General features: G+C 36.3%; 2 protein-coding genes and 1 pseudogene across 2 annotated transcripts; all 3 read left to right on the top strand.

Annotated features, from left to right (window-relative positions):
- Positions 1–31,313: 31,313 nt before the first annotated feature.
- LOC101724115 (olfactory receptor 7E24-like) lies at positions 31,314–32,267 on the top strand (the record flags this gene model as incomplete). Its single annotated transcript, XM_013069423.3, has 1 exon — positions 31,314–32,267. A coding segment is annotated over one exon (954 nt), but the record flags the coding sequence as incomplete, so codon positions are not given.
- Positions 32,268–49,125: 16,858 nt separating this feature from the next.
- On the top strand, positions 49,126–50,132 carry LOC101724471 (olfactory receptor 7E24-like). Its single transcript, XM_021252419.2, has one exon. It carries the CDS (start codon positions 49,141–49,143, stop codon positions 50,068–50,070), a length of 930 nt encoding a protein of 309 aa, XP_021108078.1. The 5' UTR covers positions 49,126–49,140; the 3' UTR covers positions 50,071–50,132.
- A 6,346-nt stretch (positions 50,133–56,478) lies between these two features.
- Positions 56,479–57,951, top strand: LOC101724823 (synaptotagmin-9 pseudogene; annotated as a pseudogene).
- The last annotated feature ends 14,138 nt before the right edge of the window (positions 57,952–72,089 follow it).

The raw sequence follows: 72,089 nt of genomic DNA, 5'->3' as shown, positions 1-72,089 counted from the left end.
CAGTGCTTGCACCAGTCTACACTCCCACCAGCAGTGGAGCAGGGTTCCTCTTTCCCCACAGCCCCGCCAGCGTTTGTTATTGGTTGATGTCATGATAGCAGCCATTCTTTCTGGAGTGAAGTGGAATGTCAGCATTGTTTTCATTTGCATCTCTTGAATGACCAGTGATGTTGAACATTTTTTCATGTATTTATTTGCTATTACTACTTCCTTGTCTGAGAAATGTCTGTTTATTTCAAATGCCCATTTTTAGAATGGGTCTTTAAATTTGGGAGGTCTGATCTTTTTAAATTCTTTATAGATTCGAGATAGTAGACCTCTGTCTGAGGAAGAGCAAGTGAAGAATTTTTCCCACATTTTGGGTTGTCTCTTCACACTGCTGGTGGTTTCTCTTGCTGTGAAGAAACCTTTGAATAAGAAGAGATCCCACTTGTTGATTGTTTGTGCTAGTTCACGGGCAACTGAGTTTTTGTTCATAAAATCTTTTCCTACACCAATGTCTTCAAGGGTTCTAACTAACCTCTGTTCCAGATGACTCAACATTTCTATTTTAATATTTAGATCTTTAATCCATTTTGATTTTAGTTTAGTGCATGGTGAGAGATACAGGCCTAGTTTTAATCTTTGGCAAGTTGAAGCCAAATTTTTCCAGCACCATTTATTAAAGAGGCTATCTTTCCTCCAGTGAGGGTATTTGGCTCCTTTGTCAAAGATGAGATGGTTGAGTGTGTCTGGCGTTGTTTCTGCATCTTCTAATATGTTCCACTCATCCTCAAGTCTGTTTCTTTCTCAGTACCATGCTGTTTTTATCACAATAGTTTGTAGTAGATTTGTAGGTTGGGAATTGTGATACCCCCTGCCATGTCTCTGTTACCTAGAATTGCTTTTGCTATTCTGGGTCTCTTCTTGTTCCAAATGAATTTTTGGATTGTTTTCTCGAGGTCTATGAACTATGCTGCTGGGATCCCAATTGGAATTGCATTAAATCTATATAGCAGTTTTGGAAGTATCACCCTCTTTGCTATATTAATCCTTCCTGCGCAGAAGCAGTGGATGCCTGTCCATTTTCTGATATCATCTTCAATCTGTCTTTTTAGACTGCCGTAGTTTTCAGAGAAGAGGTCTTTGATTTCTTTCATTGTGATGATTTCTCAGTATTTCAGTTTTGTGAAAGGAATTATTTGCCCTATTTCTCTCTCAGTGAGTCTGTCATTGGTGTAGAGGAAAGCTATTGATTTTTGTGTGTTGACCTTGTTACCAGCTACTTGACTGAATTTGGTAATTAAGTCGAGAAGACTTTTGGTGGAGTTATTGGGGACTTCATGTCATCTGCAAATAATGACAGTTTAACTTCTTCATTACCTATCTTTATTCCTTTTATTTCTTTCTCTTGTCTAATTGCCGTGGCTAATGTTTCCAGAACTATATTGAACAAGAATGGTGATAGTGGATATCCTTGTCTTGTTCCTGATTTTAGTGTGAAGGATTTCAGTTTTGACCATTTAGTATGATATTGGCTGTTGGTTTTTCATAGATAGCTTCTATCAGTTTGAGGTAGAGACCATCTATTCCAATTTTTTGTAGGGTTTTTATCATAAATGCATGTTGCTTTTTGTCAAATGCTTTTTCTGCATCCATGGAGATAATCATATGGTTTTTGTCTTTGGCTCTATTGATATAGTGTATTACATTGATTGATTTTCATATATTGAACCATCCCTGCATCCCTGGGATGAATCCCACTTGATCAGGGTGTATGATATTCTTGATGGTCTTCTGCATTCTGTTTGACATTATCTTATTAAGGATTTTTGCATCTATGTTCATTAGTGAGATTGGCCTATAGTTCTCTTTTTCAGTTGGGTCTTTCTCTGCTTTGGGGATCAAGGTGATGCTTGCTTCTAGGAATGAATTTGGGAGTATTGCTTCCCTTTCAATTTCATTGAAGAGTTTAAACAGTAGTGGCAGCAGTTCCTCTCTAAATGTCTTGTAGAATTCAGCAGTGAAGCCATCAGGGCCATGGCTTCTCTTAGTTGATAAGTTTTAATTACATTTTCAATTTCATTGCTTGATATTGAGTTGTTCAGAATTTTTAGGTCTTCTTCATTCAACTTTGGTAATTCATATGTATCTAGGAATCTGTCCATTTCTTCTGTGTTGTCCATCTTATTGGCATATAGGTTCTGGAAGTAGGTATTGATGATCGTCTGGATTTCTGCTGGGTCTGTTGTAATTTCACCCTTTTCATTCCTAATTGCATGGATTTGGGCCTTTCCTTTCCTTTTTCTGACAAGGTTGTCTAAAGGTTTGTCAATTTTGTTGATTCTTTTGAAGAACCAACTCTTGGCTTCATTGATTTTTTATATCGTTCTCTTAGTCTCCATTGCATTGATTTTTCCTCGGATCTTTATAATTTCCTCCCTTGTATGAGCTTTGGAGTTGTCCTGCTATTCTTTTTCTAGAAGCCTGAGGTTCAGCATCAGGTTGTTTAATCAGGCTCGTTCTGTTTTCCTAATATGAGTATTCACTGCTATGAATTTCCCTCGTAAGACTGCTTTCATTGTGTCCCATAGATTCCAATATGTTTTATTGTCATTGTCATTTAATTGAAGGAACTGTCTCATTTCTTCTTTAATTTCCTCTGTGACCCATTGGTTATTCAGAATTGTATTGTTCAATTTCCATGTGTTTATGAAATTTTTTGAGTTTCTTTTGCTATGGATCTCCAATTTCATCGCACTATGGTCTGATAATATACAGGGGAAACCTTCAATTCCTTTGCACTTACTTAAATATGTTCTATGTGTAAGCATGTGGTCTATTTTTGAGAATGACCCATGTGCAGCTAAGAAGAATGTGTATTCTGATTTTGTGGTGTGGAAGACTCTGTAAACATCTGTTAAGTTCCTTTGTTCAAGAGTTCTATTGAGTTCTAATATTTCATTACTTATTTTTAGTGTAGTTGATCTATCTGTGACAGTGGGTTGTTGAGGTCCCCCACTACAACTGTATTAGTACATATATGACTTTTCATGTCTGTTAGTATTTGTTTTATATAGTTGGGTGCACTAGTGTTTGGTGCATATATATTTATGATTGTCATCTCTTCCTCTTGGATTCTTACCTTTACAAGGATGTAGTATCCTTCATCTCTCTTAATCAGTGTTCATTTGAAATCTACTTGATCTGCTAAGAGGATAGCTACTCCTGCTTTTTTTTGGTTCCTGTCGCATGCGATATTGATTTCCACACTTTAACTTTCAGTCTATGAGTTTCCTTTTGAATTAAGTGTGTTTCTTGTATGCAGCATATTGTTGGCTTTTGCTTCTTGACACATTCTGCTAGTCTATTTCTTTTGATTGGTGCATTGAGACCATTAACATTGATGGTTATAACTGAAACATATTGACTCGTCATTGTCATGACTTTTTCTTTTTGTTGGGTTCTCACCCTTTCCATTTAATTTCTTGTCATGCCAGATGGGTTCCTTCTGCTTTGCTTCCTGGGGTTGTGATCTTCAATGTCTGTTCCTAGGATATTGTGTAAAATTCTTTGGAGTGCTGGTTTGGTATTCACTAAGTTCCTAAGGTGCTCTTTGTCATGAAAGTATCTTATTTCTCCATCCATTTTGAAAGATAATTTTGCAGGGTTCATCAGTCTGGGTTGGAGGCTGTTTTCTTTTCGGGCTTGGAATATGTCACTCCAAGCTCTTCTTGCCTTGATGGTTTGTGTTGAGAATTCTGCTGTGATTCCTTTGTATGTGATTTGTTTCTTTTCTCTGACTGCTTGGAGAACTTTGTTCTTCTGTTGTGTTTCTGGAATCTGAACAATTATATGCCTATGTGTAGATTTTTCTGATCAAGGCTATTTGGAGTCCTCTATGCCTCACTTATCTGTATGTCAAGTTCTTTTCCCTTGCTTGAGACATTTTCTGACATTATTTATGTGCAGAGATTTTTTATGTCATTTGCACTCTCTCCTGTTTCTTCATTGAGCCCAATCAGTCTTATGTTATTCTTCTTTGCATCATCTAGCAGCTGCTGGATTGATTTGTCATGTTCCCTTATAATTTTGAAGCAATTTTTCTTTTCCTGGTCACTAATTGCAATCTTATCTTCTATATCTGAAATTCTGTCCTCACATTGGCTCATTCTGCTGTGTAGACTTTCAATGGAGTTTTTCATGTCCTGGAAATCCATTTGCATCTGTTTTATGGATTCCATTTGTTTCTTATGTTGGGATTCCATCATGTTCCTGATCTCCTCTCTAGATTTATTAATCATTTGTGGCACTCGGGGCACATCCTAGGTAGTTCTTGCCTACCCTGAATTCATAAACATTTTCCTTTATAATTTCTTCTTAAAGTTTTATACTTTTAGGCCTTCTTATTTAGGTTCATAGATCCCTTCAAGTTATTTTCATGTATTGCAAAAAAGGGTTGAGGTTAGTTTTTTATATATGGATACCAGGTGTTCTAGTGCCATTTTCTGAATATACTGTCTCTTCCTCGGCTCTTAAATTGAGTTTATATTCTATAAAATGCTAATGTAAAATAATCTTTCAAAACTCAGTGAACCATATATGTGTGGTACTATTTCTAGATTCTCTGTTTTATTCCAATGATCTATATGTCTTTCCTTACACCAACACTGCCTTGATTACTGTAGCTTTAGAAGAAGTCTTAAAATTAGGTGCTAAATGTCTTCCAACACTGTTTTTGTTTTTGTTTTTGTTCTTAACTTTTCTAGGTCCTTTGTACTCCTACATAACTTTTAAATTTCAATATCCAATTCTTCATTTATAGCAAGTATACACAGAACTGAATTTATATATATATATATATAGCTTGTGTTTTCTAATCCTGCTAAATTCAAGTACCAGTTCTAAGGGTTCCTAGAGATTTCTTAGTATTTTCTCTGTAGATGATCATTTCATCTACATATAAAGATTTTGTTTCTGCCATGCCTATCCTATCCTAGTTGTATCATTTTATTGCCAGACTATTTTGGTGGAGACTAGATTTCAAAGTTTAGTGGACAGATAAAGAGTAAGCATATCTGCCCTTGTTCCCCACCTTAAGGAGAAAGCATTATATCTTCTCCATTTATAAAAGGTGTTCTCACTGGAAGTATGGAGTACATGTCTTTAATCTGTTGAGAAGTTTCTGTTCTACTTCTAGTCTCCTGATAGCTTTTACCATGAACAGCTGTAGAATTTAGTCCAATACGTTTTCTCCAACTAGTGACAGGATCATGTAGCTTTTTCCTTTCCTCTGTTAAATGATGACTTTGGAGGTTGGATCTTCCAATGCTGAACCAACACTGCCATCCCTATAACAAAACCACTTTCTACATCCTACCACATCTGATTTCCAATAGTTTGTTTTGTTAAACAAATTTCTATCTATGTTCATACATTTTTCTTCCATTATCTTTTTCCAGTTTTAGGATTAGCACAATGTTGAGTTCCTAAAATGAGGGGAAAAGTGTTCCTTCTTTTTTCTGCTTTAACTGTTTAATATAATTTATCAGTTAAAATTTATATGAGCCTGCTGTTGCCTTATAGGTAGGTTTTCAAGCTAGGTATATACTTTCTTTAATAGGTGCTATTCAAATTTTATATTTCCTCCAGAGTTAGTTCCATTAATTTGTCTTCCAAGGTACTTCTTAGAAGTTGTCAAATTTATTTCAAAACAGATTTTTGTAATATGCTTTCTATATCCTTTTATATTCTGTAAAATCTGTGGTAATGTCTCCTAGGTCTTGATATTGTGATTTAAAAAGTATATAACTGATATTGTGTAACAGGAAGAAAAGGTGTAAAAGAGCAGGAGAATTGAGAGGGGTAGCAGAAGGGAAAAACGGGAAAGGAAAAAATATGAGAAGAGGAAAAAAAATGGAAACAAGGTCTTTGCAAATAGGGAAGGGTGGAGGGGGTGAAGGGAGGGCAAGGGAAGGGGAAAAAATAAGAACCAAGAGACTCATGTAGTGGTACAAGATCCCAATGATGAATGTAACTGCATTTTATACAAAAAATGTACCAATAATCTTAATGGGGAAAACAAACAAACAAAAAACTAAATAACTAATTTAGTTAAATTTCTGCAACAACCTTTGTGAATGGAAAACCTAGTGCAGGTCTGTAAGAGCATTAGCTTAGATCCCTATCGTCTTTCCTAGCACACAAGATCCCCACAGCTCTTTTAAAAAGTGATTTCAGATGAAAAAAATCCTCATACAAAACTCCCCACGTAAGTATAAAATCCTTTCAGTCCTAGTTATACTATAGTCAGAATCTGACCAACGTGCTCTACTCCCTCAATTTAACAATGCAGCAGCCATGTGTAGTTGCACTTGTGGGGGGCTGAGCTCCTGTCCTCTGTGGTTAGGACCAGGAGCTTGTGTGTGTCCACCAGTGCCTGACCTGATTGCCCTTCAAGTACTTCTCTTGCCTACTAGGGAGTAAAGGACCTCAGGGGTGTTGATGGACCACTGAGACTGCAGTCCTGTGACCAGTCTTACCCCAATCTCTAGAGCAGCTTCCTCAATGTCTGTTCCCTTCCCTCGGCAATAATCCTTGCAATTTCTTACATATGCTCTTTTTCCACCACTCTAGGGGAGTGTGGTGTTCCAAACTTTCTGACCACACTGCTCCTCTCTGGAATTTCAACTGCACCAAATTCTATGTTTGTGCCATACAATGAATCTCTATCCAGCCTAGGAATTGAATGACCCTTAGGGTTCTGCAGAAGAATGGGACTATTTGGAATTCAATATGTGTGGGGCACAATAGGAGGGAGCTCACATAGGCACATAACTGAGCAGCTTTAAATAAATAGTGAGAGGGATCCTGAATTGGATCCTGAGCTCACTGCATGTTCATTTTGACTTTGGGGAAGATCCAGAATTTGCACTGTTTCAGATCCTGTGAATGAGGTGGATGAGGACCCTCACAGTGTGTTCATGAGGCTGCCTTTCAGTTGGATGGCAACCAGCAGCAGTATTCACTATATTTTGATCACATGTCATAAAGACACTTTATGAAATAACAATAACTTGAATTTCATGGGCAATAACCCAAATAATGAAAAATTAATTATGAAGAAAATATTAAATATTTACATATTCAAGTGTTTTGATGGTTTATTGAAATAACATGTCATATTAGTGCACCATTTCTAAATGCCAGGATGTACCTAAATATTTTGAACCCTGATGTAAGAAGAGACCACCAAGAATTCATATGGAAATATTCTGGTGAAATTGGTTGCAAGTTGATATCAGCTTATGTGTTCATTTGAAAATCTAGAGATAAATATATTGATAAGGGTAACCCACTTTCTAGTCTCCCTTCTGTCTCTCTTAGGCAGAAACTATCTTTCTGTCAATAAATTTTTCCCACTCTTAACCTCCATTATTCCTACAATTCATTTTTTCAATTTAGAATGCAGGAACTTACACTTCAGATATCTAGCAAATTTGAGATTTGCATCTCTCCCCCCTATATCATTTTGGAGTTCTTCCACTGAGATTACTGGCCAGAGATAAGAGTTTTCTTTCATAGATTCTAACTTTGGTATTTTTGCTTCGTAGATTGTAACTTTTGGTTTCATAGGCTCTGGCCATTTGTTTCATAGATTTTGGTTTTTGTATCATAAATTCTGGCCTTTGCTTTGGCATTTGTTTCAAAAGTGTCATAATTTTATGTTGTATGTTTTAATTTTTTGCAAATTGCATGGCCCTTTTATGATTGATAAGAGTCCTTTTGTTAAATTATATTTTATTCTTGTTTTGCATATCTTGCCTTTGTAGTTAGTTGCTTCAAAATGTTGTAAAATGGTCTGTTATGAAATCATCTCAGGTAAAGAGGCTTTTGTCCCATATAGAATTCTAAACAAATGGTAGTTACACTGCCAGCAAGTAATTGTCTTTAGGGCAACTGCCGCTCTCAAAGCAGAAGACAGTTTTCTCCAATTGCTTTCTGATGAATCCCCACTCCCATTGAAGCCAGTGGTGAATAGAACATTGATCAAACAGACAACTGGGTTCCTTTCAGAGACAGATCTCTGATTGCATGGAACTAGTTGAAACTGAGGTGACAACTGAGCAGTCATGACTAGGGCTACTCTCTTGCAAATGCCCAAAGATTCCTCAGAAGACACTCGCTCCTGACACCCCATCCCAGTAATCAGCAGAAAATCTCCACATCTCATCCCTATCTGGGTTCCTCAGTGAGGAGAAGGGTAGACTCTGTCAGCAATTATCAGATATCCTCTGACTCAGAGTTCTCTCCCCCTAGGCATGGTCTTCATAATTTGTGTGTAGGGGAGAATAAAACCTTTGCTGATAGGTTGTGGACCTTGGAACTTCAACTATGGACTTGTAGATTGCTATATGTTGATTTTTTTGGATGTTGAGATGGCGTGAAATTTATATGGCTTGAACTTTTTCTCTCTGCTAGTGAGTTTAGAACTCCCCTTCAAGTTTTCTCCAACTTGTTGGAAATTCATTTGAGAATCCCTTGTAGTTAGACTGCTCCTCCTTCCAGAAGTCAGGCTGAGGTAACTTGCAACAACTGTTTTGGCTTATACTCAGGACAAAAGTAATCAGTAACTTGCATTTGTGTTTTTGCACACTAGATAGAATAGAGGACCTGAGAGGCTCTATGTGTGGTTCCACAATAATGCCTGGAGAGATGTAACTGATCTTGGTAGACAATAAGAGGTTCATATTGATTGATACATGTCTCAATTTAACTTGAACTTAAACGCTCAACATAGAAGAATAACTAAAAGTGGTATAAAAATAATGTCACAGTAATAAAACTGGATATGAAAATGGGCCCTAATTTCTGACCCCTTCTGTCAGTTTCCTGCTATACTGGTAGATGACCATGATTATGAATCATTAGAAAAATTACGGTAAAATCTATAAGAGCTCAACTAGAGTTTTAAAATCTCTTAGCTAAAATTGTTCTTCAAATTTTCCCTATCTTCTTACAACTAAAACTAGAGAAACTCATGACAAAATGTCACACTTAAGAGCTAGCAGGTGATAATCACTTTCAGTTTCTAAGTGTGACTCTCCCCAATCTGTCCTTACATTCTGGTGCTCATGCTTACATTATACATGCTCTAATTTCTTTAAAATATTGTTTATTCTTGCCTAAAAGCTGCCAAACTCCAAGCAGTCATGCCAACGGCAATGTGCTAGATGCCTTTTAGTGGGATCCACCAGATTGACCTTGTAAACAGCTCATTGCTGCTAAACTATAATATGACTTCTAAATCAGATTCTGAAGTTCCCTGGACCTTCTCCTTGTCTTCTTTGTGGGAGTCTATTAATAGTCCCTCCTGGTGGAAACTGTTGTTGGCTATATTCATACCAATCCTGATGATCTTATTATTTGCCCCATGTATACTTAACTGTTTCTTTGGCTTTGTCTCCTCCAGACTCAAGGCTATATGTCTACCCAAGATGACAATGCCTGGCCCCTATCAAGGCCCTATAGACAGACTCTCTGGAGAGTAACTCTAACTGCTGATCACAACCCTCTTCAGCTGGAAGTAGCCAGACTTGTCTTTGCCCTTTGCACCCTCACAGAAGTTAGGGGTACTTCTTCAGAGGTGGGATATTATAGATAGGTAAGTTAATTAGACTTTTTGTTGGCAGGTAGACAGGGCCTCCCTTAAAGCTCCAGCCCTCCAAGAGCCAACACAGCAAGGAACCAACATGGAGAACAATTGAGGTGCATTCACTGGTTAGTGTTATAAAAAGGAAAAGAAGTACTGCTTCCCCAAGAGATAGATAGCAGTGATTGATATCTAAATGGGAAATTCCTTGTATGTGACTTCTCTTTTCATTTGATCCCCATTTAATCAGTATTAGCTAAGTGACTGTACTTGTAATCTTATTGGTTGGTCATGGTCTTGTCCCACCTCTTGCCCACCTTTTAAATTTCCATTGGGTCTTATAGTTTTGTCCCACTTTGTACCCACCTCACCACATGGCTTTCATGTATAAAACATCTTTGAAAAGCAGGGTGGGTGGGCAACCCACTTTTTAGTTCCCCCTCTGTCTCTCTTAGGCAGAAGCTTTCTTTCTCCGAATAAATTTTTCCTACTCTTATCCTCCATTGTTCCTAGAATTCATTCTTTGATTTTAGAGAACACGAACTTGTTTTGGATATCTAGTAGGTTTGGGAGTTACATCTCTTCCCCCTATATCATTGTCTCCACCATTTATGGAAGAGTTTGTCCTTTTTCCATGATGTATGCCTGGCACCATGGTAAAACATCAGTTAATCATAATGATCTTTATTTCTATCCATGCAACACTGTACTCATGGGTATGCATGTATAAATATACTATGTTGCCTTTAATTGTTTCAGGAATGCACCTAAGAGGCAACTATTAAATAAAAGGAAACTTTCTGCATTGGTGGTGGGAATGTAAACTAGTACAACCAATATGGAAATCAGTATAGATATTTCTAAAAAAAATAATCAAATATAGACCTATCATTGGACCCAACTGTACCACTTGAGGTATATTCCCGAAACAATTAAAGGCAATGTACTATATCAATACATGCATACCCATGAATACAATGTTGTAATTCACAATAGGTAAGATGTACAAACAACTCATTATGCTCATCAACAGATGGATAAAGCAAATGTAGTACATGTAAAGAATAAAACGTTATTCACAAACAAAAATGAATGAAATCATGTCCCTCATAAGAAAGTGGATAAAAATAAAGATTGTTATGACAAGCAAAATAAGCCCCACAATCTTTGGATTTTGCATAGTTGTAAAACCAGCATCACATCGATGCATATGCCTAGACCTGCCAGAACCTCAAACAGTAACCAGGCCTTATTGGACCATGGCTACAGCATCCTCTAAGTGCCTCACCATCCATACAGAGAAATGAATCCTGAGGAGAAAATCTCCTGGATAGCCCTTGTTGAGGACCAATCCTAGAGGCTCTCTTTTCAAATGACATGTTGACATTTTTGCATCCTAGAGCTTGAAATGTATACAATATTACTGATGTGTGACATGCTATCAAAGCATTTTTCTTCTTATCTCTCTACAAAGTACTTATTTTCTTTTTAATGACACTAATCTTTTCAGTAAAAAAAACCCTTTAGCTACAATTTAACACATGATTCCTTATAGTCAAAATTTATATTTTTGAAATTGTTATTCTCTATGTTTTGTTCCAATTCTTTTTTTTCATTGTGTATTAATACATTTAAGGTATATAATACAGTTCATCATTGGGATCTTGTACCTTTACATGGCATATCTTGGTTCTTATTTTTTCCCCATTGACCTGTCCTCCCTTCTTTCCCTCCACCCTTCCCTATTTACAAAACCTTTGTTTCCATTTTTTTCTTTTTTCATATTTTTTCTTTTCCCTTTTTCCTTTACCCTACCCTTCCCACTTCTCCTACTCCTTTAGATCTTTTCTACCTATTAAACAATATCACTTATACATTTTAATCCTTATTTTTCCCATTAAGTTTATTGGTACATTTTAGGTATAAAATACAGTTATATACAGTTATATTCATCACTGGGATCTTGTACCTTTACATGACTTATCTTGGTTTTTATTTTTTCCCTTACACTTTTAGTTTTTCACAACAGAGAAACTATTCAGTATTTATACTCTTAAGAGCATGGCTTCAATGTGCATCCACTTAGCTATAAATGTTTCTAGTTTCTCACTCTTTATGGCTGAGTAATACTCCATTTTATAACAAAAAACACATCTTCTTTATCCAGTATTCAGTTGATGGGCAATTGGGCTGTTTCCAAGTTTTAGCAATTGCAAACTGTGCCTCTATAAACATGGGTGAACATATATAGCTGTGGTATGATTCTTTTAATTATTTGGGGACTATACCCAGCAGAGGAATAGCTGGGTCAAATGAGACTTCTAATGCTAGTTGTTTGAGGTATCTCCATATTAATTTCCATAGTGGTTGCACCAGTCTACAGTCCCACCAACAATGAAGAAGGATTCCTTTCTCCCCACAACCCTTCCAGCATTTGTTATTGGTTGATTTCTTGATAGTAGCCATTCTTTCTGTGGGGAGGTAGAATCTCAGCATTGTTTTCATCTGCATCTCTTGAATGACCAGTGATATTGAACATTTTTTCGGATGTTCAGTTGCTGTTTTTACTTCTTTGAGCAATGTCTTTTCATTTCAAATGTCTATTTTTGAATTGGGTCTTTAAATTTGGGGGGGTCTGATTTTTTTGAGTTCTTTATATATTATAGATAGTAGACCTTTGTCTGAGGAACAGCTGGTAAAACTTTTTTCCCACATTGTAGGTTGTCTCTTAGTTCTGTTGGTGGTTCCTCTTGCAGTGCAGAAGATTTTTTAAAAGATGAGTTCCCAATTGTTGATTCTTTTTGCTAGTTTCTGTGATACTGAGGATTTGTTCATAAAGTCTTTTCCTTTGCCAATGTCTTCAAGAATTCTACCTAACTTATCTTTCAGTCAATTTAATGTTTCTGTTTTAATATTTAAATCTTTAATCCACTTTGATTTTAGTTTAGTGCATGGTGAATGATAGGAGTCTAGTTTTAATCTTTGACAAGTAGAAATACAGTGTTTCCAAGCAAGACAAACCTAAAGCTCATACAAGGGAGGTAATTATAAAGATCTGAGCAGAAATCAATGCAATGGAGACTATGAAAATGATATAAAAAATCAACTAATCAACTAGTTGGTTCTTTGAAAGAATAAATAAAATTGATAAACCCTTAGCCAACTTATCTGAAAAAAGGAAAGAAAAGGCTCAAATCCATGCAATTTTGAATGAAAAAGGTGAAGTCACAACAGCTCCAGCAGAAATCCAGAGGATTATCAATACCTACTTTGAGAACCTGTACTCTAATAAAATGGAAAACACAGAAGAAAGGGACAGATTTCTAGATACATGTGAATCACCTAATTTGAATGAAAAAGATATAAAAATTCTAAACACTGCAATTACAAACAGTAAAAATGAAAATATAATTAAAAATTTACCAACAAAGAAAAGCCCAGGTCCTGCTGGCTTCACTGCTGAATTCTACAAGACATTTAGAAAAGAACTATTGCCACTACTCTTTAATTTTTTCAATGAAATTGAAAGGGAATCAATAATTCCAAAGTCATCCCTGGCTGCAAGTGTTACATTGATTCTAAAACCAGGGAAAGACCCAACTGAAAAAGAGAACTACAGGCTAATTTCCCTAATGAACATAGTGCAAAAATCCTCAATAAGATATTGGCAAACAGAATACAGAGGATCATCAACAGGATCAAACATGCTGACCAAGTCGGATTTATCCCACTGATGCAAGGATTGTTCAACATATGTTAATCAATAAATGTAATACACTACATTAGCAGAGTCAAGGACAAAAACCATATGATCATTTAAATAGATACAGAAAAAGCATTTGACAAAATCCAACACCCATTCATGATAAAAAGCCTGCAGAAAATTGGAATAGTGTTTATCTCAACTTGTTACAGACTATCTATGAAAAACCAACAGTCAACATCATACTAAATGTTCCAATTCTTGCTATAAATGTTGTTAATAGAGGCCAGGTGTACTCAGGCCACAGCCTGGATGTTGAGCTGCTTTGAAATGTCATCAACCAGAAAAATTAGTCTTCTCTCTTTAATTGATGGATAGAGGATAAATAAGTAGCCTATTTAACTGAGTTCAGTGTCTCAGGCATTCCAGTCCATGGCTGGCTGGCTACAAGTCAGAAATATAATGGTGCATATTTGATGCAGAGTGAAGCTACTTAGTTCATGCTGTCTGGGAAACAGAGCAGGGAAACAGTGACAGAAAAGTAGTGAAAGGCCAGATATAGACCCAAAGGCCACACCTCCATAATCCAGCCAAACACACCCAGAAATGAGCTTCCCTCATCCCTGAGGTGGATCCTTAAATGAATCAGATTGAGACTCTACTCTAATCATCACACAGAGATTTCAATGCTTGACCGAGAAGATCTGTTTTCAAGCTAACTTGTGAGTCCATACACAGGATTCATGTCCTTGCAAGTTGACTGTAACAAGTTTCCCTTTGTCCCTTGCCACAGCAGACTCTCACGGGGCAGCTACAACATGGCAGTTGGCTTTTGTCCCTGCATGCACACAGATGACAGAGCAACAGAGGTTGAAGTTTACCTCTCCATCTCAATGCTGGCCTCTATGCCCCTACAACTATAGAAATATCTACTTTCTAATATAGTCTTCCTTCCATTAAGACACCAGTATATCTGTAAAATCTCCCTGCAGAGGAAGTGACAGATGAGCATGTCTGCAAGACCTTGTTACCAGGTGTTTCTCAACACAACTACATTGCTTGTGGATATGGAGTCATAAAGAGCCATGTTGGAGCTCCTTTAGCTACAAGCCCTCACCACAACTTCACATTTAACTGCAGTCTTTCTGTGCCCAAGTGAAGCAAATATATGTAGTAGTTTTGATTTTTGCTTATCAAGAAAATACTCTTCTCAATCCAAAAAGTGTTATCTTAAGATTCACTGTGTTATCTCCTAGTAAAGTCTTTAATAAATGTACTTTCATCCTGTCTTTATTAAATTGTATAGGAGTTCTGAAAAGTTTCTACATTACACACATGAGACTCTTGTGGCTCATAGCCACTAACTCAGCCATTTATGTTTCATTGGCTGGTATAAATAAACCTGAATATATAACTGAATAAGGTAGATATAGAAGAAAGCATGCTGTTTATCTGAAGGTAAATAATAGAGGTAAATTTGGCAGCACCAAATAAACAAAGAGTGGGGATATAGACCTGGACAGTTAGTTGCTTTTAATATATTTGTGTAAGCAAAATCTTAGTATTAAAGTGAAGTAATTTTCCAGTGAATATATAGGATAAGACACTAGGATCCCCACCACAGGTTTGTACAAATGGTATGTTTGGGTGGAATTCAAGAAAGTTGTTTGTGCAGTGATGAATAGCTTATTTTGTAGTTTTAAAAAATATTCCCTCCAATAATGAATGTCTTTATTGCAAACTGAGAGACTAACAACTTGACCTATGTTGCAGAAATAATAAGTAGAGCCAGCAGCACCCTAAATTTGTCAGTCTGGGTGTGGTAATAATATGTTCACTATTTTCAAATCACCTAAGTGGATTTAAGCAGAAGTATAAAAGACTTAGCCATATACACCTCTATGCACACTTTAAAATTGTCTCCCATTTCCTTAGAATGAAATCAAGTTCTCAATTTATACCTCTTTTGGAGATTAAGCAGAAGGATTTTAAGAAAATAGGGAGCTGTAGACAGTTGCACATATATCCTGATGCTCAGTCAAGAGAGAAGTCTGTGCTGCATTCCCACATACCTTCCCTTTCTATAACCTTTGTCATTCTTCCTGATGCCTGTAAGAGCCACACCCTGTTCTGCTTGCAATGTATCAGGACCTTTGGAGAGAAGAGCACAGTGAACAAGAGGTCGCTTCCTGGAGTAAAAGAGATGTAAAATGGCTTGTGGAGTTGTTGAAGCAAAAACCTGCCAGGATTCTTCTTGGATTATTCCATGTGTCAGTAATCAGCAAAGTTAAAACATGTTTACTCTTTCCTACCTAAAACCTTCATACATGTTACAAAAATGACAATCTTTCTTTTTATGTAGAGTGGTAATAATGTGGGCACTATACCAAGAGAAAAACTATGCATCAGCTAAGTAGAACACATAACTGATTATCTGATTAAAAAGCTTTCCATAGTAATTCACAACATTATGGTTAGAGTCCTTGTCCACCTCATCCTTATCATCAAATTCTTACACCTTTTGGAGTGCTAAGGACATATTGTACAGGGACCAATTTTCCCTCACCTTTAGCAGTCTTCTGCCATTTGAGCCTGGTCTAGATGAAAAAGTGGTTGGTGTGGGAGGGTGCTGAGGAGTGTCAGCACCATCATGCTTGGTCAACATACAGTTAGTGTCTTCAGGTATAAGAGCAGAGTGGGGTGAGGATGCCTCCACCATTGTGGGTGGTGAAATCTCTTCCTCTGGCATAATAACCTCAGTAGAACCTAAGAGCTCAAGGTCCCAGCCTGCTCAGGACCTCCCAAATATCTCCACCCCAATTTATGGGATCCCATTCTTTTCACATTAGTGTCTTCACATTTACTTCAGGTAATCTTTGAGGCTGAGCATTAAATTTATGCTGTAGTTAAGCCAACTGAATTATGAGGGCCCATGTTTGGAATTCTGCAATCTCGGCCCTGTGGCTAAAGGAGGGGATAGTCTCTTGTAAGACACACTTAGAAAGTTTTAGATTCTTTATGTGTGTATGGAGCTGGGAATTTGAATCTTTGAGTTCCTTATTTTTCTTTATTAATTTGTTCTCACATTTAGAAGATTTGAGATTTCCTATGCTTGTTTTGAGCCCATTCTTTTCCTCCACTAGTTTGTTCAGAGATGCTAAGACCAACCAGACAGCAGCATTATATTTCTCACTCTGTGAAAATATACTAATGTGTCATATGAAGTCAGTAAAATCCTTATATCTCACAATTGGTGAATTAGGGTAATCAATCTACATTGTGTATTATTTAAAGAATGTGAGACCTAAGTGACTCCATTCTAAAATTTGGCTCCATCTTAAGAGAAAGGTGACATAAATTCCAGTTCCAAGAAAAACCACAAGATGTATTTTGACCACCTGCATGTGATAGTGTTCAGCCATCCCCTAGCAACAGCTAATCAGTAGTTAGCAACCGTTTGCAGCTTGGGTGCACAAGGCACAACCAATCAGGTTTAATTGCCAATCTAGAACCTTGCTGTAACCACTATAAAAACCCCTGCTGATTTGGAGTCAGGGCTCTCAATCTTGACCCGCTGCATCGGTGACGGTTGGGAGTCCCTGCTCAAGCTTGAATAAACGACCCTTGTGTGTTTACATCGGAATCGGCTCCTTGGTGGTCTTTGGGCACCTTGAAATCTGGGCACAACAAGAGTTTACACCAAGGATCATCAGTACTCTGCACGTTACAAGAAGCAGAAACTCTGAAAACTTTTGGTCTTATTAAATTAGACTGTCAACTACAGAAATCACTGAAGCCATTAAAGACTTTCATTATTACAATTATGTTTGATTACAGCCACTCCTGATACAAAATCTCTATCAGTCAGTGATCATTAAAAAACAGTTTTACTAAAAGGCAAAACTGGCACTCCTCAAAAAAGTAGAGTGAGTCTTCCTTCTTCTTTCCTATTTTTATTCCATTCAGGCTATTGAATAGTGCCACTTATACTTATGTGGGTCTTTTCTTTTCAGCAAGTCCATTCAGTCACATCATGGACTATGCTAAGCAAATCAGTTTGACATTTCTTACTCAAGTTGATACAATGGTTCACTATCACACACACCTAAAATAAACAATGTGGATTTAGTAATAATGAAAAAATTTCTTAATAATTACATTAAGATTACATAATGATCTTCTAAATGGTGAAGATACAACAGCCATTACCCAGCAATATAGTAGTACTTTTACATATACATGTAAATTGAAGTCTCTATGTGAAGTACACATAGCCACTTTAAATTCTTTCAGTGATACACTCCTTTACTAGATAAAAGGATGTGTTATAATTTGTTAGTTCATTATTATCACAATATACTTTCAAAATTCTTATGCTTCTCATTACATCATGCAGGAGAAAATTACCAGATAGTAAGAGGGTGGAGACTGTGTATTTGAAGTCCAATAGCTGAGTTATACTCAATTTTCCTATTAATCACTTAAATTTTTTTCAATAAAAACCAATAAGATTTGTCTAGTAATAATTCCTGCATGATTACTGATCAAGATATGTCATCTTGCATAGGAAATATTTCCACTTGGCTCCATTAGAGAAAATTAGAATCTGGAATGAGAGATAGGAAATTAATATTTTAGACATGTACCATTGACCTGTTACTAAATGTACAGTGTGTAAATCTATCCCCCTCTCTCAGCTGTCACTGCTTATTCACAGTATGGATGGAATTTCCCAGCTTCACAACACTGGTGTACCTAAAGGAAATTGAGAATTTAAATATTTAGTTATTGTGGTTTTTATTCAAATAGAGCACCCTATCTTTATACAGTGGCATGTTTATTGCTAGATAAAACTGTGAACAGGCACTGGGGTGAGACATGATACAAAACATTGAAATATTCCTCAAGCTCATTTACAACATTACTCCCTTCTCTTTATGAATATTTTAGTTTTATACTCAGAAAGATCTTTGTCATGATCTTTGAATAATTTAATGTGGTAGTCTTTGCTAAATGAAGATAAAGTCACTTTGTGTCCATAATGTAGACACAAACAAGAGCTCTTTTACCTTGTTTCTTGTTCCATGGGATATTCCTAACAGAGATAAAAGTGTGAGTAGAAAAGTATCAGGCTGTAGTAGCTACAGTGATTATGTTCATTTATTGTGAGGCAACGAAGAGTCTATTCAATGTTAACAGATATTTTTACCTTTAAATTCTCTTGCATACCAGGAAAGAGATAGGATCTGAGGAGTCAAAAATGCAAGTCAGTCCATCTTTTTGAAACACTTGCATATCATAATACAAATACCAAAAAAACAAGATTCTCACAGATTCCATCAGTAAGTGCATGCAGATCCCAGCAACAAGCCTGCCTGTTGCAGAACAGCACATGTGCTCAGGTCCCAGCCAGGACCCCATCCAGACACCAACAGCTTGGGCCCACAGGCTCCAGATAAAGGCCTGCATGGAAAACAGCTGCACAGTTGAGCAGGCAACAGACAGTGGCCTGCACAGATACCATGGGTAAGTGTACCCAGACCCTATCCAGAAGCTTGCTCAGACACCAGCGACTTGGGTGCAGCTACACAAGTGGGCAGGCCCCAGCCAAAACCTGCCAGGATAAGAGAGCAGCACAGCGATCTAGAAGTCCAACATTCTGAACCCAGGAATTGCCACAGAGGTGAGCAGCAGAGAGAAGGCCTCTCTGAGGCTTGCTGAAAATTGAGGACCACTAGGTGAACAAAAAATCACTTCAACAAAGCCACAGCAGTCTGCACATTTTGAAATGAGAAGACACATACATAAGTCTCAAAATAAGACTTCCAGATCACCTAAGGAAATCCCAAAAGGCAATGAGATGGAACAATCTGATACCCAACCACCTGTACTCCCCAAACTGGGAGTGAAGGAGGATTTGGAAAAAATGAAATAAGAAATAATTTCTCAGATAACAACAGGGATTGTGTCCATAGTGAAAGATATTATTAATGATTCTAGAGCAGACACAGATAAAAAAGTAGGAACTGAGAAACATAGTGTAATCCCAGTATAGGAAACAAATGGAATCCATAAAACACATGCAAATAAATATCCAGGAAATTAAAAACTTCATGGAAAGTTTACACATCAAAATGAGCCAATGTGAGGACAGACTAACAGATATAGAAGACAGGATTTCAATTAGTGACCAGAAAAATAAAAAATTCTTAAAAATAGTAAGGGACCAACAGAAACCAATCCAGCTGCTTCTAGATGAGGCAAAGAATAACATAAGAATGATCAGAGTCAATAAAAACAGAAGAGAATGCAAATGACATAAAAAAGCTGTTCATAGAAGTAAAACCAGAAAAGTCCCCAGCATGGAAAAAGAATTTGACATATAGATAAGTGAGGCATATAGGACTCCAACTAGCCATGATAAAAAAAAAAAAAACCTACACCTTTGCTTATTATAATTAAGATTCCAAAAACCCAACAGAAGAACAAAATACTACAAACAATTAGAGAAAAGAAACAAATCACATACAAAGGAAAGCCCATGAGAATCACAGTGGACTTCTCAACACAAACCTTCAAGTCAGAAAGAGCCTGGAGGGAAGTATTTTAAGTCCTAAAAGAAAACAACCTCCAAAGCAGATTGATGTACCTTGCAAAACTGTCTTTCAGAATTGATGGAAAAACAAGATGCTTTCATGACAAAGAGCAACTGAGGAACTTCATGAATAGTGAACCAGTACTCCAAAAAAATTTTAAACAATATCCTAGGAAATTTAAGGCCTGGTAAGAATAGACTATGACAAACTTCAGATGCAGGTATTCTGATTAAGCTAATTTTGGTTTTAGGTTACAGTATATATCTATACCACATCATGTATCTTGATAAATGGAATTGAGACCCACTATTCTATTCAATTTAAAAGATTCTTCAACCTTTTAAAAAATTATATATAGTAGTCATTGTCTCCATATTACAAATGACAAAACTACTTGGGTTTTTAAAAATATAAGTTGAAATACTTTTATTTTTGCAGTGTTTCCCCATTAAATAACCATGAGAGCTGAGCTGAGATTACAAAATTGTGATTCATGTATCAGGGAGAATGCATAACAAAATCAGGTAACTAGGGATAAAATGGTTGGAAGAAAAACCTGTGCTTTATGATTTTATGTGCTGCTAAAGTCTTTAACTGTAAGTTAGAAAGCTCACGGTTAGAAAAACAATGAAATTGTTATAGCAGAACAACTAGAACACACAGTAAAGAAAACAATTTAAAAGCATACTTCCTCACCAGATATTTTAGTTCACTTGATTCAGGTTGATCCAAACAAACCTGTGAAAAATTTAAAAAAACCTACTTATTAATATTTTATTATTTTTGACCATTGAAAAATGCACTATGCACTAATGCCACATTGACGGTCACTGGTACCATATTAGGTTGTGTATTTAACCAAAACTTCTGTATTAAAATTTTGAATCCAATAAGGCCAAGGAGAGGAGCTATCAAATACATATATTTTAAAAGATAAAACTCATTTGTGAGAGCACTTACACTCCCAGAGGAGGGAAATCAGAAAGCCCCCAAAATATTGATAAATTCCTGGGAGAAAACTGGTACATAACATGTTTTTGACTCTGAAGCACTGATTCTACTTATTGTCCATATTAAGTAGTCCTAATGGTTACTGAATGTTCACAAATATTTAAATTATATCAATATTTTCCATTTTTGTAAAGTAAAATCTTTCAGTGCTTCTAATTAATGTCTGATGAGAAGCCTTTTATACTTAAAGACAGAAGGATAATTGTCATCCTCTTCTGTATTTTAATAGAGTGGGCTGTAGTGTACAGTGGTCATGGACTTGTTATTTATTATATTTTTGGTCTTCTAAATTGTTCAGTTAAGTGTCTCTTAGGTAAGTGTGCATAGAAAGAGGTGAAGAACTCAGAAACCAATACTGAAAGAGTTCTAGGAAGATCGAGCTTAACATAACATAGTTGAAATATTGCTAAAGGTCTACGGACCTTGAGTGTATATACCTTACTTATAATAATTGAATTCAAAATATATACAAAGTGCTAGGTGCCTGTTTATTTCTTTCCATTTTTCAGTCTTCTTTTCTTTATAAAAATGAGTATATTTTACTATTTTATATCAACATTACATAATGGTGGTGTTTGTTTTGGAAAGTGGAGCAATGCTCTTTCTTTTTTCAAAAGGTATAGAAGTATTATGGAAGCATAAAATCTAACATGTCTCAGAATTCCATGCTGCTTGTCTTTCAGAGGATCCAGACTGCCGATCTTCCTCTTTAAACTTCTGTGCATGTATCTGTTCGTGTTCTTGGGACCCTGCTAATTATCCTACTTCTCAGCTCTGACTCCCCCTCCACATCACCACGTGGTTCTTTTCTGACCCCTCTTCATCACATATCTACTTAATCTCTACCAGCAATGCAAAGATGATTGCGGGCATTTGAACTAACATCTCTACCAAAGATGTCTTTTAAAATCATTTTTGTATACATAGATGATGTGCACCTGACTGTGAAGACTGTGGTCAGTTTTGGCCCATTTGTGCCTTTCTTGGTCATCACGAATCCTCACCTTTATGTCTTCTCTATGTTGGCATTATTTTGCCTTAGCCTTTTGGACTTGCAGCTGCCGAGTTCTGCTGTCTTTTAAGTTTACCAAGTTTAAGGATTTGGAAATTTCTAATTTCTTTTGTGCCCCTTTCCACTTCCTTAATCACACCTATTTGATAACTTCACCAATAACAGTGAAGCATATTTCTGGCATCGTATTTGTTTTCCCCCAATATTAAGAATTATTTTTCTCTTACCATAAATTTTTTCTCCATCTTAAAATCACACCATCTTGTGGGTCATATAAAACTTTCTCTATGTACAAATCTCACCTTTCACTTTTTCACTTATTTTATAGAACAGGCTTTGGACTGTACTTTGGCTCATCTACAGTAAAAATCTCCCAGAAATAGTGTGATGGCCTTAGTGATGTGCACCATGACTGTTCCCCTTTATCTACTGCCTGACCAGGCCAATGGGCATCAAAACTGTGTCTCCTCCTCCCCCTCTGGTCATCTGCATCAAGAGGCTTCTATCTGAGACTGCATTCATATCAATACTGAGGGTCAGGCCTGAGTCTTTATTGGCACTATGCAGGGTAGGGGAATTGAATCCACATGCTGTGGTGATGCCCCAGTGTAAATGCAACAAAGCCAGTAAGTGCTAAGGTGGATGATGGATAGATGCAGGATCATCAGAAACATATTTCCTCCTCATCAGGACAAGTACACCAGTTTAAAGACATGCATGAAAAGACAACATGCTAGATTTCAACAGTGAGTACTGCAAAGTGTATATTCATGTTTCTGATGAAGGACATAAAAATCTCATCTGAACTTTTGCTTTCCTTCCACACTGATTCTACTTCCCATAGATGTACCATCCTGGGCAGCAGAAAATGGATTCACCTTCTCTCTTTGGCAAACACTGAAAAAGGTTTACACTATGAGGTAGAGGATGAGTAAGACAGAAATCAGGACACCATGAACTACTATTGAGACAGTCCTGATTGCCAGACGCTAATATATTTTATTTTATAGAAAATTGAAGAGCATGCCATTTTATTGTAACTTGTGCTAAGTGTTTTAGCTTGAAACATTGAAGCCATTTTTGGAATTGGCAAATCTGATTGGAAACAAAGGGCACCTTGGCAGGCAAATACTTCCATGGTGTCCCCTTGAAAAAATCAACTTTCCCCTTGACTTCTTTTTCAATCCAAGAAGCAATTTCTTGCTCACTGTGCACACATTAAGGGGGTGCCTGATAGACTAGAAGATAGAGCAGTGTACGGCAAAGGTTGTAAAAGGAGACAAAGTCAAGTCTTAATTTCCTTCCTCTTCAGGAGACTGGAAACAATTTTATAATGTACTTGTCATGAACATATATTTAAGACCCCCAGACTTCTGAAAACTTTCTGATGGCTGAGAATCATGGAAAAAATTAATGCATTCTATCCTGAGATCTATATAGAAACTACAGGTAAATTATAACTGATTGGTTTACTTGTCAACATCTTGCAGGTTAGAATCTGTAAGACTCAGCAATGCATCTGAGTTGATTTTATGGTTGATATAATTCCATTCAGTAAGGATTCAGCATATGATGGATGTTCTCCTTGTGATATTTTTTTGTGAAGCTAAAAATAGAGACAAATAAAACTGAGGTAGAATTATTGTTAATAATGATGTGTCATCTTCATACCATTCAATACAACATTTGTTCACATGAAGTGCTTTTGTATTTCGGTAATGTTACATTTGCTATTGTCCTTATGTGAGCTGTGATCAAAAGCTAGGATGAATATTGAAATTAATAAAATTATAGAAGTAAAAGTACATTGTCATTAATCTCTATTAATGTTCTTCCCCTCAACCGTATTTATGGCATCTTTTCATGTCTTTAGTTGTGCTGTCATGGCTTACTCAATGTTGTAAGTTGATTGTAAATATTTAACTTTTAAGGTCATTGTGACTTTGGAGAAGAGCTAGAAGTCAATTGGTGTCAGATCTTGTGAATAAGTTGAATAATGAAACATCATAATTAATTTGTTAATGAGTCTGCCTTTGCAATAGATGGAACCCAGCAGTACCATTCACAGTATTTTGTTTACACATCTTAAGACACTCATGCAGAAATATCAGCAAATTAAATTTTATAGATAATTCAAGTAACAATAAAAATGTTGCTACTAAACATTTTCAAATTGGCTTTACAGTTAAATGATAATAATAACAGGTGATATTAGTGCATAATTTCTAATGCCAGAATATATCAACAGCAGTGTTTCTGAATCCTTGTTTAGGAAAAGACCACCGAAAATGTATATGCATGTATTCTGATGAAATTGGTCTGAGAATGATACCATCCTTGGAGAATATTTTGACATATCTTCACATGAAAGTAATAATAAATAGGACTAGAGCACATTAATTTACTTCATTTAAGAATTTTTAAAATGGTCAAGTATACTATATGTTTGTACAAGCATGGAAAAGTGAAACAGTATTAAGTAAAACTAACATGCATGAATAAAACTGAAGCATGACCTCTTGAGCATCTCTGGACAGACCACCAACCACATGGAGTAGGAGAGCAAAAATCAGCTTTATTACTGGCAGTTTCAAGGGATTTAAATCCTTTCAAAAGCATCAAACAGAAGTTTACTCTCATTTTTATACCTTTATGTTTTCTTCGGAGGGGGAAATAGCAACCTTAATCATTGCAAAAACAGCCATTTATCTAAACATAATTACATAAGGAAAGGGGAAGGAAGGGGCAGGAGGGTTCTGTGATCACCTTGTTCTAGTGAGTTTGCATGACAGTAGTGACTACAGTTACAGATAACTTTCTCAACAAGGATAGTTACACAGTTAACCCACTGTTACCCATTTTTACACCAGGACAGAATTTTCGCCCTCAAAACAATTTGAAAACTATTATATGAGGTAGGCGACTCTAATATGTATAGCATACACGGTGAAAGTTCCTGGATATATCTTACACCATTTCATGTATTTTTCTATTTTGGATTATTTTCCAATTAATTTATGCTGATAAAACAATGAACCAGAGTTTTCTTCGTGGAGCTGAGATACAAAAGTTGTAATTAATATACTGGGAAGAATTGACAAAAAATCTGTTAATAGGTGATAAACAGGTTGATGTGCAAATATGGGCTTTGAAATCTCACTGGTGCTAATACTTAACTATAAATAAGGAAGTTTAAGATTAGAAGGAAATGAAGCAGTTTCATCTGTTCACTATGGAATACAGGACAAAAAATAAAAACGCAAAAAGGTCTTCACAAGTTTTTTACTGTGACTGGATGGTTTTCATAGAAATACATATGTATATAAATAAAAAATTTCAAATGTGTTTTGTAACATTTCATTATTTTCTTAGACACTGATTTCTGCAGTGTGCACTGATGCCACATTTTAGGTCAGTGGAGTCATATTAAGTTGTGTATTTTACTAAAGGATATTCATTGAGACTTGGACCCCACGAGGGATAAAGAGAAAGTTTAGATAGTCATAATTTTATAGAATAAATATTATTTAGGTCATTACTGATACCCATAAAGGAGGAAAATCAATAAAATAAAAAGTGTTTTGAAAATTCTTGTAAAATAACTGACATATAGGAATATTTTCAGGTTATGAACTATTGACTTTAATTATTTTCGACATAATGAAATGTAAACTCTTACTGTTTATAAATAATGTATGTCCAGAGAACTTATACCATTTTCTTAGAATAAAATAAGATATATTTCATTATTTTCTAATTTCCTTTAGTGAGAACCATTTTATTCTAGAGAAAGAATAATATTTCTTATTCTCCTTGTTATGGAGGCAGGATGACTCTCACTGTGATCACAGGCTTGTTGTCACTAAGGTTCTTGGTCTTATAGACTTTTCAGATGGGTATTTCTGCAGAAGTTGGATATAGAAGCTGGTGAATAACTCAGAAATTAGCATTGAAAGAGTTATAAAAAGATGTTATTTGTCACAACTTAAAGAATTTTTAAAGTTATTGGATCTCAAGAGTGTATGCACTGCTAGTGAGAACTTGGATTTCAAATAGATAGGTAGTATCTGCACTTTTGTTCCTTTGCCCAACACTGTTTTCTTTTTCAGAAGTGTTCAAGCTATTGAGAAGAATATTTGCCTCAGAATTCCATCCCTTGGGACTCTCACATATTCTGAACTTGCAGCTTGTCCACTTAGGGCCATTTCTGTGCATGTTCCTGGGCACAGCACTCGGGAACCTGCTCATTACCCTGGCCATCAGTTCTGACTCTCACCTCCACACCCCCATGTTCTTCTCTAGATCTTCTCTGTGGCTAACTCTGTTTCATCTCCTCTACCATGGTCTGAAAGATGATTGTGGACACCCAGCCTCACAGCAGAGTCATCTACTATGTAGGGTGTTTGACACAAAGGTCTCCTTTTAATCTTTGGGATTAGGGATCATAGTCTCCTGACTGTGTAGCCTGTGATCAGTTTGGGGCCATCTGTAACCCAATGACTCAGTAATCAGAAAACCTTGCCTTTGTGGGTTCTTAGTTTTGGATTTTATTTTTGCTTAGCGTTTTGGACTCATATTTGCCTAATTATATTGTCTTAATAATTTCCTAAGTTCAAGGATGTGGAATTGCTAATTTCTTTTGTAACACTGACCACATTCTTAATCTTGTCTGTTTTGACATCTTCCCTAGTAACACAGTGAAGTATATCTCTGGTGCCATGTTCTCCCTGAACCCTTTCTTATAGATATTTTCCTCTTACTACAAAAGTGTTTTCTCACTCTGAAAACCCCATCAGAGGGTGTGTGTCTCCCTACTGTCTTTTGTTTGCTGATTTTGTGGATGAGGCATTGGAGTATATGTTAGCTCACCTTTATCAAAATTTTCTACAGAGAGTTTAGTAGCTTCTTTGATGCATACAGTGGCCCCCACTGTGCTGAATACCTTCATCTACACCATGAGAAATTGGGGCATTATAAGCACCCTAGGGAGACCCCATAGCAGAACAGTCTTCTCTATGGACTTGTGACATCCATTTGAATATAGTTTGGAAAAAGCAAAGCAACCTAATATCTAGACTTGTAAGTTCTGCCTATTTGGTCATGTAAGTATAATTTTGTGGCTTTCATTTGTTAAAATTTTTCATAGTGTAATCCTGGTGGGATGACCAGGCAATTTTAATATTGAGTATATATTTCACTTTGGAAAATGAAAATTACTTGATGATGTATGATGTTGTGTCATCAAAATATATACTTAATTAATATGGTAAATATTTTAAGTTGTTTGATATGTGTATGTTACCCCATGAATGAAATAAAGGCAGATGGTTATTTAAAAGCTATACACAAATTACAGAAGCAAATATTACATACCAATTTTACCTAAGTAGAGAAAAAAATCCCAAAAAACCCTTGTGGACACTTATTTTCTTTGTGTCTCCATCTTCCATTAGTGTTCGAAGTCCTTAGAGATTGGGATGGCAGGGACCTATTTGGCTAATTATGAGCTGTGGGTATTGAGCCCCCAAGGTCACAGGGTAGTAAATAATCAGCTTGTGCTCCAGGCTTTCTGTTTGATGACTCCAGTCCAGTGACCTCCATACCCATGTCCCAGGGTCCATGGTTGTCTGTTTCAGGAAACTCCTATTTGACTCTGTATTAATTTCAATACTTTGGATAGAGCCTGTACTTCACTGGGCAGCAGACATAGGAGAGTCTTTGGGTCTGGTCTCCTTGACTATGCCCCAGCAGAGAAACAGCACCACCCAGTAAGTGCAGGGAGATCTCAATGATATGGGAAGAATCACTGAAATTATTTTTTTTCATCATAAGGACAAATATGACACTTTAAGTAATCAGGTAGAGGGGTAGAAATATGAAAAATATCAGTTATAAGGAATCAAAATTTTATGTTCATGGTTTTATTGGGGAAAGCAGAATTATATTTAAAATTTGCTTTCTACATGACCTGTTTTTATTTCTCATTGATGCCTCACACATAGCATCAGAAAATATTCCCTTATTCGGTGTTTGTTAAGCATGCTACAAGTTTTATGAAGGTGATGATAAGGATGGAGAGGAGGAGGACAGTGACCGTAACATCGCAAACTAGTTTTGTGGTCTTCTTGTATTCCAGGCACTGAGCAATGTGTTCTATGTAGCTTGTTTCATTTAATGTGCTTTGTCTTGCTGTAGTTATAATTAATCATGTTATTATTGCTTATAAAAATTGAAAGCCTGTCATTTCAATGGAACCCGAAGTAGATTTTTAGGTAGAAAAATTATTCACCTGAATTGGGCTGTCTGATAGCAGACATGGAATTATAGGAGAAATAACACTGCCAAATTGTCCTTAACAACACAACCAACCACTTCACTTCTCTGTCACATCAGGCAGGGAGACCTTGCCCACCATGCCTTTCCTGTTGGGGGTTCCTGAAAGCTCATAGAACAGAGCAAAGAATGGGATCAGCTACATCTACAGTAGGAAAGACAGACCACCCTCACAAATTTCTCTCCTGCCACTACTGGAGAATATCTTGTAGCTCCCCATATCCTCCTCCAGGTTTGCAATAATTTCACACAGCCTCAAATGGGGATAAGTCAGGTCATGATATCATTTCCCTCTAGGAAACATGAGAGTTAAAATATGATACTATAATATAGCAATGATTAGGACTTGGAATCTCTCCTCATATCTTTCTGTTATTGTAAAATGAAAAGTTTTACTGCATTGGACAGCACCTGTCAATTCATTTTTTAATCCTTTCTTCTCCACTTATTATTTTTGACACATGAATGCTATGTCATTTAATTCCATCTATATAAAATATTTTAAAACACCACAGATGTATTCATTGGTTAAAAAGTCACAAAGAGATGGGAGCAGGTGAATGTGTACTTCTGGCTGAGATGTATTACAGAACTTTACATCATTCCAGGCTCCAGTGCCTGTTGAATATAGTTTACACTATCAGTAAACTTCCTATTTGTGTAATCATGTAAGTCATTTATAAAGAAACAAAGAATTGCAAATACTTAAGTTCCAAAATTTGTTTATTTGCCACCTTGTGGAGATGAATGTTTTTGTCCTTATTATCTTCAGGCAGTATGAGGGCAGAGAGGAAGAGAGATTCACACACATTCTGCCTACTGTAACAGAACAATGGCAGAGGACTAAAATGTTCAGTTCCCCAGTTCTATTTCTTGTAGCAAGCTCCTCCACTGGAGAAAAATGGAAATGTTATTCCCTTCATGATCATGAATTTTTGAGTATGTGTGTTATCATGACTGGACAGACCTCAGGTATATTTTGAAGATATGTCTCAAGAACAAAAGGATGTAAATTATAATGACTTACCCACTGTTTTGAGAAATTAACCTGTGAGATTTCACATACGTTATTTGCTGGAAATCAGAAAGTATCCCCCATTATACAAATTATACAAATTTTCATGTGACAAGCAGAGAGGCACAAAAGTTTTGAAAACATTGTCTTAAGAATAAACTTACAAGGCAAATGAAGTTTTTAATCTCTCAGGTCCTGGTGGCAATAGTTAAAGGAGAGTTAAAATCACTTGAGTATGTAATCTACTCTGTATAACGCACAATACTTGTTTTTTAAAAAAATACTGAGATGAGTTGTAGGTACTCTGTATGTAAGTTTTTAAGAAAACTGTTTGTGAATTCATAAATCAGTGCTGATCCTGAAATATTGAAAGGAAAATCTAGCCAAGAAATTGATGAGAATTGATTCCTATGAGACCAAGAGAGCAAGGGAATGAAATAATGGAGATACACCAAGAATTGACATTTCTTAGGTGATTGTGCGTATCTCAAAATATATGGGTGTTCATGTAAAAACTATTATATATTTATGTCTGTATCTGTATAGACTATATTAAATTGAAGATTTTCTAAATGCTAGCAAATATGCTAAGACAGTGGTTCTCAACTCTATTGGAAGAAAATAACACAAAAATCTGAAATGTAGATTAAATTTCATGGTCTGAGGCTATAGTATCTGAATATTGAAAATGTCCCTGGATAAATATGTAACCAAATTAGAACCAACAGTGATGCAAACTAAATTATTTTGAAAACACATTTTTAAAAGTACCATGTAAGGTAGATAATTATTCTTGTTATACAAATGAGAGAAGATTATATTATTTACACAATTCTTACTCTATTTATGTACTTTTTTGCTGCAGATGAGTTTCCAAGTATGCTTATATTATTCCATGTGCTTTTCTCTTTTGTATATTCTCCCAGCTAAATTGCAGTTTAGCTTGACAAAAATATGTGTCCTAGTTTCCTTTGTGTAGCTGAAATAAGAGAAATGCAAGGCTTATATTGGGGAAAAAAACTGATGTGAAAATCTGTCAGTCAGAATTAGGCAGCATAGGACTCAGCCAGGCTTTTTAAAATTCTAACATCTTCCACTGCAAAAAAAAGGTTTATGATCAGGAAAAACAATAAAGCATATTGACAACATACGTAGAATACTGAATCAGTAAAAGGAACAAAGAGATGTCAAACTAGCAAATATATTAGTGGTGTTTTATTATAAAAAATCCTGTATAAATTTAAATTTGTCAAACATGCTTTTTATCATTTTTTGAGACTCATTAACAAGTATAGTATGGGCTAATGCTATAATTGTCATAATGTACTAAAATTTTGTGCTTCTATTTTAGCCTCATTCATACACATAAGAGTAAACACATAAGAGTAAGACAAGGATAAGAGTTACATATTAAATTACTGATACAGTTAAAAAGGCTGAGTTAGCTATTATCTCATTGAAAGATGGAAATCAGAAAACCTCCCAAAATTTCTGTGATGTAACTGGCTCGACACAATGTGTTCTGATTATGATCAATTTCACTTTAATTTATTATCAGATAATGCAGTCCTAGTTCTTGTAGTATTGTAGAGACCTGAAGTTATGGGATATTTTACCATTATCTGAAATTAAAGCAACTTATAGTTGAATATTTTTCATTTTCTTAAATAGAATCATACTTTTAAAAGAGGGATGGCTTAACTTTCTTTCAATGTTTTTTGAAATAAAACTGTGTATACTTTACTGGGTTCATAGCGTTCTAACCCATAAAATTCTTGATCTACTAACAGTGTGCAGCTGAATATTTATAAAGCAGGACTGTATGGATGGCAGTGGAAAAGAAATAACACAATAGTGAAAGACATTGTGAAAGTCAAGTTTGTCATAGTAGAATGATATTGCTGAAGGTCTTGGCCTTCATATAGAGATAATTTTATTGGGAATATTCAAATGTATAACATACGCAGAGTTTTGTGTGCTATTTATTAATTTCATTTTCCTAATGAATTTTCTTTTTGAAAAGGTGTTCAAGCACTATCAAAACATATAATCTAACACAGGTCTCAGAATTCCATCTCCTGGGCTTCTCAGAAGATCCAGACTTGCAGCCCATCCTCTTTGGGCTGTTCCTGTCCATGTACCTGGTCACAGTGGTTGGAAACCTGCTCATCATCCTGGCCATCAGCACTGAGTCCCATCTCCACACTCCCATGTACTTCTTCCTCTCCAACCTGTCCTTTGTTGACATCTGTTTCATCTCTACTACGGTCCCAAAGATGATTGTGGACATCCTAAGTCATAACAGAGCCATTTCCTATGTGGGTTGCCTCACACAGATGTCTGTGTTTCTCATTTTTGCAAGTATGGATGACATGCTTCTGACTGTAATGGCATATGACCGCTTTGTGGCCATCTGCCACCCCCTGCATTACACAATCATTATGAACCCACACCGGTGTGTCTTACTATTGTTGATGTCTGTCTTTGTTAGCCTTGTGGAATCTCAGCTGCACAATGTAGTTGTTTTACAATTTGGCTGCTTCAAAGATGTAAAAATTGCTAATTTCTTCTGTGACCCTTCTCAACTCCTTAGCCTTTCATGTTCTGGTCCTTTAATCAAAACCATGGTCACATATATTGTTAGTATTATTTTTGGCTTTTTCCCCATCTCAGGGCTCTTTTTCTCTTATTATAAGATTGTTTTCTCCATTCTCAAAATCCCATCATCTGGAGGGAGGTACAAAGCCTTTTCTACCTGTAGCTCTCATCTTTCAGCTCTTTGCTTATTTTATGGGACTGGTATTGGGGTGTATCTTGGTTCAGATGTGTCTTATTCTCCCATCCAGGGCATGGTGGCCTCATTGATGTATACCATAGTCACCCCTATGCTGAATCCCTTCATCTATAGCCTGAGGAATAGGGATATTAGTAGCACCTTGAAGAGGCTCTACAGTTGGAGAGTGTAATCCCAAGATGTCTGTCAACCTTTTGAAATGTAGGTTTGAAAATATTGTGAAATTAAACACCCAAAACTCACTTTGAAATACTGGTAATTTGATTTCAGAAGTTTAATATTTTATCATATTTCATATTGCAATCAAAGGTATTTGAGGGAGGTAGAATTTACATGGATGCTATGTTTTATTTTGTAAGTTGAAAAATTTTTGAAGATGGATAAAGAGTGATTTTTGCACAAAAAATGATATCAGTACATGCATGAAAATTGTAAATGTGATACATTGAGTTATGTGTATCTTACACAGTGAAGAATGGAAATAAAACACACTATTTTTTATTTTAAAGAAAGAAATTAACAAAATGAATAGTACATTTGCAACTCCTCTTGAGTAGCAGATGATCCAAAATCTTTTGAAAATATTCGTTTTATCTCTTTTCTTCAATTTCCATTATATTTCAGAAGTCACTAGAGATTAGGGTAACATGTACCAATTTTGGCAGTTAAGAGTTGTGTATATTCAGTTTCCAAGATCAAAATACATAGCCGGTTCCTGCTGCATTTCTTTATCATTGTTCCAATCAGTTCTGTAGCTGTGTCTCCTTCATCATGGTTGTCTGAAATAGGATGTCCCTACCTGATATTGTTGATGTCAGTGCTCTGGGTTTATGTGGAGACTTCATTGTCCCTCTAGCATGTGGGGGTAAAGGGTTTATAGATTTTGGACATGACGCAGTAGAGACACCACTTAACTCAATACAGTAAATCCCTGACTTAGGAACATTCCAGTCACAAACTTCTGCAGATGTACTGTATAAGATTCAATTTGTCATATATGAATGAATCTGACTTGTGAACATTCTCTTGGAAAGGAACTCATTTGTATGTAAATAGGGAACTTATTTAACTATTAAAGGGAAAGATGGATAAAAGAGGGACTATTGGACCCATTGTTTTGCATCATGAACACACATGAAAGTTTGGATAGTGAGATGTAATAATAACATTGTGCACACTCCTCACCGCAGTAGTTTTTAGTCTTATGTACTTGTGTGTACATAAGTGTGTGATGGGATTCCCAAATCCTCAAAGTTTTCTTTTACTTCCCCACTGGTGTTTCTTCCCAAATATCTAGTCCAGGATAGTAGATTTTGGTTATCTGTAAATTATCTCCTCAGCTCCTCAAAAGGGAGGACATTTCTTCCTAGGGTGCTGATGAGGAAGAGCATTAGGATGAAAGTAACCAAAGCATTGTGAACCAATTTTGAGGGATTCCTAAATGGCAACATCTGAGTTATCAGTTACATGTAATTTTTAAAATTTTAACAGCACTATGTTCCTCAAGCGTAAGAGAGACATACCAATATTTTAAAGAATGAAAAGGATACACTATTTTTGTGTAATTTATTACAGTGTGTAGGGTAGAAGAGGGTGAAGAGACATTTACATGTGGCTATCTGATGTCACACATAGGGCATCTTTATTTTTCTTTATTTTATTGATACACTAGTCTTTTTATACAAAAGAGAACCCATGTGAAAAAGTTTAATGTTCCTCAGACATGAGCATAATTTTAAGCTCTGATCTTTGCTAAAAACTTTTTGATGCTTGAGAAACAAAGTAAAGTATTGGTAGATCACATATAAAGAATCACAATTTATTTCTGAATCCCATTTCCAGCCCTTATGATTTCTGTAACATATGGCAAGGTTTTTTTCAATCTCTTACACTAAACCTTGACATCTGAGTTGATTTTTTGTTTTTACAACTACATTGTAAGGCTAAAAGGAAATGTAAGTATTCTTAGAACCAATGATAAAAGATTCAGTTTCATGCTTTTAAAGTAAAATTTTCTAGGATCTAAAATTGTCATTTTATTTTTTCTATAAAATGCCAATTGGTTTTGACCTTTGTATAAATATATGCATGTATTTGGAGAAGATCAATTGATTTTCATTTCAGCTTTCCTGGATCCTGTCTCTATCCTGACACACAGGAGGAATTAAAAATAAAAATCCTCTTTAAACACTGATTGGTTTCTTACTTGGATCACAATAAGTGGGCATAATGGCCGTGGGTTTTACAGGCTGGTGCTTTACTCTGTGGAGCTTATGTCCCACCTGGGAATGTCACATAGAATTAGAGCCAAAGTAAAATAGCTCTTGTTTTTGTCTATTTTAGGAATGCAAAGGCCTTGTATCTTCATTTAGAAGCAGCTAAGACATTTAATTATTCCAAGAACATAGCAAATATTTGCATGGGCATAAAAATAGTAAAATATACAAAAAGGGAAGTAGGTGGCATGGTGAACAGGTCTGTGCATATTTTAGAACTTAACATCCTTTTATGCTTCTGCACCTCTTTTCAAATTTAACTGCCAATAAACATGCTATTTGTAAAAAGAAAGAGGTCTTTATCTGAAGATGAAAACATGAAGTGACTACACATTTAAGTTCCAAACTTCCTTTAGGTCCACACATGTAGTGGAGTTGGGCGATACTCTTCATATTTCCATGAGGCTGTAAGAACAGGGGAAGTGTACAGATTAACCCACAGTGTGCGTTTAGTAATAGATCAGTGGTACAGGTCTAAAATGTTAACTTCCTCACTCTCACTACAATTTCCAGTATTCTCTACTGAGCCTAAATGAAAATATTTCTTATATAATATGCAATTACTTGGTAAACAATCATTTAAGGATAATTAACAAACAGACTACAGGAATATTTTTGAAAGTTTATCTTCTTTTTTTTTTGTACTATAGATCAAACTCAGGACCTTGCAAGGCAGGGAGTGGCACCACTGAGCCAAATCTCTGGCCCTTGAAAGTTTATTTTAAGAGTGACATGATGTATTTAATAGCACTGATTTTTTGGGGGGGGGGGAGGAAATAAGTGATTCATTGTCAAATTGAATATACATCAATTATTGAGCTCAAAGACACATCCTTCATGTTTATATTATCTGTTAGTTTTTACTGGCATGATATAATGAATTTTGAAAGTATATTTTTATAACAATAAACAGAAAAATTATATCACACATTTTTCTTTGGTAAGGCTGTGCAGCTGTGAAAGAATTTCATGTGTCAGGAAAAGGTGACAGAAACCTGTCAATGAGAGATAAAAAGGTTGACATTTAAGTTTAGAGTTTGGAATTTCATGGTGCTAGTACTTAACTAAGGAAATTTAATTCTTAAATAAGGAAATTTAGGATTAGAAATAAAACAGACCAGTTTCAACAGTTCACTACAGAACACAAAATGAAAAATAGTCATGCAAAAAAATCCCTATAAGATATATTGCTGAGACTGGATTCAGTAAAGTCAACATGTATAAAATTTAAAAAATCAGTTTCACTAACATTTTATTATTATTTAAGCCACTGATAGGTTAAGTGTGTACTTCTACCGCATTTTAGGTTAGTAGTGTCATGTCTGGCTCCTGATCAGGGAACCAAAGATATTGCATCAAAAAGACAAGTGCCAGAGAGAGCCACCCAGATACCATTAGGAAGTGTATACAGATCTCAGTGAGCAGTGGTGTGGACAAGAGCAGCATACCTTCAGGCAGCTCTATCCACAGCCCCACCCTGACCCCAGCCACATGGGCACACAGGCCCAAGCCAAGGGACTATACAGAAAAGAGTGGCACAGGAACACAATCATCACCCAGAAGTCCACACCCAACCACAGGTAAGTACACAGAGACCCTAGCCAGAGGCCTGTTCAGACACCAGGGACTGAGGTCCACAGTTCCCAGCCAAAAGCACTCCCAGACAACAGTTCTGTAGGGGGACAGGTGCTAGACAGAGGCACTCCTTGATACCATCCCAAGTGTGGACAGACTCCAGCTAGAAGCCAGACAACAGATCAGCTCAGGGATCGAGAAGGTAAATATTCTGAACTCAGGAATTGGGCCACTGGTGAGCAGCAGAGAAAAGGTTGCTCAGTGGCTTGCTAAGAACTGAAGACCACTGGGTGAGCAAATATTCACCTTAACAAAGGTACAGCAGGCTGGAGCTGTTGAAATGAGAAGACATGTGAAAAAGTCTCAAAAACAAATTTCCAGATCACCTAAGACAACGCTGAAAGGCAACATGATGGAACAAACTGATACTCAACCACCTGGACACCCTGAATTGGCAATGAAAAAGGATCTGGAAAGAATGAAATCAGAAATAATTTCTCAGATAACAACAGAGATTGTACCCATAGTGCAAGATGTGATTAATAAATCTAGAGCAGAAACAGATTTAAAAATAATCAAGGAGCTGAGGATCATGATGGAATCCCAACATAGGAAAACAATGGAATCCATGAAACAGATGAAAATAGATTTCCTGTACATTAAAAATGCCACTGAAAATTTACACAGTAGAATGAGCCAATGTGAAGACAGAATTTCAGATATAGAATATAGGATTGCAATTACTGACCAGGAAAACAAAAATTTCTTAAAAATAGTACTAGACCATCAGAAATCAATTCAGCAGCTGCTGGATGATGCAAAGAAGAATAACATAAGACTAATCAGAGGCAATGAAGAAACAGGAGAAAGTGCAAATGATATAAAAACATGCATAGAAGTAATGGCAGAAAACTTCCCAAGGAGGGGAAAAGAACTTGACATACAGATAAGTGAGGCATATAGGACTTCAACTAGTCTTGATCAAAAAAGAAAATCTACAAATAGGCATATAATAGTTAAGATTCCAGAAACCCAACAGAAGAACAATATTCTACAAGCAAATAGAGAAAAGAAATGAATCACATACAAAAGAAAGCCCACCAGACTCACAGCAGACTTCTCAATGCAAACCCTCAAGGCAAGTAGAGCTTGGAATGGTGTATTTAAAGCCCTAAAGGAAAACAATGTCCAACCCACATTGACACACCCTGCAAAACTATCTTTTAAAACTGATGGAGAGATAAGATACTTTCATGGCAAAAAGCACATGAGGAACTTCATGAATACTAAACCAGCACTCCAAATAATTTTAAACAGTATTCTAGGAAAGGAAAATGAGGATCACAACCCTAGCAAGCACAGCAGAATGAATCCATCAGGCATGACAAGAAATTAAACGTAATGCAGGAGAATCCCACAAAAAGAAAAAAAAAAGGTAGAGCAATGATAAGTCAGTACATATCAATTATAACCATCAATGTTAATGGTCTCCATTCACCAATTAAAAGAAACTGGCAGAATGGGTCAAGAAGCAAGATTCAACAATATGCTGCAAAAAAGAAACACACTTAATTCAAAAAGAAACTCATGGACTGAAAGTTAAAGGGTGGAAAACAATAATTCATGTGATAGGAACCCTCCAAAAAGCAGGAGTAGTATCCTCTCTGTAAATCAAATACCTTTGAAACCAACTCTGATTAAGAGGATCAAAGCGGGACATTACTTACTTATAAATTAAACTATCCAAGAGGAAGAGATGACAATCATAAATAAACATGCACAAAACACTAGTGCAATCAACTATATAAAATAAATTCTAATAGACATGGAAAATCGAATAAGTACTAATACAATAGTACTAGGGGAACTCAATACACCACTGTCACAAATAGATCAACTAGACAAAAAATAAACAAGTAAATACTAGAACTCAATGAAATTCTTGAACAAATGCATTTGAAAGGTGTTTACAGACTGTTTCACCCCACAAAATCAGAATACACATTCTTTTTTTAGCCTGAGATGGGTCATTCTACACAATAGACCACATACTCACTCATAGAACATGTTTAAGTAAGTCAAAGGAACTGAAGTTCTCCCCTGTATATTATCAGACCATAGTAGGATGACATTGGACACCAATAGCAAAAGAACCCCAAGAATTATTAAACACAAGGAAACTGAACAACACACTTCTGAATAACCAGTGGGTAATAGAGAAAATTTAAAAAGAAATCAGACAATTTCTATACTTAAATTACAATGTCAATACAACATATCACAGTCTATGGGATAGAATGAAAACAGTCTTATGAGGGAAATTCATAGCAGTGAATACTCATATTAGGAAAACAGACCAAGCTCAGTTATACAACCTGATGTTGAACCTCAAGCTTCTAGAAAAAGAAGAAAAGGACAAACCCAAAGCTCATACAAGGGAGGAAATTATAAAGATCAGAGCAGAAATAAATGAAATTGAGACTAAGATAATTGTACAAAAAGTCAATCAAGCAACGAGTTTGTTCTGTGAAAGGATAATCAAAATTGAGAAAATCATAGACACCCTTACTAAAAAAGGAAAGAAAAGCCCAAATCCATGCAATTGGAAATGAACGGGGTGAAATTACAATGAACCCAGTGGAAATCCAGAGGATCATCAATACCTACTTCAAGAACCTATATGCCAATAAGATGGAAAACATAGAAGAAATGGAAAGATTTCTAGATATGTATGAATTACCAAAGTTGAACGAAGATGATCTAAAAATTTGCAACAACCCAATATTAATGAATGAAATTGTAATTAAAAACTTACCAACTAAGAAAAGCCTAGGCTCTGATGGCTTCACTGTTAAATTCTCCAAGATACTCAGATAGTAATTACTGCCACTACTCTTTAAACTCTTCAGTGAAATTGAAAGGGAAGCAATACTCCCAAATTCATTCTTGGAAGCAAGCATCACCTTGATCCCCAAAGGACAGAAAGACCCAACTGAAAAATAGAAGTATAGGCCAACCTCACTAATGAACATAGATGCAAAAATCCTTAATAAGATACTCGCAAAGAGAATGCAGAAGACCATCAAGAAGATCATATGCCCTGAACAAATCTGATTCATCCTAGGGATGCAGGGATAATTCAACATACACAAATCAATAAATGTAATACACTATATTAATAGAGCCAAAGACAAAAACCATATGATCATCTCAATAGATGCAGAAAAAGCATTTGACAAAATCCAACACACATTTCTCATAAAAACCCTACACAAATTTGTATAGATGGTCTCAACCTCAATCTGGTAAAAGCCTTCTATGTAAAACCAACCACCAATATCATATTAAATGTTCACAAACTGAAATATTTCACATTAAAATCAGGAAAAAGACAAGGAGGTCCACTATCACCAGTCCTATTTAATATAGTTTTGGAAACATTAGCCATAGCAATTAGAGAAAAGAAAGACATAAAAGGAATAAAGATAGGAAATGAAGCAGGTAAATTGTCATTATTTGCAGATGACATGATACTCTACATAGAAGACCCCAAAAACTCCATCAAAAGTTTTCTAGACCTAATAACCAAATTCAGTCAAGTAGTAGGATACAAGATCAACACACAAAAATCAATAGCTATCCTGTACACAAACAGCAGACTCACTGAGTGAGAAATAGGACAAACAATTCCTTTCACGATAGCATCCAAAACATTGAAATACCTAGGAATCAACCTAACGAAAGAAATCAAAGACCCCTACTCTGAAAACTAGAGCACTCTGAGAAAAGAGATGGAATAGGATATCAGAAAATGGAAACACGTCCCTTGCTTCTGGGTAGGAAGAACCAACATAGTGAAAATGGCCATACTTCCAACTGATATGAAGATCCAATGCAACCTCAATTGAAATTCTAGCAACATCACACACCTTGAGAAAACAATCCAAAAATTCTGGTGAAACAAGAAGAGACCTAGAATAGCAAAAGCAATTCTAGGCAATAAAGATAAGTTGGAGGTATCAAAATCCCCAACTTGAAAATATTTTACAAAGCTACTATGATAAAAATAGCAAAATACTGGCAAAGAAAAAGACCTAAGGACCAGTGGAACAGATTAGAAGATGCAGAAACAACTCCAGACACACTCAGCCACCTCATCTTTGACAGAAACAAATGCCCTCACTGTAGGAAAGATAGACTCTTTAATAAACGGTGCTGGAAAAATTGGATTTCAACTTTCCAAAGATTAGAACTAGATTTATATCTCTCACCATGAACTAAACTAAAATTGAAATGGATTAAAGATCTAAATATTAAAACAGAAACACTAACCCAGCTGGAAGAAAGGTTAGGTAGAACTCTTGAAGACCTCAGTCACATGTGAACTAGCACAATCAACAAGTAGGATCTCTTCTTATTAAAAAGCTTATTGTACAGCAAGAGAAACCATGAGCAGTGAGAAGAGACATCTCATAATGTGGAAAAAATTTTTCACCAGCTGTTCCTCTACAAAGGCCTACTATCGAGAATATATAAAGATTTATTTTTAAAAAGCAGAACTCCCAATTCTAAAGATCAATCCAAAATTGAGCATCTGAAATGAACAGACATTTCTTATACAAAGAAGTAGGAATACCAAATAAAAATGAAAAAATGTTCAACATTGGTGGTCATTGGATAGTTGCAAATGAAAACAACACTGAGATTACACCTCAACCCACAAAGAATGGCTGTTATCATGAAATCAACCAACAGCAAATGCTGGCAGGGCTGTGGAGAAAGAAGAATCTTGCTCCGCTGCTGGTGGGAGTGTAGAGTGGTACAAACACTGAGGAAATCAGTATGGAGATACGTCAAAAAAGTAGGTTTGGAAGTCCCATTTGACCCAGCTATTCCCCTGCTGGGTATATTCCCAAAAGAATTAAAAGCATCACATCGCAGCGATATATGTGCACCCATGTTCATAGCAGTGCAGTTTGTAATAGCTAAAACTTGGAAACAGCCCAAATGCCCATCACCTGGATACTGGACAAAGAAAATGTAATTTTTCTTATAAAATGGAGTACTACTCAGCCATAAGGAATGAGAAATTAGAGACATTTGGAGGTAAATGGATGCACATTGAGGAGATACTCTTCAGTGAAATAAATAGGACAGGTGTGTAAATCCAAATAGTTTCTCTGGAGTGAGAAACTAAAAGTGTAATTAATTACTATAAGGTATAATACATAGTGTGAAATAGGCAGGAAAGGGCCAAAGGGGAAGTGGAAGTGGGAGGGGTTGGGAAAGGAAAGGAAGGAATGGAATTAATGTGAGAAAATGAAAAAAATGGCAATAAAGTCATTGTAAATGTGAAGGAGTGGAGGGGTTCAAGGGACGGCAGTGGAATAGGGGAAAATAAGAATACAGATATATTATGTAAGGGTGCAAATATCTAAGATGCATGTCATTATATTATATATCTAAAATGTACCAATAAAATTAAATTTTTAAAAAAGAGGACAAGCACCATTCCTCTGCTGTCCAAACATCCCACCAGGATCATAAGCTCAGCCCACCTAAAAACTTAGAGGGACTAGTTTAAGGAAACGAACACACTTTATTCATAAAGAAGAAAAGGAAGGGAGGGGAAAGGAGAAGATAGATATGTACCCTTAAAAGAGAGAATCAGGGTAGGGGGACCCTAAAAGATGGATGACCCAGAGGCCTTGTCTTCCTCTCTGCTTTAAGAGAGATGTGAGTGACCCTTCACCCCACTCCTGGAACTTGTCATATCCAAATTGCATTCTGTGCATCTCTGCCTAATGTCATTTTCTGTGGTGGCCTATATGAAGTTTTTAAAAAATTTTTTCTGTTTGTTTACTTTCCTTGACCTACTGCCTTTTAAGGCCTCATCTTTTGAGTAGGCAGCTAGTTGGCTAGGGACTATCTTACTCATAGCTAGCTTAGAGTTAGTGAGGGGGTATGTGGATATCTATTGTACTCTGTAATTATCCTAGAGTTAATAGTATAGTGAATAGTATAAGTGTGAGAGGTGTGAGTACATACTGCCTTAAATTTAGTTAGCTACCCCATTGCTTTTCCTATATTTTATTGGAGATGTGTGGTTTATCATTGTGCACTTGGCTTTCTGTGTCCTGCCTGTCAGCCCCTTTTCTGGTCACTTGGTGAAAGTGTAAGTCCCAAGGCCATAATGTTGCCTATCTTATCCAATTTTTCTCTCTTTCTATATTCCCATTCTTGACCTGCTTCCAAGGGGAATTTTTCTAGTATAGTTTGTTTTTTAACTTTTTTTAGTCAGGATTAGCCAGAAGACCTAAGATTCCCCTATTATATTTTCTCATCTATATACCCTTGCCTCTGTAGTGGTGTCATAGTAGTGTGTATATTTAACTAATAGATATTCATTAAGATTTGGACTCAAGGAAGGCTAAGGGGAATATTTATATAGATATAATTTTACAAGAATAAATATTCAAGTCAACACATATCCATCAAGGAGAGAAATCAGTAAGCACAAAAATGATAAAAATATTTTGGGGAAATAACTGGAGCATAACAATATTTTTGGATGATGAATTATTGATTTTCTTTATGACCACATAATGCAAGCACTCTAAGTAAACACTCTGTTTGCAAATATTGTAAATGAAAAGAACCTGTACAATATTCTTAATTAAAATAAGACCTATTTCCTGGCTTCCAAATTTCCTTTAAAGAGAAAATATTTTTCTAGGTAAAGAAGAACATTTCTTGTTCTCTTTATTGCTTAGAACGATAGAATGACTTTCACCATGATTATGGACTTATGAGCTCTGATATTCTTAGACTTCTAAATTGTTTAGATGAGTGTCTTTAAGTACATGTATAAAAAAGTTGAGTTGATCACTAACTCACAAGCAAGTCCTGAAAGATTTCTTAGGAGATGGAGTCTGTCACAACTTAAAGATTGCTGAATGTGTATGGGCCTGAAGGGGGTGTATGTTACCAGTGAGAAGCTGGATTACAAATGTACATTGCATTTGGCACCTGCACATTTGTTCTTCTGTGTAACCATCTTTTCTTTCTCACAGGCAACCAAATTATGTAGGAGGATAACATCTAACATTTGCTTCAGAGCTTCATCTCCTGGAAATCTAAGATGCTCCATACCTGCAGCCTTTCCTTTTAGGACTGTTTCTGTCCATGTGCCTGATCATTGTACTCAAGAACCTTCTCCTTCTTATTGTCAGCTCTGACTCTAACCTCCACATGCCCATGTTTTTCTCCTCTTCACCCTTTCCTGAACTAACTGTTTCATCTCCACCATGGTCACAAAGATGATTGCGCACATCCAACTTCACAGCAGTGATCCTCCATGTAGGCTACTTGACACCACTCTCTGATTTTCATGTTTGTGATATGGATGTCATGCTCCTGACTGTGATAGACTAAGGTGAGTTTGTGGTCCTCTGTAACCCACCGAGTTTCTAGATCATCAGAAACCCTTGCCTCTGTGGCTTTGTAGTTTTAATTTTTATTTTTGCACAGCATTTGGATTCCCATTGCCTAATTTTATTCTCTTATAGTTTGCCTATTCAAGGATGTGAAAAATTGCTAATTTCTTATGTAATGCTGCCCACCTCCTTAATCTTGCCTATTTTGACAACTACCCCAGAAACAATAAAGTATATTTCCAATGCCATGTTCTTCCCCACCCTCAGTCTAATGGATCATTTCCTTAGACTACAAAATTGTTTCCCACTCTGAAAATCAACATGCCAAAATCAGATAGAATAAAATCTTCTCTACGTATGGGTCACAACTGTCAGTTGTTTGCTTATTGTATGGAACAGGTGTTGGAGTATATGATGGCTCAGCTGTATTAAAATTTAGCAGAAACAGCGTGCCAGCTGAAATGATGTACACTATGATCATGGCTGTTCTGAATCTCATTGTCTACAGCTTGAAGAATAGAGGCAATGTAAGTACCCTAGGAAGACTCCAAAGATGAAAATTCCTGTGACATCCTTTTAAATATATTTGGTAAAAGAAAACCAACCTAACATTTAGACTTATAAGTTCTCAGTCTCTGACCATGTCAGTATTGTAATTTTGTAATCAATTTCACCTTAACACCCCACTGTCACAAATAGATAGATCAACTAGACAAAAAATAAGTACTGAAATACTAGAACTCAATCGAACTCTTGAACAAATGAACTTAACAGATGTTTACCAAGTGTTCCATCCCACAAAATCAGAATACACATTCTTCTCAGCTGCACATGGGTCATTCTCAAAAATAGACCATATACACATACAACAGTTTAAGTAAGTGCAAAGGAATTGAAGTTATTCCCTGTATATTATCAGACCATAGTGCGATGAAATTGGAGATCCATAGCAAAAGAAACTCAAAAAATTTCATAAACATGTGGAAATTGAACAACACACTTCTGAATAACCAATGGGTCACAGAGGAAATTAAAGAAGAAATCAGACAGTTCCTTCAATGAAATGACAATGACAATACAGCATATCAGAATCCATGGGACACAAAGAAAGTAGTATAATTTTCGTAGTACAGTGCTGGTAGATGAAGAGAGAAATTTAAAGTTGGATATTAATTTTCAGATTGGAAAATGAAAAGTTCCAAAGATCTTTAATGTCAAGTGTTTCAGTACAAGGTAAATGTAATTAAAGTCATTGAAATGCATACAATGTGTTTTGTTATGTGTATTTTACTCCAAAAATGAAATTAAAACAGATAGATATTTAAACATTATATACAATTAACAGAAGTGATTAGGACACACCAATTTTATCTAAGTAGAGGAAGAACCCAAGACCTCTTGTAGACATTTCTTTACTTATTATCTCCTTTGTCATTAGATTAGAAAGTCTTTAGAGATTGGAATGGCATGGGCCAATTTGGCTAATTATAAGCTCCATGCATGGAGCCTCCAATGTCATATAGCTGTCAATAATTTTCTTCTGCCTTCCACCCTTTCATTTGATGACTCCAGTCCAGTGAGTTTCACAGCTATATCAGAGTCTCTATACTAGTCTGAATCATAAAGTTCCTATCTGAATTTGTATTACTTTTAATCTTGAGGACAAAGCCTGAGCCTTTATTGGGTAACAAATATAGGAGGGTGTTTGGGTCTCTTCTCATCGACTATGATACAGCAGAGAAACGGCATCACCCTGTAAGTGCAGAAATAAATCATGAATATGGTAATGATTCTTAAATATTGTTTTCTCACTGTAAGGGCAAACATGACAGTTTGGGTAGTCATTTGGTAAATAATAAATATCAAAGTACCAGTTTAAAAAATGGAAATTTTTTTGTTCTTGGTGATAGTGGGAGAGGCAGAATTATTATTTTAAATATGCTTTCTATAAATTTTTTTGATTGGTGTCTCACTCATAATAATGGAAAAGAAGTGTCCCTGCAGTGTTTCCTAAGCACTCCAAAGGGGTTATGAATGCGATGGTAAGGGTGTAGAGGATGATAGTAACCATACAGTCATGAACTGGTTTGGAGGGCTTCCTGCATTCCAGACACTGAGCCTGCATTGCATGTAGCTTGTTTTATTTCTTCTGTTTTGTTTCCCTATGTTTACAAGTCACATTATTATTGCATATAGAAATGGAAGACCCCATAACTTTAACAAAATCTGTGTAGGTTGTAAGGTAGAACTGATTACAGACACAGAGCACTGAATATCAATCCTGGTAGACCATTCCATTAACAACACAAGCAAGCATTTCACTTCCCTGGTGCTCCAGGAAAAGATGCCTGTGGTCTTCCATTTGGGGGTCCCTGTTAGCTCATAGAACAGAACAGGGTGTGGTACCAGGATAGACAAAGATCACAGGCAATGATCACAGTAAGAATATACACTTGGAAATTCAGCACATATTTCTCTTCTGCCACCAGTGCACTGTATTCTTTCAGCTTTACACATCATTTTTGTGCATGTGATTATCTCTTACAATATTACTTGGGGGCATGCAAGATCTGAATTAAATTTTCATTTAGTGAATAAGAGCGTTAAATAATGTATCTCAGATGCTCCTGTGGTTAAAACTTCATTATATCTGCTTAAACATTTCTGTTTCTTAGGAGACAATAAAAATCTTAGTTCACTGGACAGAATGTGTGAGATTAATTTTTAATCTTTTCAGTTCCACTTATTAATTCTGTGATGTAGAAGAGGTCATTAGTATCTCTGGGACATAACATTGTCATTTGTGTTCATTTCTAGTTAATGCAACAGCCCTGAGTATGGGTTAAACAGATAATGATTGCTCCATTGTAGGCTTAATGTATATAATATAAAATTAGGGCAAAATAGAAGGTATATATAAAATTGTTGATAATAAGGAAATCTCAATATTACTCAATAAGTCCTATGACTTACCATTTTGCTCTTTTTGTAACAGGGCATTTTGTGCGTGTGTAATTATATGCATACATTTGGAGAGAAATGATATATTATTCCTTAGATCTGATTCTCCACAGCCTATTCTTTGGGACAGAAGAGGCATCCACAATTTAAAAAATGTCTTTCAAATACTGAGTGGACTCTCTCTTGTTCACAATAACCATCATTAATCAACATTACTCTGACACACTTGGTATGTTGTGTCCACACATCCCTTACTTTCATGAATGCCCAATAGATGTAGAAACAAGATAAAACACCTCATGTGTATGTCATAGACATGTGGACCCTATGCTTGATTAATTGTATTTATATCAAATATTTTAAAACACTGAAGATATGTTTGTGATCAAAAGAATAAAGAGAGGCACAAAGAAAATTGTGCAGATCAAGCTGTGCCTAAGGCTGAGAAAAATTTTTGAGCTTCACATCATTCCGTACCCCAGTGCCACTTGAATACAATTTACCATATTTCTTTTTGCTTGTATAATGATGTGATTCTTTATTAAAAACAATTCAAAATGATTGAATACTGAAGTTCTAAACTTCCTTTCACTGTCACACCTGTGGAGATGGGTGTAATTCTTTTCATTTTCTTCAAGTAGCATGAGCACAGCAAGGGGATAGATTCACACATATTCTGCCTCTCAAAACAGGTTAGTAATATGGAACTAAAATGTTCATTTCATGACTCCCATCCCAGAGCAATCTTCTCCACCATAGCCATATGGAAATATAATTCCCTATATGATGATACAATTTTTGGTTTATTTTCATAAATAGATCATTATGCCACATAATCTAGAGATATTCCTATAGAATATCTTCAGAGAAAGAGGCTGTAAGTAATAATGCAGGACATTGTTTTGCAAAACAAATGCAATTGAATAATTATAAAATTTAATGTACATTAAGTTTTGGAAATCAGAAATATGCCCCATGAATATATTTTATACAAATTTTTAATAAGTGACAGGGAGAGATGCACAAAAATTTTAAGTGTTTTCATAATAAACTTAGAAGTTAAATGAGGTCATTCTCAAAGGTAATGATTTGCATCAATTAAAATATTTGCAATAGATCTGTGTTCTTCTCAGGGAGATTTACAACCAGTTGCTGATGGAACCTAATCCATTTCAGATGCAACAGGTGTTGTTTTGTATACTTCTTGCATGAGCTTTAGGTACTTTTAGGCAAGTTTTTAGAAACTTTGACAGGAAAATAATCTACTCAAGAAATCTATGATAGTGAATACCCATGTGTACAAGTGTGCAGGAGAATAAAATCATGTAGAGATGCAAAGAATGCCAACTTGTAGGTGACTTTTCAAATCTTTATAAAGTATTAGTTTTGATGTTCATATTATTAAAAAATTTTATGTTAATAATAGTGGTTATTATTTACTATAGTATTAGATAATAATAGTGGAGCATTTTCAGAATGCCAGGAAATATTCTATGACAGTGGTTCTCAACTCTGGTCTACAAAATTAGCACAAGAACTTGCAATGCATATATTCTCATTAAATTGGTTTTTGTCTGAGACCTGAGCATCTGCATTTTAAAAAATGTCCCCAAGTAAATCCACAAATAAATTGTAGAGAACCAGTGTTTATTAAATTTAAAAGAAAAAACACTCAGAATAACCATATAAGGTAGGTAATCATTTTATCCATGAGGGGGAATCACATTATTTGTGGAGGTATTTGCATTAGTTTATGTACATTTTTCTTGAGCTGGCATGATTTCAATTGTGTCTACATTATTTTACTTACTTTTCTGTTTGGCCTGAAAAAGACAATATGCCTAAATTTCTTTCATGTAGCAGAAATAAGAGAATCACAATACAGGGATCAGTCTTCAACTGTAAGAGAGTTTATGATCAGGAAAACAGTAAATTATATTACCATGACAGTGTAGAATACAGAATAAAGAAAAAGTCAAAAGAGTGTCTTACAAAGCAAGTAGTTTATGGATATTGTATAAAGCTAATTAAAATAATCCTGTACAAACTTGGAAGTCTCAAAGGTGGTTCTTATCATTTATAATTACTTGAATAATTGATAGTAGAAAGTGCATTTATGTCACATTTGTGATCTGTATATCATTATATTATTAAACTTAACTGAAGTATCATTATAAAAAATTTAATTGCACTTAGGCCAAGGATAGAAATTATATTAAATTTTTAATATGGAACAAAGTTTGAATGAGTAATTGTATTCTTCAAAGGGAAAAATGAGAAATCCAAGATAAATGAAAAACTCCTTGGAGACAACTGGCTCACCATAATGTCATCAGATTTAATTTAGTATTCAGAAAGGAAAATCCTAGATCTTAATACTTATTTTACCCTAAGTCAAGGTAACTGATATTATTTTCTGAAAAAAGGTACATTTGAATGCTTCTGACTTTCTCTCCAATGGAATTTTTTTCTTTCTTAAATGGGCATGGATTTACTTTCTCTCTTTTATTTTTCTTAAAAGAGTTGGATTTTACTGGAATCATGATATTCTGAAGTGTAAAGCATCCTTATTTAGAAGACTGCTTCTAAAGTAAGTGTGTATGGATGGAGATGGTAACAAAAATTTCAATAATTGAAAGAGTCTTGAGGAATTGGGTTTTTCATAACAGAATGATGTTGATAAAGGCTTTGAATTTCAATTATAAATACTTGTGAATATTTCAAATGAAGATATGTATTTTTTTTTGGTGTTTCATTTTTCTAATTAAATTTCTTTATGAAAAGTTGCTCAAAGAACATGAAAACACAGAATCTCACAAGTGTCTCTGAATTCCATCTCATGGGCTTCTCACAGAACCCAAACCAGCAGCTTGTCCTCTTTGGAGTGTTCTTGTCCATGTACCTGGTCACAGTGCTTGGGAACCTGATCATCACCATGGCTGTCATCTCTGACTCCCACCTCCACACTCCCATGTACTTCTTCCTTTCCAATCTGTCCCTCTCTGACATCTGCTTCATCTCCACCACGGTCCCAAAGATGATTGTGGACACCCTAACTCACAGCAGAGTCATCTCCTATGTGGGCTGCCTGACACAGATGTCTTTTTACATCTTTTTTGGATGTATGGATCACATGGTTCTGACTGTGATGGGATATGACCGGTTTGTGGCCATCTGTTACCCTCTACATTACCCCATCATCATGAACCCTTTCTTTTCTGTCTTCTTACTCTCAGTGTGTTTCTTAATTAGCTTTTTGGACTCACAGATGCACAATATGATTGCCTTACAACTTACCTGCTTCAAAAATGTGGAAATTGCTAATTTCTTCTGTGAACCTTCTCAACTCCTTAACCATACCTGTTCAGATCCCTTTACCAACATTATATTAATGTATTTATTTGTTGTGATATTTGGTTTCTTTCCTATCTCATGGAATCTTTACTCTTACTATAAAATTGTTTCCTCTATTCTGAAAGTTCCATCATCAGGTGGCAGGCATAAAGCCTTCTCCACCTGTGGGTCTCATCTGTCAGTTGTTTGCTTATTTTATGGAACAGGCATTGGAGTGTATCTTAGCTCAGCTCTATCACAATCTCCCAGGAAATGTATGGTGGCCTCACTGATGTACACTGTGGTCACACCTATGTTGAATCCCTTTATCTACAGCCTGCGGAACAGGGACATGAGCAGTGCCCTGAAGAGACTCCAAGGAAGAACAGTCTGAAATTAAGACTTTGCCATCCACTGCGAATGTGATAGATGAGAGAGGGGGTGGAGGAAAGGAAAAGTAAGGATTAATATGTGATCTAGCTATCTATCTCTATCTATCTATCTATCTATCTATCTATCTATATATTTGATTCTGGTCCCCAAAAAAGTTGGGCAAGACCTGAATAAATTCAACATGTTAAATACAAATGTTATATATTACAGTAATACTAATAAAAAGGGGGAAAAAGAACATAGAGCAAAACTAAACACCTAGGCCTCTAAATTTGGCCTTTGGTTGCATTATATTTGAGGTTTAATGATTTTAATTCCTCATCACATTTCATAATGGAAAGTAGGTTGAGAGTTGGGGGCTGGAGGAACTGGGTTTTTTGGGGGGGGGGTTGGTACCGGGGATCAAACTCGGGTCCTTGCGCTTGTGCAGCAGGGGGGCGAAACCACTCAGCTAAATCCCAGGCCCTGGAACTGTATTTTTTAAAAATTAATACAAAATATTATTTTGGGAAATTGAAGAATATATAGGGATGGATTAGTGTCTATTGAACACAAATGTCAACATAATTAATGCCAGCAAAATGTGCACTTAAATGTAGTTAAAATGATACCTAATGGTTATGTATATTTTCCCTAATGAACACTGTAAATAAAACCTGACTTTTTAAAGAAGGAAAAAATAAGCAGAGTAATTAGTACACCTCATCCTTATCCTGAGGAGCAGAAGAATCTAAAATGTTTTGTGGATATTATTGCTTTTCTTCTTCTTCTTCCATTATTATCTGGAATCCTTAGGTAATGGGGTAATATGGGCCAATGTGTGTTGTTCATAATGAGTCTTCAAGGTTGTACAATAATCAATAATCAGTCTGTACCTCCAGCCCTTCATTTTGATAGTTCCAGGTCCAGGGTGCCCATTTTTGTGTCCTTCCAATCCTTTGTTTTCTGCATTAGGGTACCCAGATTCAAGACTGCATTGATATATTCCTGAAGGCAGAGATTGCATCTGCACTGGGCTTCAGAGAGAGGGGTGTTGGATTGTAGTTTGTGGTCATCACTCAGCAGAGAGACAGTGAAAGCCGATACATGTGGAGAAGGAGGAGGGACTATGGGAACCATTGTTTCCTCAGCATGAGGACAATCATGAATGTTTAAGTAGTCAGAGGATGAAAATGTGCAAAATTTCAGCTGCAAGAACAGTGAAGTTTATACACATGGCTGTTGTCGTGGTCTCAAAAGTGTCAGTCATAGTTTTCCTTTCTTCCAATACTGACCTCCCATCTGCTATACATCTAACCCATGATAGAAAAAGAAGGGTGTCAGTAAACTAAGTCCTAAACAAAAAAATATGATAGTTTGGATGAGGATAATGATGAGGATGACAATAAGCATCAAGTTATGAACCAATATTGAGGAATATCTACAAGAAAACATTAGATTCATTCACTCTGAACAGCATTCTCAAGTATGAGCTCCTGTATTATTCTTATTTCACGACTAAAGGGGTGCAACATTTTTTTACAATTCATAGAAGTCTATCCTTGTGTAGAAAGAAGTGAAGAGGTCTTTGATTTGGTTTGTCTGACTTCTGACCCAGAGAATTCTGGAATATAGTCTCTTGGACAACCCAGGCACACAGTTCACTTCCTTGCCTCTCCAGTAACAGCTCCTTTCTCACTATCCTCTTCCACTTGGAGGGTATTTGGTGGAGGATGAGAACAATCTGTGGGTGTTAACTGTTGTAGCAATTATTGCGGAAGGCTGTGATGATAGGCAAGTTCCAGGAGAGAAGTCTCACCAGTCAGCACAGGCCTCTCCCTCTGTCCCACCCAGGGGACCCTTGCAGCTCTGCATCCTTCTCCTCTACTGGGCCAGCACTCTCAATCTCAGAAGGAGTCCTAATGTCAGATAATAGATTCACTACTGCTTAGGGAATGGAAATAATTTAAAATTGACCCTGAGTTGGACATGGGTTTAAGATGCCTGTACCTCCCCATAAAGTTTCTGGAGTTTAGGAAGCAATAGGAAAGATTAGTGAATGTTGTCTAGGTACTTACAATTTAATTTGAAATTCTGCTGGCCAAAATTTTATTTCTGTGAAAAGGGCAGTTTGTTAGTATCTCTGAGACTGGACATTTTCTTGAGTTGACTTGTAGTTAAGACATCTGCCCTGAGTAAGGAGTAAACTGATACTGGATACTCTCAATGAATTCATATGTGATAAAGAAGAAAAAGCTTAACTAAGACTTGAATATTATCATTAGTAGCAGTGGCAAGATTAATCTTGTCATTACAAAAAAATCCTGTGAAGTTAATTTTTTCCTATTTTTGTGACAGAGAGTTCTCTTTATTCAATGAGTTTATTCAATGTATGATGACTTTTAAAAGAAAAACAGAAGTTGAGTGGGCACTGGTGGTGAAAAAGGATGATACATAAAAAAAATGAAAGAATAATGAAAAAGTCCTGGGCAATCAATGTTATATAGCAATAGTTCCTAATGATGAGCCATGAAATTCAATTTAATTTTTAGAAAATGTAATCAAGCTGTAATATATTAGTTATGAACATTTTGGCAAGGGGAAAATTACTCATTTTGTATAAGAATAAGAGAAGCTTTTAAATTTCATTTAATAATATTAATATTATGTCTTAAAGCAAGAAAGATATTTCTTATTCTCCAATTTTCTAAAAATGGTGAGCTGTATTTTATTGTAATTATGGATTTGTTATATGTGATGTTCTTGTTTATCTAATATTTCTCAGTTATATATCATGAATGTAAGGAAGTGAAGAGCATAGAAAACAATAGAGAAAAAATTCAAAGAATATTGGGTTTGTCCCAGATGAGTAGTATTTCTGAAGGTATATGGAAATCAAATGTGGATACTTTCTTTGTGACTACAGGACATCATTCCTGGTATCTACTTTTCTTGTTTTCTTATCCTAACCCTTTAAGAAGGTGCCCAATCAATACAGAGCACAAAATCTAATGCACAGCTCAGAATTTCATCTCATGGACTTTCAGAGGATCCAGAACTGCACCATGTCCTTCTTTGATTGTTATTGTCACTATAGTTGGAGACCTGATCATCTTTATGGCCATCAACTATGATTCCCTCCTCCACACTACCATGTATTTGTTCCTCTCCAATCTGCCCTTGCCTGACATCTGTTTCATATCTATCCCAGTCCCATAGATAATTGTGCTCATCCCTGTGTAGAAATCCTTCTCCTACAGCCTGAGGAACAGGGACATTAAAAGTGCTGGACTTTAAAGTCATCCAAAAGCCAGGTGTGGTGGCACACACTTGTAATCCTAGTGCTCTTGGAGGCTGAAGAAGGTGACCTAGTGTTTGAGCACAGCCTGGGCAGTTTGGTGACTTTCTGAGAGCCTGTCTCCCAACAGAAATAAAAAAGTAGCTGAGTAGTTCAGTTCAAATCCGCATGGTTCAACTCCCAGCAGTGCTAAAATATAACAAGAAAGAAAATGCTCCAAGCAAGCACCACAGTAGAACAACCTATTCTCGAGATCTGTGGTATTTTATTTGGAAATATAAGTTGGAGAAAGATGAAAAAATAAACTTCTGATTCTATAATTCCTGTGTCCACAGTCATAACATTAAGTGAATTTGTGAGCTTAATTCCTCATCAAATTTCATAGTAGAATGTTGTGCGAAGTCAGACACTGATAGGAGAAGGAAGCATAGGGTGTTTTTGAAATGTGTAGGAAATCAAGAATAGGAAAAATGTGTGCAGCTGTTTGATGGCAATAATTGCACAAAATTTTAAATGTAATAAAATATAATTACATTTAATTATGTTTAATTAAAATTTAATGTAATTAATGGCACTATGTCACACTAAATGATTGCAATGGTGATTTTTACACGTTTTTACAATGTAAGCAATGTGAACGAAATGCACATGGCTTTTTCAAATATTAAAGGCATGAAGAAAGGATTATTACACATACACTTCTTGCTCAGTAGTAGAGGATCTAAAAGTGTTGTGATCTTTCATTCTCTTTTTCTTCCTGAACTACTACAAGGAAGTCCCTAGAGATCTGGAGAATATTGATTAATAGCTGATTATGACTTCTTTGTATTAGGTCTCCAAATTTATATGATCATCAATAATCAGTCCACACCTCCAGATCTTCAGACCAATGTTATAGTCCAGTGTGTCCATACCTGTTTCTACTCTGTCCAATTTTATGCTTCAAGATGCTGACATAGTACACCCATCAATCTTGAGGATGGAGCCTGAGTTTTCATTAGGCACTAATCTGGGGACAGGTTTGGATCCATATTCTTTGGTCACAACCCAGCAGAAGTGAAGCTTTACCCAGAAAAAGTTGAGGGAGATGGTGAAGAAAGGATTATAGAGAGAGTTGTTTCCCCTCATCAGTACAAACACAACATTGTGGGTAGACAAATGTATGTACACACTTAACTTATCAGGGCATTGGTGTTGTTGTTGGTTGTGATGGAAGTTCAGAAATCTCATACAAAATTTTTTTCCTCTTCTACCTCTTCTACTTTGCATTGACATTTTATTTGTGAGAACAGAATGTTGGTCCTTCCTATTGGTTTCCTAAGTATTCTGGAAGAATTATGCAGGTGATGATGAGTATGAAGAGGAGGGGACAGTGCCCATAACATCATGAGATGTTTCTAAGGGCTTTCTGAATGCTAATCAATGAGGTATTTGTTCTATGTAGGTTGTTTTATTTCTTCTGCATAACACTCCCCTAGTTACAACTGTAAAATTATAATTAGTTTACAGAAAAAGCAATATGAAAGCTTTTATGTATAATAAACTTGATTGTTAGGTTCAAAAGACAGAATACACATTTGGATTTTTCTGTCTGATTAGAGACATGTGGTATCATAACAGAAGAATTGTTCCCCTCACAATTCTTCCCATGACTCCACAAATAGTTCCCCATTCCCAGATCTCAGGATGGCCTTGTATTTGTGGAGGAAGAAGAAGTGAAAATGAATGTCCTCAGAAGCTATTTCTGTAGACTGTCACACCAGGAAGAGTGCTTTTGCTTGCTGCTCTTCCCTTTTCAGGATCCTTGGAGATCACAGGGGAGAGTTGTGTTTGGCATTTGCTGAATCTGCTGTAGGAACAACAGTGACAGATCACAGTCAAACACCTCATAAAGGGTAGATGCATAATAATTCAGCACATACCTCTCTTGCCCCCATCCAAGATACCTCTGTGGGTCTCTACATACTCCTCTATCCTGGAGTAATTATATAGTTTGACCAATGCATCCCTGCAGTCTAGACTTCAGCTGAATTCTTTCTGATAATTCAGAAAAAAATAAAATATTTGTCTCATTGGATCCCAAGAACAATTACTTCATTTCTAGTTCAAGTGGCTCCACTTAGTGCTATTACACAGGGCAGGTTGTTAGCATCTCTGAGACAAGTGTTTATATTTCTAGTTGGTACAACTGCATTTAGTCTGGATTAAAACACAACTTATGGCCACTATGCGATCAATGTGTTATGAATGCAGATAATAAGTGAAAATAAGAGACATTTATTATTATTATTATTATTATTATTATTATTAGTGCTGTTGTCATTGTTCCTAGTCATTATATAATTTGACTTAAATATCCTGGGACCAGAAGTCATAGTTTTCCTCATTCCCTAGCAGGTCACTTCATTTTTGTCTCCTATACGTAATTCCTGAGTATTTGGGGAAGAATGCCCAAGTTTGTTATTTCAGTTTTGCCAGTGTGTATACCTCATGAGGGAAGAGGCATTAACAGTTCAATATCAGTAGTCCTTTTCTTGGTTCACAGAAATGAAGCTGAGTTATGAATTCTCCACCCTCAGACCATTCTTGTCTATATATTCCTTCTGGCAAGGATGTTTTGATGGATCACAGATAAGACATAATAGTGTTATTTGTATCTATGCTGGAAACACAAGAAACTCATTATTTGGAAAAACAATAAAACATTGAAGAGATTTCATAATATGAAAGAAAAAAGTGTTGTGGCAGGTACTCTTATTGCTTTTGTTTTAGGATTTCAAATTCTTCAGTGAATATGAAATACCTACTGATCTTTCTAAAATAATTTAATTAGTATAAGTTTGCCACACCTAAAAAATTCATTAAACGTGGAGAGGGGGAGGGACTGAGGAGCCAGGCGGGAGCCAGAAAGGCCAATGTACCCACTGGGGAAGAGCTAGCTGGATGCAACTGATGGGAAGCCTGGCCAGAGGGGCAGGGGCTGGGGCTGGGGCTGGGGCTGGTGCTCCGACTGTTTTTTGGCCGGCCCCTGGCATTGTGTGTGGACCACCCAGAGGCTGTGGCTCTGAGCTGGTAGGCGGAAGGCTGTCTCCTGAGCCCGCCTGCCTGACTAGGTCTGAGGATGGGGGGTCAATGCCCCGGTCCATGGACGAGCTCTGTCACCAGGAGCTGCAGCTGCTGGCTGAGCTCTGTGCCCGTGGTGCCCTGGAGCATGACAGCTGCCAAGATTTCATCTACCACCTGTGGGACTGTACCAGACCCCAGCTTCACCACCCAGACATCTCAGTGAGCCTGCTGACCCCCGTGGTGGCTGCCTGTGGTCTTTCCCTCTTCGGTGTGTCTCTCTTCATGTCTTGGAAACTCTCCTGGATTCCATGGCAAGAACGAGGCCTGTTCTCTGGTAGCAAAGACAACAACCAGGAACCTCTTAACCACATGGACAAAGAGACCAATGAGCAAGAGAACAGTGAGGACTTCATAGACCCACCCTTCCCTGACTCCTTCATGAAGATAAGCCACACCTCCCGGGACATACCCCTCTCCACCCAGGCAGGGATCCAGGAGAGCTGTGCCCATGGGGCCTGCAAGCAGTGTCAAGTCACAGAGCCAACCTTGTTGGCTCAGCATAATTCAATCTGAAGACAACTCAACCTGTCAAACCCAGACTTCAATATCCAGGAGCTTCAAAAGCAGGAACAGTTGACTGGAATTGGTAGAATTAAACCAGAGTTATATAAATGGAGGTCATTGCATAATTATGACTGGAAAAGGAGTAATAGCAATGCTTGTGGGAAACAACTTCATTTTAAAATATGACTGTGACTTAGAACAGCTCATAGTAAAGATTCACAAAGTTGTCAATTTGCATGCCAAGGACTTTTCTGGGACTTCAGATCCTTAGGTGAAAATGTACTTGCTTCCTGATTGGAAAACAAAATACCAGACTAAAATTCACAGAAAGATCATGAATCCTGTGTTTGATGAAGTGTTTTAATTTCTGGCTCCCTACAGTGATCTTGAAGCTCAGAAACTTCACTTCTCCATGTATGACTTGGACAAATTCTTTCGCCATGACTTAATCAGCCAAGTGATAGTGGATCACTTCTTACACTTGGCTGATTTCCCCAGGGAGTGCATCCTTTGGAAGGATATCGAATATGTCACCAATGTGACAACGAAGATCTTGGAGAGCTCATGTTTTCCCTCTGTTATCTTCCCATGGCTGGCAGGATAATCATTACCATCATAAAAGCAAGGGATTTAAAGGCAATGGATTTAACGGGAGTATCAGATCCCTATGTGAAAGTCTCACTTATGTGTGAGGGCAGAGAACTGAAGAAGAGGAAAACAACCACCAAGGGGAACAGGCTGCATCCCATTTACAATGAAATCATAGTCTTTGATGTCCCTCCTGAGAACATTGACCAAATCCACTCGTCCATAGCAGTCGGGGACTATGTGGGTCACAATGAGATCATCAGTGTGTGTCAAGTAGGCAATGAGGCTGAGAGGCTGGGCAGAGTCCACTGGAGTGAAATACTGTCATATCCTCGGAAGTCCATGGCACATTGGCATTCCTTGGTAGAGAAAAATGACTATGGATGAGGACAGCTTGTGCCAAGGACACAGTAGGACAACCATCAAACAATGATCTTCAGTAACTTTTTCCATCCAGCAACACTCAGAGAGCTCCAGTGATCAAATGCTCAGCTGTAATCACAGCAATAGCCAGCCCTCTTTCCCAATTGGGTTTGGTGAACCTGAATGGTCCAGCCACCTTCTTCAGATGGCTCAAGGTGATGTGCTAAAGGGGAAGCTCATCTCTCATTGCAAGAACCAATACTGGACTATGGAAGAAAGCAAATGACACAGTGAGAATCCCAGGAGAACCAAGATTCTTAGTGATTTATATAAGGCCTTGATAATGGGGACATAGCACCTGCCCTGGCAATGGTCATCCTCACTTGAAGTTATTTGCTTTAATGCCCTGGAAGGGTAGAATATTTAAAAATATATCCAGGTGCTAAATAGGCAGCAGATCTCAATTCAAATTCCACTACTTTTGAGCTAATGGATGTCTTCAGAGAATAGTTTCACCACACAAAGTACTCCAGCTTTACAAAGAATAGCCTCAAGAGAATAATAGGAAAAGCAGGTCAATCCCCTGAAGAAACTCCAATGCAAGAAGGGTTAGTTCACAGCAAATCCACTGCCCCTTTCCATGCAAATGGCACAGTACCAGTGGACCATGGCTCTTTTTTCTTCTAAAACCAGATTCTGAGTTCTGAGATTCTAGAACATTATTTTCTAGGTAGCCAGTGGCCACTTCCTTTCAACTGGTGTTATTAGAATGAAATTCAATCTCCATCCCCACTAGAGAGGGCTACCTCTCAATGAAATATGAGTTCTGGAATACCCTTTCCCAGGCATATTTTTCACTGTGGGAACAGCCTCACAAATAGGTATAGTGTGGTATGATATGAGATCACAGAGATGACACAGGGTCCTCCCGAGGGAAGGCACAGTTTGGGGGCCTTCATGGCCTGAGTGCCTTTTCAGATATTTCCATATTCAGTAGCCCAGAGTCTAGGCTCAGGCAGCCACATATAGTGATTTTCTTCTCAATGCAGACACATATCACTTTCTTAGCACTTAAGGAATGGAAATATCTACAAGAGTGAATGAAGGTCAAGGGCTCTCCCTGGGTAGCTCATTCACTATTCACTTCCCTCCTGCCAATTTACTGCCATGTATGTGCCTCATCTTAATTACTTCTGCCTCCACAGAAATGAAACTAAAGGCCTCAGCATATCATAGAAGGGCCAGAGGTTGTTTCCTAGTGGTCCTCTCTCTGTCCCTTTATGGTACAAGACATCCTCTCCACACATTTTGCATCTCTACTCCAAGATAACACTTCCCTTTTCATAGAATTTCTTTGCAGCAGAATCCAGAGTTGGGTTGTGGTTTAGCTTCCTAAACAACTCATTATATTCATTTGAGTTAACATTTTAATGTGAGACTGAGTGGAAACAGGATCCTTGGATGTTGTCAGAAAGTTGTTGATGCCACATCTGCCTAGTACAAGAAACCCTAACCTGATATCAGATTTAAAAATGGTAGAGGCCTTTACTTGTTTGAGGTAGTATTATTACACTCCAGCTTCATGCACTCCCTAGCCTGCCCAATCATTTCTATTTCTTATTGGCTTTTGACTGTGGGGATTCAAAAGGAATTCAAGTTCTGCCTGTGTCTGATGACTTGGGTAAAATTCAGCTTTCTTTACTGAGGTTTCCCTATGCCTATCCCTCCACCATACAATGTTTAGAACCAAAGCATGAAGGGATAGTCCCAGCAGGGAAGGATTGTCCCTAGATCCAGGCAGATGAGCCCATAAGAATGCCCCCAAAGAAACCAGACTGGCTCCAGTAGATAGTGGCAGGCAGCCATCCCATTAACCACTGACATGTCTTTAGCAGTGGGATCCTGGGTTGAATACCATAAGGCAGCTGTGCCTGTTGTTCCCATCTCCCTGCCCAGAGATGGCAGCGCTGGGGTACTAAAGAGTATGGTACTGGCTCATTGAGATGAAACGAGGTGGCTTTGTGGAGACATGAAGCCATATGGTGGGCAAGTGGCTTTGTATCTAGAAAGCTTTGCCTAGCCTGTATAGGTGTAAGTGGAGGCTGGTTATAAATTTGAACACCTTCAGCCCATTTGTACCTCTGCCTCTATTCTCTTGCAATCTGTTTGGTTGCTCTTTAGTTTCCTAGTAAATGTTACTTTTGAAAACTCTAAAAAAAAATGGAGAATTGTACACTACATATTCGATGTCGATTGTTTTTACTTTCTTTTTTTTACCATCTCTTGATATTCCCAACCCCAATGTCTAGATCCTCTTTCATTCTCCACAAAGTTCTTCTCCATTTCCTGTCTCCTGTCTTTTATTATTCTCTTCAAATTACTTATACTTTGTGTTACTCACATCAGAGAAACCATCTGATATGTAAGTTTGTGTGTCTGATTTACTGCACTTAAGATTATGGTCTGAAGGTTCATCCATTTTGAAAAGCATGACTGCTATTTATCCTTATCCATGGCTGATAATTACTTCAGTGAGTGTAGATACCACATTTTCATAAAACATTTATTTGTTGATTAGCATATAGGCAGTTTTTATATTTTAAATATTATGACTTGAGCTGCTATAAATATGGGTATGCTTCATTCAATGTTTTACAATTTTGGGGGGAAGATACTTAGAGAAAGTATAAGTGCAAATGGAATTTATAATTTTATTTTTTAAGAAATCTCAGTACTACTTTCCACCATTAATAGTTGATCAGAAATCAATAATAGTAGATTAAATTAAACAGTTAAAAATTAGAAAATCTTCATAGCAACAATAAAAATGGAGGGGTGGGGAAATGGCAAAATGTAAGAAGATACAAATTTGAGAAAGAAAGAAGAATGAAAAGAAGAGTGATAAATGAGACAAAATTTGACTGAAAAATAAAGGAAGAGGGGCCAGAGATTTAGCTCAGTGGTTTCACTGCCTGCTGCGCAAGCACAAGGACCCAAGTTTGATCCCTGATACCAAAAAAGAAAACTAAAGGAAGATAAGTAGAATTATGCAAAAGTCACAGAAAAAACATAAGGAAAAGAAAAACTAAGAAAATATTACAAAACAAGGAGCAAAAGAAACCAAAAAGCAAAGCAAAGTAAAACAAACAAACAACAATAAACCCAAACAAAGAGAGATGTGTGTCAAAAACATCCTCTGCTCTAAGATACTTGGGTGAATAGCTTGTACCCAGGACCAGTTGTATTAGAATCCACCACAGTCTTAAACAATAAACCCCCTTTCAAAACAGCTCCAGATTATATCTCTTCAAGATATGGCCAGTGGTTTTTCACTGCAATGCTGGCCTGAGTTGTAGAAGGGTTGTCTCTTCACACTACTGGTGGTTTCTCATGCTGTGTAGCTTTTTAATAAGAATATATCCCACTTATTGATTTTTTGTGCTACTTCACATACAACTGAGGTTTTGTTCATGAAAAGGTTTCATATGCCAATATCTTCAATAGTTCTACCTGTCCTATCTTCCAGCCGGTATAGTGTTTCTGTTTTAATATTTAGATCTTTAATACATTGCAATTTTAGTTTAATGCATGGTGAAAGATATAGGTCTAGTTTTAATCTCTGACAAGTTGAAACTCAATTTTTCCAGCACCATTATTAAAGAGGCTATATTTCCTCCATTGAGGGTGTTTGACTCCTTTACCAAATAAGAGGTGGCTGAGTGTATCTGGATTTGTTTCTGTATCTTCTAATGAGTCCCACTGGTGTTTGGGTCTTTTTTTTCCAGTACCATGCTATTTTTATTGCAGTAGATTTGTAGCATAATTTTAGGATGGTAATTTTGATACCCCCTACCTTGTCTTTGTTGCCTAGAATTGCTTTTGCTATTCTAGGTCTCTTCTTGTTTCAAATGAGTTTTTGGATTGTTTTCTCAAGGTCTGTGAAGTAGGACCTTTGTCTGTGGGCTGTGAATCCCAGTCACTCTTGTCTGGGTTGGATTCTAGCTAGGGTCTGTGTGGACTCATTAACGGTATGGGGGCTGGCCTCTGGCTGTTGTGTGTGCCTCTGTGCAGCTCTTTTCCTCATTGGTATCTGTCCCCTTAGCTCTTATTAAAAATAATAGAAGATGAAATATTGAATGAGGAAAAAGAAAAAAAATGCATTATGCTGTCAATATTGGTGAAAGACACAAGAAAGGGATGGGGGGATTTGAATATGTCTGAGAATAGAATTAATAAAAACAGAAGGAAGAGAGAGTTGAAACAAAACACTGTGGAGGGTACAGGAAGTTTGCTACCAATTTATTATAAAACTAAATAATTTAAATTTATGCAACAATCCATAGGAATGGAAAACCTGGTACATATTTGTAAGAGCCATAGCCTAGATTCCTACAGTCTTCCTAGAATACAACATCCCCTCAGATCTTTCAAAAAGTGATCCAAAGGATAGGATTAAAAAATATGCATACAAAATACCTCACAAAAATATAAAATCCTTTCAGTCCTACTTACACTCTACTGAGAATTTGACTGATATACTCTACTCCCTCAATTCAAAAATCCAGAGAACTTGTAAACTGTCTTCTGTGGTTAGAACCAGGAGGTTGTGTGCGTCCACCAGTGCTTGACCTGGTTTTCCTCCAAGTACTAGTTCTCTTGCCTACTAGGGAGTGAAAAACCTCAGGGGTATTAAAGGACCCTTGAGACTGCAGTGTAGCACTCAGTCTTCCCCTGATCTCTAGGCGAGCTTCCTCAATCTCTGTTCCCTTCCCTCTTCAATAATTACTGAAACTGCTTACATATTCTCTTTTTCCACCACTCTGTGTGAGTGTACTGTGCCAAACCTTCTGACCACACTCCTCCTCTCTGGCTTTCCAAATGCACCAAATTCTTTGTCTGTGACATATAATGAATCTCTACACAGCCTAGGAATTGAATGGCACTTAGGGTTCAGCAGGAGAAAGGGATCCTTCTGTTTCAGTATGTGTGGTGGATGATGGGAGGTAGCTCACATAGGCAGAGCAATCAGGAGATTTAAGTAAAAAATGAGAGGGATCCTGCATGGGTGCTAAGCTCTTCATGGTCATTTTGACCTCTACAAATACTCAGAATTTGCACTATTCCAGATTCTGTGAAAGAGGTGGATGAGGACACACCACAATGTATTCATGAGCCTGCCTTTCAGTTGGATGGCAACCAGCAGCAGTATTCATCATATTTTGATCACATGTCATAAAGACACTTGTGAAATAAGAATAACTCAAATGTTATACACAATAACTCAAATATAGAAAACTTGGTTATGAAGAAAATATTATTAAATACTTTTATTTTCAAGTTTTTGATGTTTTATTGAAAATAATAACATTTAATATAGGTGCAACATTTCTAAATGCCATGATGTATCTAAAGCAATTCTTTAAACCCAGATTTAAGAAAATACCAACAAATATTTATATGGAAATATTCTGATGAAATTGGTTGCAAGTTAGTATCAGCTTATGTATTCATTTGAAAATGTACAGATATAAATATTGATAAATAAGAGGGAAATACACTATTTTTCCCAATTTAAAGTTTATAAAAAGGAACAAAGTGTGCTACATGCATGTACAAATATACCAAAAATGAAGCCCTACTATACTGTCAATTTTTTATTAAGTAAAAAGGTTTTTATTTTACATTTTTTTTAGTTCTTTTATTGGTACTTTTTAGGTATACAATTTGTTTACATTTATCATTGTGTGTTTGTACCTGTACATGATATATCTTGGTTATTTTTTTCTCCATTACCTGTGCACCCTTCACCCCTTCCACCCTTCTCTATTTACAAAGATTTCATTTCCATTTTTTTTCTTTTCTCATAGTTTTTCCTTTCCCTCTTTTCCTTTCCCCTTCCCCTCCATTCACTCCTTCACCTTTGGAACTTTTTTCCTATTTCAAATTATCAATTATTCATTTTAATCATTTTAACCCTTGTTTACACTATCAGTTTGTCACACTAGTGAAACTATTCAGTATTTACACATGTGTGTCCTAGTTCTTTGAGGTATCTCCATACTGACTTCCACAGTGGTTGCACCAGTCTGCACTCCCACCAGCAATGGAGAAGGGTTCCTTTCTCCCCACAACTGCACCAGCATTTATTTGTTGATTTCTTGATAGCAGCCATTCTTTCTGGGGTGAGGTGGAATCTTAGTGTTTTCATCTGCATCTCTCGAATGACAAGTGATGTTGAACATTTTTTCATATATTTGTTTGCTGATTTTACTTCCTTGTCTGAGAAATGTCTGTTCATTTCAGATTCCCATTTTTGAATTGGGTCTTTGAATTTGGGGTGTCTGATTTTTTCCAATTATTTATATATTCTAGATAGTACGCCTTTGTCTGAGGTACAGCTGCTAAAATGTTTTTCCCATATTGTAAGTTGTCTCTTAGCTCTGTTTTACTCTTTAAACTCATCAAGGAAATTGAAAGGGAAGCAATACTGCCAAATTCATTCCTGGAAGAAAATGTTACTTTGATTCCAAAACCAGGGAAAAACCCAACCCAAAAAGAGAACTACAGTCCAATCTCCCTAATGAGCATAGATGCAAAAATCCTCAATGAGATAATGGCAAACAGAATACAGAGGGTCATCAAGAAGATCATACACCCTGACCAAGTTGGATTTATCCCAGGGATGCAAGGATGGTACAACATTCGAAAATCAATAAATGTAATGCACCATATTAACAGAGTCAAGGACAAAAACCATATGATCATCTCAATAGATGCAGAAAAAGCATTCGACAAAATCCATCACCCATTCATGATAAAAACCTCACAGGAAATTGGAATAGAAGGTCTTTATCTTAACATGATTAAGGGTATCTATGAAAAACCAACATCCAACATCAAACTAAATGGTCAAAAACTGAAAACATTCACCCTAAAATCAGGAACAAGACCAGGATGCCCACTATCACCACTCCTGTTCAATATACTTCTGGAAACATTAGCCACAGCAATTAGAAACAAGAAAGAAATAAAAGGAATAAAGATAGGAAAATAAGAAGCTAAATTGTCATTATTTGCTGATGATATGATACTTTACATAGAAGACACAAAAAACTCCACCAGAAGACTTCTATACTTAATCGACAGATTTAGTAGAGTAGCTGGATACAAGGTCAACACTCAAAAAAACAATATCCTTCTTGTACACAAATCATAGACTCACTGAGAGAGAAATTAGGAAAACAATTCCTTTTACAATCATATCCAAAAAAATGAAATATCTAGGAATCAATCTAAGAAAGGAAGCAGAAGACCTCTTCACTGAAAACTACAGCACTCTGAAAAAAGAGATCAAAGAGGATACAAGAAAATGGAAAGACATCCCTTGCTCCTGGATAGGAAAAACCAATATAGTGAAAATGGCCATACTTCCAAACTACTATATAGATTCAATATAATGCCAATTGAAATTCCAACAATATACTTCACAGAACTAGAGAAAACAATCCAAAAAATCATTTGGAACCATAAGAGACCTAGAATAGCTAAAGCAATTCTAAGCAACAGAGACATAGCTGGGGGTATTTCAATCCCCAACTTGAAACTATACTACAGAGCTACTGATAACATCAGCATGGTACTGGCAAAGGAACAGCCCTGAGGATAAGTGGAATAGATTAGAAGATGCAGAAACAACTCCAGACATGCTCAGCCACCTCATCTTTGACAAAGGAGCCAACCACCATCATTGGAGGAAAGATACCCTATTTAATAAATGGTGTTGGAAAAACTAGATTTCAACCTTCCAAAGATTAAACCTAGACCCATACCTATCACCATGCACTAAACTAAGATCTAAGTGGATTAAAGATATAAATATTAAGACAGAAACACTAAACTTGCTAGAAGATAAGTTAGGCAGAACTCTTGAAGACATTGGCATAGGAAAAGACTTCATGAACAAAACCTCAGCATCACGGGAATTAGCAGAAAGAATCAATAACTGGGATCTCATCTTATTAAAAACTTCTGCACTGCAAAAGTAAAAAGATTTTTGAAGCCATCATACAAGTGGGTGACTCTTGATGCAGCATCATGCATAGTGAAGTTTTCAGGGTGTTTTCACATGATCTCATACACTTTTCCCTTTCTGCATTGTTTTCCAGTTAATTCATAGTAAGAGCTGATCAAGTAATGGACCAGTGTTCTTCCTGTAGGAGATGTATGGAAATTGCAATTCATATATCCAGAAGGAGTGATGAAAAATCCGTTAACTTGTGGACAAGAGTGAAAATGAAAAGTCAGTACATATCAGCTATAACCATCAAAGTTAATGGTCTCAATGCACCAATCAAAAGAAATAGACTGGCAGAATAGGCAAGAAGCAAGATCCAACAATATGCTTCAAAGAAGAAACACACTTAATTCCAAAAGAAACTCATAGACTGAAAGTTAAAGGATAGAAAAAAATACTCTATGAGACAGGACCCCCCCCCCTCAAAAAAAAAAGAGCAGAAGTAGCTATCCTCTGCAGAACAGGTAGATTTCAAACCAACACTGATTAAGAGAGACAGAGAAGGACACTACACCCTTGGAAAGGGAACAATCAAAGAGGAAGAGACGAGAATCATAAATATACATCAGCCAAACACTAGTGCAACCAACTATATAAATCAAATACTAAAGGACATGAAAACCAAATAAGCACTAGATAGATCAACTAGACAAAAAATAAACAACAAAATAGTAGAACTCAATCAAAGTCTTGAACGAATGACTTTAGATGTTTACAGACTGTTCCACCCACAAAATCAGAATACACATTCTTTTAAGCTGCACATTGTTGTTCTCCAAAATAGATCACATACTACCTTATAGAACATGTTTAAGGAAGTGCAAAGGAATCAAGATTATCCCCTGTATATTATCAGACCATAGTGAAACTAAATTGGTGATCAATAACAAAAGAAACCACAATAATTTAATAAACACATGGAAATTGAATAACACACTTCTGAATAACCAATGAGTCACAGAGGAAATTAAAGAAGAAATCAGGCCATTCCTACAATTAAATGGCAATGCCAATACAATGTATTGGAATCTGTGGGATACAATGAAAGCAGTCTTACAAGGGAAATTCATAGCTGTGAAAACTCATATTAGTAAAACAGATTGAGCTCAATTAAACAATCTGATGCTGAACCTCAAGCTTCTAGAAAAAAAGAGCAGAACAAACCCAAAACTCATACAAGGGAGGAAATTATAAAGATCAGGGCAAAATCAATGCAATGGAGACTAAGAGAACAATACAAAAAAATCAACGAACCCAAGAGTTGGTTCTTCAAAAGAATAAACAAAATTTACAAACCCTTAGCCAACCTTATCAAAAAAAGGAAAGAGAAGGCCAAAATCCATGCAATTAGGAATGAAAAGGGTGAAATTACAACAGAGCCAGAAGAAATCCAGAGGATCATCAATACCTGCTTTGAAAAACTATATGTCAATAGGATGGAAAACAAAGAAGAAATGGAAAGATTTCTAGATATGTATGAATTACCAAAGTTGAATGAAGATGACTTAAAAATTTGAAACAACCCAAAATTAATCAATGAAATTGAAAACATAATTAAAAACTTACCAACTAATAAAAGCCCAGGCCATGATGTCTTCACTGATGAATTCTACAAGACAGAGAGAAACGTCTGCCACTACTGTTTAAACTTGTCAATGAAATTGAAAGGGAAGCAATACTCCCAAATTCATTCCTGGAAGCAAGCATCACCTTGATCCCCAAAGCAGAGAAAGACCCAACTGAAAAGGAGAACTATAGGCCAATCTCACTAATGAACATAGTTGCAAAAATCCCTAATAAGATACAGGCCAATAGAATGCAGAAGATCATCAAGAACATCATACACCCTGACAAAGTGAGATTCATCCCAGGGATGTAGGGATGGTTCAACATATGCATATTAATAAATATAATAAATTATATTAATAGAGCCAAGGACAAAAACCATCTGATAATCTCAATAGATGCAGAAAAAGAGTTCAACAAAATCCAACACGCATTTCTCGTAAAAACCCTACAAAAAATTGGTATAGATGATCTGTTCCTCAATCTGACAAAAGCCTTCTATGAAAAATCAACCACCAATATCATACTGAATGGTTAAAAACTGAAATCCTTCACACTAAATTCAGGAAAAGGACAAGGATGTCCACTATCACCACTCCTGTTCAATAGAGTTTTGAAAACATTAGCCACATCAATTATACAATAGAAAGAAATAAAATAAATAAAGATGGGAAATGAATATGTCAAATTCTCATTGCAAATGACATGATGCTCTACATAGAAGAACCCAAGACCTCCACCAAAAGTCTTCTAGACTTAATAACCAAATTCAGTCAAGTAGCTGGATACAAGGTCAACACACAAAATCAATAGCTTCCCTGAATATGAACAACAGACTCCCCGAGAGAGAAATGGGGCAAAAATTCCTTTCACAATAGCATCCAAAAAATGAAATACCTAGGAATCAACCTAACAAAACAAATCAAAGCCCTCCAGTCTGAAAATTATAGCCCTTGGAAAAAAGTGTTTGAAGGTAATGTCAGAAATGAAAAGAAATCTCTTGCTCCTGGGTAGGAAGAATAAACATTGTGGAAATGGCATACTTCCAAAACTGCCATATAGATTCAATGCAATTTCAATTGAAATTCCAGCAGCATACTTCATGGACCTTGAGAAAACAATCCAAAAATTCATTTGGAACAAGAAGAGACCTAGAATAGCAAAAGCAATTGTAGGCAACAGTGACATGGCAGGTGTTATCACAATCCCCATCTTGAAACTATACTACAAAGCTACTGTGATAAAAATACCATGGTACTGGCAAGGAAAGAGACCCAAGGACCAGTGGAACAGATTAGAAGATGCAGAAACAACTCCAGACACACTCAACCACCTCTTCTTTGACAAAGGAGCCAAATACCCTCACTGGAAGAAACATAGCCTCTTTAATAAATGGCCCTGGAAAAACTGAGTTTCAACTTGCCAAAGATTAAAAACTAGACCTACATCTCTCACCATACACTAAACTAAATTTGAAATGGATTAATCTAAATATTAAAACAGAAACACTGAGCCACCTGGAAAAGAGGTTAGGTAGAACTCTTGATGACATCTGTGTAGGAAAAGTTTTTATGAACAAAACATCAGTTGGCCATGAAATAGCAACAAGTGGGATATCTTCTTATTAAGTACTTCTGCACAGCAAAAGAAACCACAAACACTGTGAAGAGACAACCCTCAATGTGGGAACAATTTTTCACAAGCAGCTCCTCAAAGGTCTACTATCTAGAATATGCAATGAAATTTAAAAAACTAGACCTCCAAATTTAAATGCCCAATACAAAAAGGGGCATCTGAAATGAACAGATATTTCTCAGACAAAGAAATAAAAATAGCAAATAAACATATGAAAAAATGTTCAACATTACTGGTCATTCAAGACATGCAAATGAAAACAATGCTGAAATTCTACCTCATGCCAGAAAAAAATGGCTGCCTTTATGAAACCAACCAACAACAAATGCTGGAGGGGTTGTGGGGAAAGAGAAACCCTGCTCCAGTGCTGCTGGGACTGTAGACTGGTGCAACCACCATGGAAATAAGAATGGAGATACCTCAAAGAACTAGGACTGGAAGTCCCATTTGACCCAGCTATTCCCCTGCTGGGTACCTTCCCCAAAGGATTAAAAGAATCATACCACAGAGCTATATGTGCACCCATGTTCATAGTGGCACAATTTGTAAGAGCTAAAACTTGGAGGCAGCCCAATTGCCCATCAACAGGAGATTGGATAAAGGCAATGTTTTTTTTTTGTTTTTTTGTTTTTAATGAAATGGAGTACTACTGAGCCACAAACAATGAGAAACTAGAGATATTCATGGCTAAATGGATGCACGTTGAGGCGATACTCTTATGTGAAATAAATAAGACACACATGTAAATACTGAATATTTTCTCTAGTGTGAGAAACTAAAAGTATAAGTAAGGATTAAATTGTATAACAGATAAGGTGAAATAGGAAGGAAAGGGGCAAAGGGGAAGGGAAAGTGGGAGGGGAAGGGGAAAGGAAAGAAGGGAATGGAATTAATATAAGAAAATGAAAAAATGGAAAAAAAGTCTTTGTAAATTAGGAGGAATACAGGGGTAGAAGAGAGGGCAGGGGAATGGGGAAAAATAAGAACCAAGAGAAATTGTGTAAAGGTGCAAATTTCCGAAAATGAATGTCATTATATTGTATGCCTAAAATGTATCAATAAAATTAATTTTAAAAAAACAAAAATCCATTAACTACAGATAAGGAGAGTAGTACTCAAATCTTGGCTTCTGTCTTCACACTGGTGCTAAATCCTTAAATATAAAAGAAAAAGCTTAAGTTTTAGAAAAATAAAGAAAGAATTTTTACAGATCACTATAGAATTTAGAAAAAGTATGAAAATGTGAAAACAGATCATCTCATGATATTTGGGTGGTGATTGGGTTTATTACAAATCTGCTAAAACAAAATTAAAATATCATAATTTTTTCATAACATTTTATTATATTTTAGCTACTATTACAGTATGAACTTGTGCTACACTTCTGGACAATGATGTCATATTAGAACATATATTTAACTAAAAGGCATTTAATAAAATCAGAGTTCATAAAGGCTATCAGAACCACTATATTTTTAAAAGTATATTTGGTTGAACACTTAAGCCTTCATAGAGGAAATCATAAGAAACTAATATTATGAAAATTTCCTGAGTGATAACTAGCATATAAAGATATTTTCTTATCATGAACCATCGAGATGAATTATTGTTCATACAATGCAGTACAATCTCCTACAAAGAGTTTATGAACAGTTTAAATCAAGGGAATTTGTACTATTTCTTTAGAATAATATAAGATGTATTTCCTTGCTTCCTAATTTTCTTTGTGTTTTTTTTTAGAGTTAGAGGTAGATTTCTTATTCTTTTTGTCTTTTTGTTCTAAAAGAGTGAGGTTTATTTTACTGAGGTCATGAATATATTATCTCTAATATTCTGGTCTTTTAATTGTTCAGATGAATAGGTATGTATAGAAGGTGTGTATAGTAGGTGTATATAGAAGTTTATGGTCAACTAGAAACCAGGATTGAAAGAAATGAGATTTGTCAGAAATGAAAGATTGTTGCAGGTTCATTGACATCAAATGTGCATATTTTATTAGTGAGTAGTTGATTCAGAACACACACAGCATACTTGATACCTGTTTACTTATTTCTCTTTTTCCAAATCTCTTTTGTTTTTAAAAAATATATAGAAGAATATGGAAGCAGAAATGTAATATTTGCCTTAGAATTCCATCTCCCAGAAGTTTTAGAATATATGTAGTTCTGCAAGTCTTCCTCTTCAGATTATTGCATGTATTTGACCATTGTGCTCAGAAACCTTCTCAGGATTCTGGCTGTCAATTCTGACTCCCACCTCCACACCCTCATGTCCTTCTCTTTAAATTTCTTTGACTGACATCACTTTTGTCTCCACCATGCTCCCTCCATAGTGATGATTTTGGACATTGAAACTCAAAACGAGTTTAGATTCTATGCAGGCTGCATAACACAGAGGTCTCCTTTTCTCAGTTTTGGGTGCTTGGATTACATGTGTTGCATGTGATGGCTGATAATCAGATTGTAGCTATCCATGACCCATTAACTGACTCAGCTATCACAAACCCTTCCTTCATGGTTCCTAAGTTTAGGTTTTTATTTTTGCTTAGCTTTTTGCATTATCATCTGCATAACTGTATTGTCTTATGATTTATCTCCCTCAAGAATGTGAAAATTGATAATTTCTTATATAGCCTTGCCTACCTCCTTAATCTTTCATGGTTGGAAATCTTCACCAGTAACAGTGAAATATATGGATGGTGCCATATTTTTAACCATGATCTTACAGATCTTTTTGTCATACTATAAAAATTTTTTTGCAGTCTGAAAGTCCTATCATCATCTTCTTATGGAGCCAAATTATCAGGAGTTTGCTTAATTAAACAGGTATTTTGAGTATATATTGACTCCAATATATCATTTGCCTAGAAACAATTCAGTAGCCTCAG

The sequence above is a fragment of the Heterocephalus glaber genome, unplaced genomic scaffold (assembly GCF_053883595.1).
Source record: "Heterocephalus glaber isolate CG9 unplaced genomic scaffold, H.glaber_assembly_v1.0 deba00001845, whole genome shotgun sequence".
Classification (NCBI taxonomy): domain Eukaryota; kingdom Metazoa; phylum Chordata; class Mammalia; order Rodentia; family Bathyergidae; genus Heterocephalus; species Heterocephalus glaber.
Note: the sequence above shows the minus strand (reverse complement) of the source record. Positions and strands in the feature narration are given on the sequence as shown.

Bases quoted from the DNA above. Each gene is read 5' to 3' on its own strand.
- LOC101724471 (XM_021252419.2), top strand. From the start codon at position 49,141: ATGAAAACACAGAATCTCACAAGTGTCTCTGAATTCCATCTCATGGGC.